This window comes from Numida meleagris, chromosome 21 (genome assembly GCF_002078875.1).
Source record: "Numida meleagris isolate 19003 breed g44 Domestic line chromosome 21, NumMel1.0, whole genome shotgun sequence".
NCBI lineage: Eukaryota > Metazoa > Chordata > Aves > Galliformes > Numididae > Numida > Numida meleagris.
In genome coordinates, this window is record NC_034429.1 from 1,040,049 (window position 1) to 1,111,130 (window position 71,082).

General features: G+C 42.8%; 1 protein-coding gene and 3 long non-coding RNA genes across 7 annotated transcripts in view; 2 read left to right on the forward strand and 2 right to left on the reverse strand.

Moving 5' to 3' along the window:
* On the reverse strand, positions 6,794-25,996 carry ADAM28 (ADAM metallopeptidase domain 28). Of its 3 annotated transcripts, none has more exons than XM_021374999.1 (24): positions 25,642-25,996; positions 23,087-23,190; positions 22,390-22,466; positions 21,028-21,106; positions 19,495-19,571; positions 18,710-18,899; positions 18,264-18,326; positions 17,910-17,981; positions 17,219-17,388; positions 16,681-16,765; positions 15,951-16,081; positions 15,330-15,510; positions 14,764-14,853; positions 14,408-14,603; positions 13,642-13,744; positions 12,933-13,089; positions 12,164-12,244; positions 11,687-11,765; positions 11,208-11,298; positions 10,638-10,734; positions 10,316-10,381; positions 9,770-9,847; positions 8,766-8,828; positions 6,794-8,667 (listed from the first exon to the last, which is right to left on the reverse strand). In XM_021374999.1, the coding sequence occupies exons 1-24, from the start codon at positions 25,691-25,693 to the stop codon at positions 8,635-8,637; spliced, it is 2,415 nt and encodes an 804-aa protein (XP_021230674.1). In that variant the 5' UTR covers positions 25,694-25,996; the 3' UTR covers positions 6,794-8,634. The 3 variants fall into 3 exon arrangements, with proteins under 3 accessions (XP_021230674.1, XP_021230672.1, XP_021230673.1); XM_021374997.1 differs by having other exon boundaries at positions 10,638-10,737; positions 25,642-25,994; XM_021374998.1 differs by having other exon boundaries at positions 10,638-10,737; positions 15,330-15,507; positions 25,642-25,993.
* LOC110387163 lies at positions 32,648-38,531 on the reverse strand. Of its 2 annotated transcripts, XR_002432411.1 has the most exons (4): positions 38,312-38,531; positions 37,717-37,837; positions 36,804-36,932; positions 32,648-33,225 (listed from the first exon to the last, which is right to left on the reverse strand). It is a non-coding gene; the product is annotated as an uncharacterized LOC110387163 (long non-coding RNA). The 2 variants fall into 2 exon arrangements; XR_002432410.1 differs by lacking the exon at positions 32,648-33,225 and having other exon boundaries at positions 34,679-36,932; positions 38,312-38,525.
* On the forward strand, positions 40,362-41,422 carry LOC110387017. The gene is made up of 3 exons (XR_002432376.1): positions 40,362-40,767; positions 40,887-41,165; positions 41,327-41,422. It is a non-coding gene; the product is annotated as an uncharacterized LOC110387017 (long non-coding RNA).
* The window catches only part of LOC110387214, a 46,441-nt gene continuing 37,649 nt past the window's right edge, over positions 62,291-71,082 (forward strand). The window contains exon 1 of the long non-coding RNA XR_002432439.1: positions 62,291-62,457. This is a non-coding gene — a long non-coding RNA (uncharacterized LOC110387214). The remainder of the gene's footprint in view (positions 62,458-71,082) is intronic.

The following is a 71,082-nucleotide window of genomic DNA, read 5'->3' on the forward strand; positions in this document are numbered from 1 at the left end:
GGGACAAATAGGGTTTGTGGAGGTCACGTTAAACCTATGAAAACATTGCCACTGACCTTGGCAGAGATCATAGAATCATTAAGGTTAGAAAATACCTCTGTACCTCATCTAGTCCAACCATCCACCTGCCTTTAATATTGCTCCCAAAACCATGTCCCTAAATATTTTACCTACCCTTTCCTGAAACATCTCCAGGGATGATGACTCCACCACCTCCCTGGGCAGCCTGTTCTAATGCTGCCCACTCTTTCTGAGTAAAAATTCTTCCTAATATCTAATGTGAACCTCCCCTGGCACAACTTGAGGCCATTCCCCCTTATTCTATCAGTGGAACTGGGATGGAACTCATAGGTGGATATTGCCTGGGAAGCAATAAGAATGATGCTACAACTGTTTTTTTGTTATGGTTGAAGCTGTGTGCATGTTTTGTAACAAGATCCTTCTTGCTTAGCACTGTGTTCTTTGCCTGGTTCTGGTGCTGGCTTTTTCTGGTGATACGAGAATATCTGAACGTGGGTGTTCCAATTCCCACATAGATTTCCTGGCTGTGATGAGAACCATTGGCTTGGCAGGATGCAGTCACAGCTGAAAGAGCCTTGCAAGATGAGCAAAAAGGCAAGCAGAAAAGATCATAGAACTGTAGAATCATTGAGGTTGGATCATCAAGTCAAGCCCAACCCATCACCACCATGCCCACTAGTAGACAGATAACGTAATGGAGAAAGATACAATGAGAAACATTCTAAGTACGTGCTCAAAACTAAGCCTCTGTAAGATTCAAGGTTACACTGGGGTGTACACATACCTGGGGTGAAGTGCTTTGCCCTGGTGCCAGCCTGGGGAGCATGGCAGGGATGGACGCTGAGGATGGGTTTGTGGCTTAATATCAGCTCAGCTTTCCTCCCTTGCCTGTGCTTCCTTGTATGTAATGCAAAAACAGTCCTGTCTTAGAGTTTCTGGAGTTGGTTGGAAGAGCATGAAAGGTTGAGGAAACGTGGTTCTTAAAAACACGGCCACAAAAATATTTAGAGCTTTCCCACTGATGTAAAGAAGAGTAAATATCTCATGGAGGGGGGAGGTGGTTTTGTTCTGTTTTGTTTTTTTTTTTTCTTCTCCTTTTTCTTTGTGTAAAGTAAAAAATAAAGCAGGAAAATGGACACCACGGAAAGGGAAATGCAGAAGCCTCAAGCAGGGGATAAAACAACTTTTATTCTTCCTTTAAAAGAGAGAAATTCTGCAAAGGTTGAAAAATCCCTCAACAGTGGCTTTGGAAAAAAAAGGACCTTTTTATTTCACTGGATAAAAATCCCTGCCCTTGTTAATTTCAGAAATACTACAAGGTGAAGTAAGCTTTGTCCAGCTGAGTACAGTGAGCCAAAGCATACACAAAGGGGAAAAATAAGTAAAGAAAACCTCCTGCCCGCTTTCTTTTTCAAGTTTAACAATTATTTCAGCTGCTCAGCAGGCTTAGAACTGATTATAGATTTTGTTTCTCAGAGAAATCAGATACGGAATAATGTAAAATAAATTCTGTTAAAGGATTTTTTTCTAAATCTCACGTGCAAAAGACGCCAGGCTCCAGTAGCTGGATTTCAAAGGATTGACTGAAAGAAATATTAGATGGCTATAAAGGAGGAATTAACAAATTGAGTAATGCACATGATGGGACGAAGTAAGCTTGGGTCCTACACAGGGAGATGAAAATTTTCCAGAGGATTGATGAGTGATAATTGCTTTTTTGTGTGGCTAATGTTAATCAAGTCAAAGCTTTGCATCAGACCAGCTCCAGCCTGGGTGGGTTCAGGATGGATATTAGGAAAAATTTCTTCTCAGAAAGAGTGGTGGGCTATTGGCATAGGCTGCCCAGGGAGGTGGTGGGGACGCTGTCCGTGGAGGTGTTCAAGAACCATGTGGATGTGGCACTGAGTGATGTGGTCTAGAGTGGTCACAGGTGTGGATTGATGATTGGACTGGATGATCTCAGTGGTCTTTCCAACCTCAATGATTCTATGAGTCCGTGATTCGCAAAGTAAATCCTGGCTGCCGGGGATGGGAAGTGCCATTAACGGCAAGAGCAGCTAACTGGAAAAGGAACAACGTTAGCAGTTCCAGCCAGGGTCTTGTGTCTCCCAGGCTTGGAGACAGGACACACTGCAGCACCCACGCTTTGCAGCAGGGTCGAGCACCAGCAGCTCTCACTTTGCAGCAAGAAGAGTGGTCCAAATCCCAGCTTTTGCAAAACCTCCCACTTTCTGCCTTCCACTGCAGCTGCTGAGATACGGTTTGCATCGACACAGTTTGCTAAACATGTCAAAATCAATCTGAGTGAAAGATGCTCTGCAATGTACGGGTGGTTTCCTATACCCAACATTGTATTGTGACTTTCCTAACGAGACACGATGCGGAAACTCTGCAGGCCAAATGCTACCACCTCTTCTTTCATTTTGAGTAGCGCTTTCTAACAGGTTTATTCTTGGTGTAAAGAGGCAACTGCTGGTCCATGAATATTTGAAAAACTAATATTGGAGCTTCTGTGTTACTCCCACGCACCGTGGTGTACTCTGCAGATGCTCAGAATTTGTGTGTGTATATAACTGCTTTTTTTTTCCTCTTTCTGTTTGGGGTAATTTGGCATATATCTCACAAACATCCATGCTGTTTGGCACATTTTAAATAAGCAATGAGAAGATTTTCCCGATTGCCGTGTTCCCAGTGATGGCAGTGATTGTGTAAATGAGTCTAACCCATGTCAGGATGGCTTTTAAGGCAAGGAAATGGCCGTGTGGATAAGGAGGAGGTAAAATTCCTAATATCATCATAGGATGCTTTGGGTTAGAAGGGATGTTTAAGATCATCTAGTTCCACCTGCCCCCTGCTATAGGCAGGGACACTTCCCACTAAACCAGATTGCTCAAAGCAATTCAAGGGAAACCAAATAATGTTACGCTGGTTTGAATTAGAGCTCCTGTTTGTACTAATGGAGAGGTCTTGTGTTAAGTTGAAAGAGTTTGGGGTCAGATTTTATCAGGGAAAGGGAGAAGTCTGTCTGCATGGTGCATGCAGGTCTACTACAGAAGGACCCAAGCCTGGAATCCACCTTTCTCCCTTCCCAGTGCATCTGGGACAGCGCAAGGTGTTTTAATTCACCAGTTTTACACTAAAAAAAAAAAAAAAAGGAGCAATTCTACCAGGCTACCTAAGGTTCCCTGTCCTCATTTATAGAGCTTTTCCTGCCTGCACTCTGCTGCAGGTCATTAATATTTCAGGTATATTTTCCATTCGGCTACATGCCTGCAGCACACAGCTGATTCTAGCATGAAAAATTCACAGCAAATTACAGCTCTCTGGTGGTTGCTGGGTGATTGGGGGCCCCGCTGTGCTTTGTCTCTTCCACTTGCCCTTTTTGGGTGGTGGGCTCCTGCAGTGTGTTGGGACCTGTACAGGGTTATTTGTGTCATTCATAGGGATTCTCAAAGATGTCTCCTGGCAGAATGATGTTTTAGAGTGGTGATTAGATGAGAAGTTCCTTATAAGCACTAGTGATCCTTATGGTTCACCTCCAACTTGGGATATTCTATGATTCTTGTCACCATAATGTTGAATGAACCAATACAGGAGCTTTTGTGTGAGCTAATCTAAATGCACAAAAAAGAAGAGGGAGAATAGGAAAGGCACAGCCACGTGGCACCAAAGGCTCAGGATGTGGCCCCTGTGGGCTCAACTCAATGTGGTGTTGGGCATCCCCTCTGCAGCCAGCTGAGTTTTGAGAGACAGGAGAGGAAAGGGGAACTGGTGTCCTCATTTCAAACACGTGGAGATAAAGCATGGGGAACTTAAGGCTGGAACGGAGTTTCCAGGTGAGTGAGCTTAACGTACTGGGTATACAGAAGATGCTAAACTCTTCTGAAAAGCCAGCTCTTGACTACAGATGTTAAGTGCCAAGAAATCTGACCACTGGCCTGGTTGTTGGTCCCTTGGCGCTTTCTGAGAGGCGAAGAGGGAGCTGTGCCGTGAGATCTGGCTGTAAACCAGGAGTGGAGGCATTGTATGCAGAAAGTGGAGAGGTGTGGGCTCGTAACAGATGTCTACAGCCAAGTACGTAGGTGCTCGGTTGGCATTTCTGCAGGGGGTAAATCCTATTCATCTGTTTCAGCACCTTGACAGGGGACTGTGTTTTTTCTGTTTTCTTTTCTGTTCAAGTCACCTCATGGGTTTTCTACTGTTACAAAGCCTTTATCGTGGAGCGGGGCTGGGCAGCAGGGCTTTTTGGATGAACTAATTTATAAAACATGTTTAGCAGTTCATTGCAGCGCTTGAACGGGAAGCATTCACTGATGGGATTCGGGGACACGTCTGTGACAGCTGCAAAATCGACACGGAAAATACATTACTCTAGTGCAGCTCAGGACATGAAAAAATAGATTCCGTGTATGGCAGAAGAGAGGGGTTCATTTCTTCCTACATGCGTGAACACACGTAAGAGACCTTTTCTGAGTTGAGAGCACCCAAGCTCTGTCCTTACCTGGACTGAGGCTTCAGTCTTCCACAATGTTTTTTGGCTGTTGAGGAGGGGAAAGTGCTGAAGTCCTGTTGAGTTGTCCTATTCCTTTTATTTATCCTCCTGCTCGGTTCTCTGTGCTCAGAGCTATTTTAGTGGGTATATGGCCAACGTTACCCTCTGGTCCTGGGTATCAGCCTACACCAATCCCATGGAAACTGCTCTCTCCTTTTTAATAGCTCTTGCAGACACATCTATCAATATTTCAGCCTCCGCTTTTTTTTCCCTAGACCTTCAAAAGGCCAGGGCCATGCATTATGCGGAATTATTTATGGATCTAATGTCAGTAACAGCCCATTAATATCGGTGCCACTGTTCTAAAGATGGCTTTAAAGTGATCTGGGAGCCGTGGCAATTGCTGGCGACCCAGCAGACATCCCTGCTCCTTCCCCAGGGACTCCCACTTCCTCGGCACCAGAGGAAGATCAGAAGCATCCAGCAGTGATGTAGTCGGGAAGTTATCAATAAAGTGATAATTAAAGGCTGGAGCTTCTCAGCCTCTGGTAAATAATAGTAAGTAGCTGATGGCTGAGGTTCACATTTGCCAATATTATCAGGCAGTGACAAATGGCACTGTAGCAAAAGGCATTCATTTCCTAGCATTGGAGAGCCATTAGCCCAACTGGGTGGTAGATAGTAGGGTCTGCATTTTCAGGGTCTTTCAGCTAGGAAATTTGCAATGTTTCCATGAATCCCGACTGATTTGCATGTCAGTAGATTCAGCCTGCAGCCTTTTACTCACTTATTAAGATGGTAATGATTGATGCAATGCTATGAGGCTACGGAAGATCTTCTATAAGGAAGCAAAAAAAAAAAAATCAATTAACGTGCTGCCCATGGTGTCACGTTTGCAAGGTTGGGCTGAGGCAATTTATTAGTTGCCTGGTGCCTCTGTGTCTGAAAATGTGAACATGCTCCCATCTCCCCACTCTTCCTGGCAGATGATGTCCTTGCTAATGTCTCCGAATCCATAGCTCAAGGTCAGAGGATGCAGTATATTCAGGATTGATTTGTTTGAGGTGATAGTTGTCATCCGAGAGCCAGCACGAGAAGCTTCATTTCCATGCCCCATTGCCCTCTAATGGCCAGTGCTGCACTTGCACAGCGAAGTGGATGACAAAAAGGGCCAAATAGGGGATGCTGAGGAACGTGGTCTGTTGTGATGGTCCAGTGTGTGCTTATTGCCAGTAGACCCCAGAACTGTTAATAGTGGAGTTTGCTTTGAGGGGTGCAAAGAGTGAAAGGCTGATAGAGGGAAGGAAATGAGGGATGGGAGAGGGTGGTAAACCCAGAGATTGGAGAGAATCAGACAAGAAAGCTTTTGTGTTCCCCGTGGAGATGGAGTGCTTACTTATATAGATGCATACGTACACACACACGTATGTATGCACAGGAAAGGAAAGACATACATTCCATCAGTGCCAGTTTACTGTGCCAAAGATCCCCCTGTATCTTGCTACATGATGCCAGCAGATGGGTTTCCACACGCGTGTATGGCAAACCAAGCTGAGCAAAGGATGCTTAACCAGGAATAAAGGGACAGCTGGACCAACTATTGCAATTGAGTGACAATTCAGGACATCTGGAGTGCTGATGTTGTCTTCAGTTCACTTTCCTCTTGCAGTAGAGTCTTTCTGACAGTAGATGTCACATTTGCACAATGGAACATTGAGCTGCCGTGCAAGATGACAGAACTATTCCCTTTCAGTCCTGGGGATGCTGAGGTCAAGAAAAGCTGTGAATCACAGAATCATTTGAGTTGGAAGGGACTTTTAAAGGCCATCTGGTCCAACTCTGCAATGAACAGGGATACCCACAACTCAGTGAGGTGCTCAGAGCCCTGGGTTGGGGTATCCACTACCTCTCTGGGCAACCTGTGCCAGTGCCTCACTAACCTCATCTTAAAAAGCTTTTTCCTTATATTCAATCTAAATTTCCCCTCGTCTAGCTTGAAACCATTTCCCGTTGTCCTATCATAACCTGCTAAAGAGTCAGTCCCCTTCTCTCTCATAGCCCCCCTTTAGACACTGAAAGCCCAGCTTTACTGGCTAAACAGCAGGATTTTGCAATACTTGATGATCTTTTGGGTCCAAATTAGGAGTTTTGGGGAGCTGGCAGCGTTCTAAATGATCCCATGTGTATTGTATATGAATGATGATTGTTTAACTGGAGGCAGTTCATAGAACTGTAAGATGGCTTGGTTTAGAAGGGAACCCAGAGATCATCTAGTTTTCCGATAGAATACATTTAATATAGAAAACATTTTAAATACATTAATTACAGTTCATAAAAAAAGAAGTTCTAAATCTTTACATGACAGTCAAATATGGGTAGATTAAAATCCATTTCTGGCTAAAATAATGAAACAGTTATCCAAAGTGGAGGAAGCCACATCCTTCCAAAACTACCTCAGTCCTCAAACTGAAGATGGTCATTTCATTATATCTATGTTTTACAGGGCATACAGTAATTGGCAATGTCAAAGCATACCTAGCCTAAAAGAAGAAATTGATTTTTTTTAACATGCATTTCATGCCCTCTGAGGATCAGGTTTATGTTAAAGTCCCAGTCTGTGCTGGTCAGAACCCAGTTGAAAGCGTGCACAATGCTGGCTGGATGCCCCAGATTTTGGTAGTTTGGCAGCTGTGTGCTCTTCTTTAGCCACTATGCCCCAAGGCTGGAAACTGCCTTCATTTGAGGGACAGCGTAATCCATTTGGAAAACCAAAGGACTGCTCTGATTTTGATCCCGCTCCAAACACAAATCCAGTTCAAACTGGAACCTCCATAAAGTCTTGAGTATTTTGTGACTGGGGCAATTTTGTTCCCCCCCCCCTCCCCTTCTTCTTTTTTTTTTAATTCCTTGAAAAACACTTCTGTGTGCTTTAACTTAATATTGATGCCAACCACACAAGTGACACCAGTGCCAATGGTAACAATAGCATCAGTGCCAGCACACTCCTAGCATTATTAACGTCAGTGCCAACAGCATCATGCATGCAGATCTTTGCCAACGGGCCAAGAGTGTCAACAGTGCTGATGTCAGCGGGCCAGAACGAATGAAGAACCCCTCAGTAACAAACCAATGTGCAAAGCCTCATTGCTGCAACGCAGTCCCACAATAACAAACCCATGTGCCCAGCCCAGTTCTCATTAGCAACTTTACAATAACACGCCCCGGTGCGAGAGCGATTAAATGAAAACACCGAGCTGTGTATATCCTGGAAGGGAGAAATATCCAGATATTTCTGGAGCTGAGGGGAGAATAAAATTAACGATTAAAGATTTTGTTGACTGCTTTTCCCAATTTCTCGGTCTAAGCGCGGTGGTGGCAGCTGGAGCTCCATTGGAACTGGCATGGGTTGAGCTCTGGGAGTGCTTGCAGGCAGCAGGAGGTTGAGTTCTGTGTGCTTTGCTTCTGAGCACAACTCCGGTCCTATCTGCTCAACAGAGGAATCCTGTGTAACAGGTAATCTAAGGATTAATGAAAGGATCCGATCCATACGGATCTTTCCAGAATCAACATGCGTCCAGTCTGTGATTTTATTATTCTGAGGTTCCTTCATGCCTTAGGGGCATAAACTCTTCTCCAAAGGGTTGGAAGGATTTTTTTTCTGGGTCCAGAGCTTGCAATGTGCACATGAAGCAGGTGGGCTGGTGCTGGAGAGAGGAGTGGCAGAAACGCAGAGCTGTATCATAGTTTGCAGAATTCATACACAGTGCTTTTCCCTGAACTTTTTGGGTCTGTTTTTGAGAAAAGCAGTGCAGATGCAGCGATCCCAGCGCAGACACTTCTTGTGGAGGCAGCCCAGGAGCTGGGATGTGTCCAGCAGCTCTCATAGCATGCTCCATCCATACCTCAGTGCAAGCAGCAGTTCTGCTTCGTTTCCATCCAGACAGCAGCACGATATCATCACCAAAGAGCTCCTCGCTGTTGGAAAACCAAAGTTTTCCTTTCGAAGCAGCTGTCAGTAAGTCGTTCTGTTTCACATAGATCAGGAAACGTGGAGAATCAGTGGACAAACCAACTGGCCCCTCAGCATTCCAGGAACCTCCGTCAGCCCTCCTGCAGGAGCTTCATACCCTGGGGTTCACGGGAGGTTTCAAAGCCTGCGCGAAAAAAGAATTAAGCAAATCACCATGTCCCATGGCAGTTTCAACAAACTGCAGCCTGAAAGAATCGCTGTTCGTGTTTGAACTCGGGTTACCTTTGGTGGAGGTAGAGGTTTGCCTTTGGGAACTGGGAGACAAGCAGGTTTTTTCTCTGGTGCCTGTAACACAAATGTAGTGTCAGTGTCATTGTGCTTTCCTGTCTGAGCAGCTGCAGAACCTCTCAGCCTTCAGCTGCTGCTGCAGTTATCTCATGTATTTACTACAGCGTTTTCCTAGTGGAAGAGCTGGGGGCAAGTCAGGTTAATCTGTCCACGCACAGTAATAAATACACAGGGGATATAGATATCCTGTTTCAGAAGAGCTCTGGGCTATTCGAGATGCGTAAATTCATCTGTATCAAGTGCCTGGGCTCAAATAGACTGCTAAAGGAGCTGAAGCTGTCACGTGCTCAAGGTGCATGCTGAGGAATGTATCTCTAAAGACAAGGGGATATAAAGGTCTTTATAATCAAGCAGATGCTTTTCTTTTTCCAGTCCTGATCCATCATTTTTTGCACAGGCAATTAGATTGCAAAGTATGGAGGTGGTTTCTACACCCTCACATGAGGTGGGCAGGAGGCTCAAGCTGAGATGTCAAACAGTTGAGGGGGGAATTTTTGTTGAATTAGGATACTTTGGGATTACAAGCGGCAAATACATTCTTCTGATTTCCAAACGTTTTTGAAGAACTCCAATTATTTACGTGCACGTGGATGAAGACCATCTCACAGGTGCCATCCTTTGTGCCTGCCAGATCTGCATGCTGCGGGGAGAGCTGTGAACATCTGTGGTGACATCCCTGGCACAGATGAAGAATATCACATGCAGTGTAGGATTACATGGAAAAAAGACCACTCCTACCCTAAAGAAAATGTAGTTTGATTGATTTGATGGTCAGACTAGGTGATCCTAGTGTTTTTTTTCCAACCTTAACAGCTCTGTGCTTCTATGAACGTCTGTGATTTCTTTAATCACAGTCAGAAACTGAAAATAGTAACTGGCAGCTCTAACTCATCTGCAGCTTAGATGAAAGAGGTGGAAGGTTGCAAGGTTATACTTACAAACATGTCTTGTGTGTGAGAGAAGGCTGGTTTGGTGCAAGGGACAGGAGGTGGGGGACCCTTTGGCCTTATGACGGGCTGTAAAAGAGGACAGTAGAAAACATTGACCCTACGTACATATTTTGTATGTATGAGTTTGTATCTTCGATGGGAATGTGGGGGCTTGTGTTTTGTACAGGAAGTTCATCAATAGAAGTAAATGGATGCGTTCACTTCAGAATTAGATCAGGGATGCTTGGCCATGTGAACATACAGGGCTTTATCTGGACCGCAGTGATTTCTCAGCCTTTGGGATCAGATTGGGATTGCAGGTCTCCACTTTCACATTGGCCCAGGCTGTCCAGGGAGCTGAGGGAGTCACCATCCCTGGAGATGTTCAAGAACCATGGAGATGTGGCACTGAGGGACATGGTGAAGATGGGTTCAGGTTGGACTTGGTGTTCTCGGAGATCTTTTCCAACCTTTTTGATTCTATGTGATCTCACGTGTGCTGTGTTCCCCAACCCCAACATGAAAAAAACCAAGAAAATCTCTAGAATCACTTACGCTCCGAAGCTGTGGTTTGTTCTCCTGTAGTGGAGGTACAGGAAGGAGAAGCTTCTTATCATTAATCTGAAACAAGGAACAGTTAAGTCAGATGGAGATCTTATCTTGTGCATTGTCTTTGCACCCTTTACTGCAGGCAGATCAGTCAAGGGCTGACTTAGTGCCATGTTCTTTACTTGCTCCCTCCCCATGCTAGGGTTCACAGCACGCTCCTCTCAGTGCTATGCAAGCACTTTAAAGCCCTCCTGCAAATGTAGCACAATTCAGCCCCTCATTTCAATCTCGGGGAGGCTGTAGAGACCCAGCACTGCTTTGCTCTTACCTTCTGTGTAGGTACTGCAAAGCCAGGGTGCTCTCTTTGTCTTTGTTCTTGGTCCACAAAGACTTGATTGGTGGCTCCAGGTCCCCTTCTCGTACGGCTGCTATGTGAAGATTACATATAACCGTAAATATTACTCCGATTGAGGTTTAAAACAAACTGAAGTTGAATGCCTGCCTTAATCCCATTGGTTTATTATAAAGCCCAGGGAGGTGGTGGAGTCACTGTCCCTGGAGGTGTTCAAGAAACATGGAGATGTGGCACTGAGCGACATGGTCAGTGGGCATGGTGGGGTTGGGTGGGGGTTGGACTTGGGACTGTAGAGGTCTTTTCCAACCTTCATGATTCTATGAAAGCTTTGTCTTTTCTTTCCTCCCACCCACCTCCCTTTTTTGATTACTGTAGGATTAATCTTGAGCACTACAGTTTTAAGTCTTCAGTCCTCTCCTGGCTTCAGTAAAGCTCATGGACCAACTTCCTCGCTTCTCCAGAGTTCCCTTCACCTTCTTTGAAAACCCCAGCTTAAATTGCTTGAGTTTAGTTACCCTTTTCTCAACAGAGTAAATACTTTACCTCTTCTTGAATACTCGGAAGCGGAAAAGCAATACTGCTGCAATTACGATCACAGTGAGGACAACCAGCACACCAGCAACAATAGCAAAACCTGTCAGGAAGACAGAACACAAGTTGCTATTTCTGAAAAGATGCACACGTAATGAGCAGATGCCCATCCATTGGCAGAATATCTGATGTCTAGACCCTCCATCTGTGCTCAGAGATCACTGCTCTGTAGTTTCTCTCCTCTTTCTCAGAGGGTATTACCCAAAACTGGGCACAGCCTTTTGGCATAGCGTACAAGTGAGGCTTCGCAGTTGTAGAAATTAAAATTACTTGCTCTAATCATTCGCACAATCTGCAATTACTCAAAGATGCACAGAAGTCAGAGCCCTAGATAGGCAGTTTTGCAAGTTAGGGCTGTTTCACTGGAGCTAAAGGCCTCATTTCGGTTGGTTGATGGCAGTGTACTCCATGTGTGGCCATGCAGTACTTACTGGTGACTGCTGACGAGCTGTCACAGTTCGGTGGTGCCCATCCTTCTTCACACTGGCATTGCAACTCGTGGTCACAAACCTAGGGAAGCACAGAGCCAGGAATAGCTTCAGGATGGATGTATGAGTGCAAATAATGTAGAAACATTTCAGAAGCTGTGGAGCAGGGTGCTGGAAACCCATCTCATTTCACATGGACTGAAATTTAGCACTGGCTATAGCAGTTTTGTATAGAATGAGTGAAAGATTAGCTGTGATATTGCACTGGAGGTGGGGCTAGACACAGAATCTGTGTCCATCTCCTTAAAAATATGGATACCATATCAAGTAAGATTTGGTTTCCTAGAAGTACAGGAAGTTCTGACTTCACAACTTTAGCAAATTCCTGCCCCTATGACTTAAATACAATCAGCAACAGTGTCTGTAGTTGGCATGCATTGTTTTTTCTTAAGTTAATAGCTTCAAATGCTGATATCTTACAGCGTGTCCAGGACACTTGGCAGAGCAGTCGCTTGATCTAAAGACATCTTCAGCGTAGACACATTCTCCATTGCTGCATACCTGCAATGTGCAAGGCCAACGTCACAAAAGAGATTTACAGCTTTCAGAACATGCAGAGCTTGCACAACTATTGTGTAAAGTGATGAAGAGTGAAAGGAGGCACAGAAAAGCATGCAAATCACTTAGACCCGATGGAGGTTAGGCCTACCTCAGGAGTTTGAGGTGTGGATATAATTCTTAATTTGACCTTTGGATATTTTATAGCAAAATGTAGGGACAGAGATGTAGAGATATCACTGGCTGCCAATCATTTGCAATTCTTCATTTTTTTTTTCCCTAGAAACCCTCTTTCAGGTAGAAATATGGCAAAGAATTTGGACGTAGTACCCAGTGATGCCTAACACATTCATTATAGAAACTATGAAAAATAATATATGTCCAATCTTTGTACTGGAAGGTTTAAAGGTATATTTCTTCTGCCACGTAAGTTCTTGTCTGTGAAAAATGAGTAAAATGGCAATGAAACGTGAGGAGCTCAGAAGGACAGCAGCTCCTGCTTGCTTTGCTCCTCATTTGTGCTAGACATAGGGCAGAAGGTACAGCAAATCAGATCAGTGGAAGTTCAATGTCCACTTCAGTCTTCCCTGTCTAAAGTCCTTTTTGTTTGGCAAAAGAGGTAATGATGTAACCAAGACTGAAAGAGGGAAGAAATAGGGAGAGAAGTTGTTTTTTTTTTTTCTCTACTAACCATGCCATCCCCACACTTGGTTCCATTGAGGATCATCCCTAAATCTGCGTCTCCATTCCTAGGAAAGCTTGCTTTGCAGGACTCGAAGGTCACCAGGCTGCCATAGGTGGGCATCTCCCGCCCCCCAGAGCAGAACAACTTCCCACACATGATATCTCTGGAAGGAAAACAAGAGTCACTAGAACAATGCACAGCAAAGCTATCCAAGCTGCTCTGTTCTCCAGCCTGAATTTCCATGGCTGTATGTGAACTCCATAGAAATAACTGCAGGTATGTTTTGCTTTGTGGTGTTTTTAGATCGCTTTCCGAGTGGCAAGTTCTCACCTCCTCCGGAGTTCATTAGAAAACCCATAATAATTTGCAGCACTGAGCGTTTAGCTGAGCTACCCTCAACTTTGGAGGTTCACCAGAAGTTCAGCTTTCCTATTCAAAATCCCTTCCTTGCCCTTAGCTGCATTACACACACAAGCACACGTATGCAAGCAGACTGATCTTGAGACAATTTGCATTGCTGCTCTCCCTGGACAGGAGTACTCTGGAAATTAGTTTTCTTAGAAGTGTATTTACTTCAATATTCAAACCGAATAAGAAATAAAAGACTTGGAGGCTTATCTGCCACTACAATAGCTCATTCTTCTCTTCCATCTCTTAATTTGAATGGGAATGATCTCTCTTCCCAAATTCAGGCAAGTTCTGTAACAGTGCTTACTTCTTTTTACACGGGACGTGACTGCCTCTTTCTTTTCTGCAGTATCCATAATACAACCCCTTCTCATTCATCCGGTAACAGGACGCTGCCCCTTCAGTAGCCTCTGTGAAAGGGGAAAACAAGAAATGCAATAACACAAAGAGCTTAGGAGAGAAACTAGGATTAGTTTAGGTTTTCTGCCTGTGAAGTCCGTTACTATTGCATTTCCTTCATCTATTTAGGAAATGGACTTTCTCAGTGAAGTTACCCATGAGCCTAAATGACTCCCCAGCACTTTATACATTAATCCTGCAGTGCTAATGTGTACATTCAGCAGCATCTGTCCTGTGTGTTCTCTGTCCAGCACAAACCTTGCTTAAGGGAAGGGGCACAGTCAGGACTAGGAGGATGGTAAGCCACCACACACCTTCAGAACCACGCAGACATGCCAAATTTGGACATTAATTTGAAACACAGGCACTTCCTCATTCTGTCCTCCAAATATCAGCTTCGTTTCAAAGTTATCTTAAAAGCATTGTGCGAAAGAGGAACCACACTACCACTTCACATTTCCCTAGAGGTATATTGTGTTGCGTGCTGTGCACTTCAGCTCAAGTGCTAATAATAATTTACAGTGGAAATATAAAATCAATAAGCTACGCTACGAGCTAGAACTCTGTTATCTTGTCATGCTGATTTCTAAAAGGCCTGCGGTGGCTTGCTAGTAGACAAAGCTCTTTCCCTCTGTATTGACAACCTTATCTTTCCAGTGGCAGCTTGTACTCACGTGGTCCAAAAGCAGCTCTGCACTGGCTTTCTCGTGTGGGACAGTTTCCCATGTAGCAAAAGCCTTCACCGTTGTTGCAAGGATGTCCATTCATACGGAATCGATCCGATGGGCAATTCCCAGAGTAACCAGTGCACATCTCAGGCAGGTCACAGTCATCCTTGGCTTCCCGGCACACAGCTCCTGCTCTTTTGTACTGAATTGGAAGAAAGCAATGCTTCACTTGACATACCAATTACAATGCTACGCCAGTAGTTACATGTACCAAGGACTGATTCTCTTGTAAAATGTATTTCTGCTTTCTCAAAGGCAGAAAGCCTCAACAAGCGTGATAGAAGCTGGAGATGTGGTCTTACCTGGCAGTCCTCGCAGCACTCTCCATGTGCACACATGGAGCCAGCTGTCAGCTTGCATGTCTCCGGGTCACAGCAGGCGTTTGTGCACTCCTGGGATAGAACAGACTGTCAGGGCTCTGTGCAGTGCTCCAAACTTTGGTCCCTCTGCACTGCATTCCCAGCGAACCACTGCTTACTGGGGGAGGGAAGGGTATCTGGGATCTGACTTCGCTTCTATGAAAACCATTGTCACTAGAACCCAATGCATATAAAGATCTCCAGATGTGGTCATCAAAGTGCTGACCATAGCATATAGGGAACTGACTTATTTCCTCCCTGACACTTTCGTATCTGTGTCTCTTCCTCATTCTCAGTTCCTCCATCGATACAACACCATATGATATGCTCTCATCTTCCCCGCTGCTTTGTGTGCACTTTGTACTGATATCTAGATTGCAGACCAGTGGTTTGATGACTGCAGTTTCTATGGAAGTATTTGAGCCAGATTTAAACTGATTGCCTCAGAAACCAGCCTGAAAACTAGTTCCCTCTTCCAAGTATTATTTTATCCCCAGTTGGGCAGATACCTCTGAAGTACCACAGTCGCATTCCTCTCCTTTTTCCACAAAGCCATTGCCACAGGATGAAGGTGCTATGATGGCATTTATATCTGGGATGTTAGTTAGGCATTTTGGCATGTCATTCAACATGTATTTCTCGAAATCTTGGAGGCTGCAGGAGCTGAATTTCTTAGGGATGATAGAACTGCTTTGAGAAAGCAAGAGGACTTGCATTAGGGTTGTTGTAGACAAGGAGAAGCAATAGCTCACTTGATAAGTGCAAAGTAAAGGTTATTACAAAATAACTAAAGATTGTGCTTTTGGGGTTATTCATCTAGAAATAGTAGCTTAGAAGAGCCTGAAATTGGAAGTGGGATGCTCACTGCTCTCTGGAATTTCTTTAATTTACATTTTTTTTTTTGTATGATTTGAATGGGATAATCTTCAAGGACAAAAATAATCAGAGAATCATCAAGGTTAGAAAGACGACTAAGATCATCAAGTCCAACCATCAGTGCTTCAGTACCATGCCCACTAAATATAAACAATGTCTATAATGATCTATTTTGGAAACTGGCAGCTTATACAGATCCCTTCATTCTCAGTCCCAGTGTGTTAATGCGCTCACCCTTTTTCCTAGACTCTTACCTAACAGTATCTGTCATGACACAAACTTGAGAGTGACACGTGCAGTCTTTGGTGTCATGACTCATGCCAAGGTTGTGTCCCATCTCATGTGCCATGGTAGCTCCAACTGCAATCTCATTTCTGCTATGATCCTGTAGAAATAAGGACAACCTATTACTTCTATGAGCATTGTAGAGCACATAGGCTGAGAAACAGAGCAGTTCTTCATGTGACTGTATCCTTGTCATACATAATCTGATAGTGTTGGTCAATCCATGCATGCATCTATTCCACAACTCCCCACTCAAAACAGGAACCTTAAATTGGACACATGAAATCACTTATTTTTCTCTTCTGACTCTGTAGTGCTCCAAATAAATATGTCTCAGTTTGATGTTGGCGTTTAGGTAACACAAATACCACACTTCATGTGCGTTTTTATTACCCTCTGCACTTCATTCAAAGTGAAGTCTGTGACTGAGACTTCTACAGCCTAATAAAACAACAATACGAACCAGACAAAGAACTGGAAATGTTGTAAACCTAATAATTTTCATTAATAGAATCATAGTCATTAAGAAGGAGAAGACTGCTAAGAGCAACAAGTCCAGCCATCAGCCTATCCCCACCATGCCTGTAGAATCATTAAAGTTGGAAAAGACCACTGGTCTTCTCAACCCAAATGTTCTTTGCTGGTTGAGTGAGAAGCAGAAAAGCTTTTAAAAATGAGATAAACAAGAATAAATCAGACCTGGATAATACCTGCGGAATATACATCACTGCATATGGATTTTATAAAAGCTAATCCAATCGTTGTTCCCTGCAAGTCGTGGCCTCTGTAAGGAAGAACAAAGAGCAAAACGCAGTGATGTTACCACGAAGCAAATCTGAACTCAGCTTTTTTCTTTACTAACCAAGCAGAATCTCAAAGTATCTCTTTTCATTTCCAGCTCTGATTTTCATCCTTGATTTAATACACTGTTTGAAGATCAGTGCAAATCAGAAAACAACTAAATACACTTTATTTTTAAATTTTTACTTAAATTATATTGCTGTTCATGAGACCTGAGCAGCTGGTTTGGTGCAAATTGCTTGTTGAAGTGCTTGAATGAGTCAGAACCAATGAATGTGAGCCAGAATATCAAAGTAAATGCTGGTTGGGTTTGGTGATCTGCATTTCCCAGGCTTTAAGCTTCATGCCATGGCTCCTTGTGTTGTTAGACTACACTGCAGTCTTTGGGGACACTCAACTGCTTTGTGACCAGAGCAGGAAAAGCAATGATACGTACGTAATTAGCTGAGCATTATCGTTTCTTTTCCTCTTTAATAAATCTGAGTTCCGCCACTTTGAGAAGTTGTCCAGGGTCGATCCTGCAATAGGACTCAAGGAGCATTTATCCTTGTCCGTCCAGATTTCGAGGCCAATTAGAGCCACGTAAATATTGATGGCCTTATAAACCTGCAGCAGAGAAACAGTTTTGCTGTAAAACAAAGTACTTCATGAAGACTTCTGGAACAGACATTTATCTGCCTAATTGGTTCACTTTTGTCAGTTCAGTATGGTCCAGTCCAAGCTTGATTTGAGAAGTTGCAACAAAACAAAAAACAAAACTTGAAATCTGATTGCCCCCCACCCATATACCAACCATAAAAATAGGTTTAAAGTACTTGGAAAATCCAAATTTTGGAGGAAATGTAAACTGTGAAAGAATGAAGAATCAGTTCTTTCTTTTTAGAGGATTTCAAACCCTGACTTTAAGAGATATTAAGAAAACAAGGTATTAGTCTTCCTTATACACTAATTATACTTATAAAAACTTCCTGCCTGATGGCAAACAGCAGGATGACACGGGCAGGTTTGCTTTAAAAATGACAGTACAGTTTTCATGCTTTTCTACATGTTCTAGTAACTATATATAAAGTTTGCAAATGAAAAAGTGTAAATCACTTCTATTTAATTTTTGCTCTATTTCCTCTTACCGTGTTGATGAAGTTGACTATTCCAAATATCCTTTCTCTTACAGTCTTAATGTCTTTGTTGTACTTCTTGTACTGAAAAATCAAATACATGGTGTCAGGAACGAGAGAGGAAAAAAAAAAAAGTGATTTGTCAGAAGAGAAATATCCTACTGAAGACTGCATTGTAGGTGACACCATACCTGGTCAGACTTTATCTGTTCTATTTATTGTTTTATCAGACCATGTAGTGCAAAGCCTGAAGGAATTGGGCTGCAGCTGGGACTGCTTGTGGTCCCAGTGCTGTAGTTGCGGTAGGAGCCCAGAATGAACAGCACTGACCTCAGTCTCATGAGAAGAATTTAATTCAGTACTCACCATAGTATTGTCTGCAACTACGTAAACTTCCAGGTATTTTTTTGCCTTTAGATACGCCTTCATCTAGAGAGAAGATAAATATTGGTGACTTTTAAGGCTTGTTGCAGTCTCAGTCTTAGCAATTTCCCCCCCAGTGTATTCATTATTGGGGTCTTCCTCTTGATAAGTAATTTAGAATGGGACCGTCTCATTTTAAAATGATGAAAGGTAAGACCAGATATCAAGCATTTAGATGGTTAAAAATGCAGGTGGGCACATGCAGGAGGGCTTAACTCAGATGGCAGCTCCAAACACTCCGATCTGAGATCTTGCACTGGTTGTTTTAGGTTTGGTTACGCTCCACTGCTTGCAATTGCTTCTCTCCTGGAGGTGCCAGAAGACAGTGGGACTTTGGCCACTCACCCACTTCTGCTGCAGCCTCAGCTTCTTTTCTGCTCTGTACTTACTTCTGGGCTGTTGCTGGATTTGAAGATGTTATTGATGGGATTGCTTGCGTTCACTTCCCAGCTGCTATTGATTACTCCACAGGTTTTGATGGACTTATCTTCCACGAACTCGTAGACCGCGTGTTTGTCTCTGTCCGACGTTCCCAAGGGTTCAATAAGGTACTTCTGCCCACGGGTCTCAAAATACCCACTGTGAAAATGTTCTTTATGTTAGGCTTTTGAATCCATGGGACTGAGACAGCAACACTCTCTCTAATAGCATTTAGACAATGCGTAGGGACTATTGCACACCCCGGTGCAATCATAGAATTATTACGGTTGGAAAAGACCTCTAAGATCATCAAATCCGACCATCAACCCATCACCACCATGCCCACAATGGAGCATGGTTTGGCAGCATGCAGGCAGGAATCAAAGCTGCTGTGTTGGGGATGGTCTTTAAGGTCCCTTCCAACCCAAGCCATTTTATGAGTGCATTTTATGAATGGGAAGCTCTGGCTCCTCGGGTGAGGTCTCTTGAGTAGGTGACTGTCAGTCAAAAGGAAACTGGATTAAGAATGAATTTGTTTTGCATTTGGGAGCTTTATGCTTGAAAACTGAATTTCAGCTTTAGTGGGGAGTTCAGAGAGATACTTCATCATTAATTCAGTTCTGTCTTCTCATAAGCATACAAGAATAAAAGATAGCACCCATTTATTTACAACCTGATTCTATTTGAATTGAGAAACTTATCCTCATGCATGTTCTGGTATCAGTACCATTCAGAAAGTGAACCTCCACGTTACCTTAAGCCTTTGCAGGCACTGATACTTGCTACCGAGTCAGCCTCATCCTGAACGTAACCTTCATAGTAGCAGTGATCCTGTTTAGAAATAGAAAAATACCTCGTCAGATTGATTGCAGGAGACAAAGGGACCCCAGTTAGAATGCTACAATCAGCCACGCTATCTGAGGAGGTCTCCCACTGAAGGAGACTCTTAAAATGAAAAATGCTGGTGACCATTTCTGTGTTTGCTACAGTGCCGTTATTGTTATCCTTCAATACACAGCGATGGTGGTAAATCCAGTCACTGTGGGCTCTGGTTCATATAGAATATTACACGGAAATAAGAATATTTGCGGCTCAAAATGAAGCACAAACTGATGGACTCTGATAAATTAGGTCCATACTGAATTACTTTTGCAGCCAGAAATCAGGGAAACACCTGCTAATATTAACAATTAAATGCTTTAGCTTCCATGAGATTAAAATTACATGTATGTTGTTAATACACATGATTAAGAAGAAACAGTTCATGACTTAGCTGACTAAGGGATCTAAGTTCTGTGTCCAAGTAGACTTCAGAGTCATGAAGGCACTGTGGAAAGTTTTACCCTTAGCATTTTCCTTGGGACAGTTCTTCATAGAATCACGAAGGTTGGAAAAGACCACCAAGATCCTCTGGTCCAATCATCAACCCTCGTCATGTGCTACTCAAGCCTTTATGCGCTCTGCTTTCTCTTTTCACATGGTTATTTGGTTTCACTTCCCCACTTTATTATTTTCCTTCTGTCACATCACATAAAAAATAACCACTGACAAAATAAGAATTGCTGTAGACGGAAGGCAAGGTGCTATCTATCTTTTCAGGACAGCAAAGAAACAATATAGGGCAGCATGCTGCCCAGGTAGGTCTGTTTGGGATGACCTGTAACCGGGTATAGGTGCTAATTGCTTTCCATAGGATCCATTCAGGGATTTATGTGTATTTATTTCAGCTCCTTTTGCTGCTAATCACCCCATGAAAAATTAATATTAGGCTTTGTATTCTAAATTGCATGTATTAAAACAAGTAGTGTGACGCTGGACAAAAAGCTTCAGCTGAGAGCTTTGCTGGGGATAAAACCAGAGGGCAGACAGTTAATTAAAAAAATAACTAAAGTGTAAAAGCCATTTCCTTTGAGTCTGAATAAGCGATTGGTCATGGCTCAGAGAAACCACCTGCAGTAACCTGCAGTGCATTGCTCTGAGCGTGGGCGATAAGGTGAGCAGAGGAAATCTGCGCTTATCTGAATCCGTGATCTCACTGAGATAAGATGTAAAAGCAAGGCACCGAGCACAGAATGAGCAAAGTCAGGCGGGCAGGGGAGGGTTTGCTCTGTCCTCCCTCCACTCCCTGTCCTGACAAAGAGAGAAACTCAGCTCACATATGTGTTCATCAGCTGAGAGGTGAAAAGCAGGCAAAGGCAAGCCCAGGCTGATTTGTGTTACTCGTTCGTGCCCCCGTGTATCTCATACAGTCCTCAGTACGGGGGAAATAAACCTTTTTTCTTACTACCTTGATTTGAGGACTCGTGGTTATCTGCTGCCCATCATCTGAATACACTGTTTCAGTATAGTCCCCAGTTAACAGATGCCTGCAAAGATTAAAGAACAGTTATTATTCAAATAATCGTAGTCATCTAGAAATGAGACGATTGTGTAACAAGTGAAGCATTTAAGGAATTCAGATGATTACTCAGGTTATGATTAGTATCAGACAAGGGAAGAAAAGCACCTGGGTGGGGAATTCTGCCTGTGTGTAATTCTTACTCAAAAGGACATTTCTAAAATAAGAAATCAATTAATGTCTACTTATTTCAGTGGTATAAAGTAATCTCCTGGTAGATCTGAAAGTAAATATATGACGATATATGTGGCATTGATTCTATTTTGGCCTCCCTTTTGCGTAGACATTTCCACCACTCCGCAGTTGTGCTCTCTTCCCAGCTCACCCCCCTGGTTATAATGGTGAAGATATGGGTCAATGGGAAAGCTGTCTCGTCTCCTCCTACGTGCACGTAGCTACGTATGCACACAGAGACACATTATAGTGTGTAGTTATCATGAACTGATTATAGTACCACTGTATTTACACAGCTATTAGGAAAAGTGCCTATTAAAGCAGACTCGTTTGATACCGCGTTAAATGTTGTGGTGCAGCCAGCAGGCAGAAAATTATAACTGGTTTTGTGTATTATACTACAAGAAGTTCAGCAGAAGTAGTGCTCAGTAGCCTTGTCTGAGGACTGCTGTATTCCTTATTATTATTTTTCCATTTTTGGAAGAGCTGATAGAGCTAATACAGCCCCATTTTCTGTGGATTTTCCTCTTGTTCTTCTCTGTAGCTTCTACCAACACAGAACAAATAAATATAACCCAGAGACTACCCACAGAGAAGAAAATGTCTGAAATGTAATGAAGATATTATGCCTTCTGTCAATTTAGCCATCTTGGGAATAAACAGGAGAACAGTCCTAGAATTCTAGAGTCATGGAATCATTATAGTTGGAAAAAACCACTAAGATCAGCAAGTCCAACCCCAACCCACCCCCACCATGCCCATAGAATCATGGAATCATTAAGGTTGGGGAAGACCTCTAAGGTCATCAAGTCCAACCATCCACCCATCCCCACCATGCCCACTAAACCATGTCTAAATCAGCAGTACAGGCAAGTCATTCTATCACAGTAACGAGCATACATAGTTATTTCACACTACCAGAACAGTGACACAGTGCTTTCTCTCCTCTCAAATGTGTTGAAACCAAAATACCTTCATCTTACAGGAGCTTAAGTCCTGTTGCTTTTATCCTGCATGCCTTACAGAGCCACTTACAGTGAGGAATAACGTTTAAGGGAAAGGTTGAACTGAACGTACTTATTTTTCTGTAGGTGCAATATGACTTCCTCTCCGTTGGCTTTGATTCCATACTCCATTGTATCGTCATATTTTGTCTGTAAACAGATTTAAGTGTTAGAATATGGACTCCTATAATTTCTGGCCTCACCGGGAGCTGGATGGCTGTTGAGTTGCCAGCTGCATTCTTTTCCTTCTCTTTCCACCAAAAATAAGCACCCTGGCAGTTATAGAATAAGCAGAAGGTTGTTTTCTTTCATATTTTTCAGTTAGAGGACCAAATCTAACTTTGCAAATGCAGTTCCACAATCACAAGCACATATTCTGCGTATTAAGAAAAGTGCTGAAGTAGATGTTTAAATTCAGCTGTTTTCATAACTCTCTCGAGTATGGAAATGCTTAGTTTTAAGCATTTAATTTCATATACTTCAGACCAAGGCGGTCATAGGTTATTCAAAATCTGACCAATATCAAAACCTACACCTTTGCAGAGATACAAGTTCAGAAGGAGATGCTCTCATTGCATGCAGGTACCTCACTGCCCTTCTTCACCTAATGAGGGATCACTCTTCCAGATTTTCCTCTTTCCTTTTGCAAGATCCTACGTCTTGCTCCCAGTTCTCTTACTCTTGAAAACCAAGGGTACTCAGACTCCAGCAAACTCTCCCCATCTCCCAGCAATAGAAAAAAAAAAAGCAAAAGTTCTCAATTTTAATACCTCTCCTTTGCTTCTTTCTACATCTCTTTTATGTACTGTGTGCAATTTCCGTGGATAAACTATTTCATATTGCTCAACTCCAGGTAATTTCTTTCTTGCGCTTCCTAGGGAGAAACAGATGTATATTCATGAAAGCACAGCATTAACTTATTAAACACCATATTTCATGTCTGCCAAGACCGATTCTTTTGGGCTGTATAGCCACTCATTTCTGATCTGTTTTCTGCTGTGGCACATGCTCATCTGTTCTTAAGCAGTCCCCCCGTGGTGTTTGTTACAGTCTGGGTTTCAGCTGAGTTGCCATCCCTAGCAGTTTATAGAATGGAATCACTGAGGTTGGAAAAGACCTTAAGATCTCCAAGTCCAACCACAACCCATCCCCACTGTGCCCTCTAACCAAGTCCCTCAGTGCCACATCTCTGCAGTTCTTGAACACCTCCAGGGATGGTGACTCCACCATGTCCCTAGGCAACCCTTAAATGAGGTCTGAGGATCTGGGGTGGATCCTGGCTCCAGCCCTTCTAGTCACTGAGGTGCATTGCATGCACCTGAGCTCCCCTGGGTTGGCCCTGCCTTCCCACCAGGTGCTCAATCACTGCTTCAGGCCCTGACTTATCATTTCTGCTACACTGGCACACAAGTTAAGACCGCCTCTATGTAAGCAAATAAACTCACACAGTTCCCCACAGGTCTGGAAGAAGCCTAGGTTTCTCCTTTAGAAAGCTTTCAGGCTAATGTTCTTGCTTAAATACTGCCCAACAGTACTTCAATAGACACAGTGCTGATGAACACTGTTTCATTCTGTTGTGTGCTTCCAGGCATGAGTGAGTAAGGACAAAAAGTTAATCTGCGGCATGATTTGCAGGGGTGGTCAGCGCACATTGCATCATTTGAAGTTAATGATAGCAGCTGGCATACAGCACTTAGGGAAAACAGGGCCCTACAAGGGATGTGTTGCTTTCCAACAAGGCAATGGGAGGTCTGTTTGCTCCATGAACTCTTTAATCTCCGACGAAAGGTCACTTCACCTGAATGGAGCATTCTTGAATGCTCAAGCACAAGAGTTTGCATTTAAAACAACACTAACAAAGAGAGAGTGAAACTCCTGTTTTAATTATCTGCCTCCAGGCCAAAGTTTTACAACAGCGGGGCATCCAATTACTGTAATTTTCTTTAATCTTTAATCTCTGCAACAACAGAGCACATCCTCATGCAAATTGTTCCAGTAAAATAGATAGGTTTATTCTTCATAACTCCTTTATTTGATTCAGCCCTTTCAAAAAGTAATTGCAGAATAAACTTGGCTGTATCTGAACAAAGCTATGTGCTGTAGAGGACGCCGTGGTATAAAGGTAATAAACTCATGAGCTTGAAGTATATTCTCATCCAGTGATCAAAGTAGTATTGTAGGCCTCTCAGAACTGAGTCCTGTGCTCCGATTTTATCTGCCTGCTCTCTGATGGAGACTCTTTACAGGACAGTCTGTAGCCTAGGCAGCTCATGCCCAGGCTGAATCTGAGTAAGGGCCCAGAACTAAACTTCTCTTTCTCCTGCAGAGGGATGCAAGTAGCGTTTTAAAGCTAACGAGTCAGTTTTGTTCTGGAACAAATAGTTTCTTAGAGGCATTATTTTAATCAGCTCACTATGTTGTCTTTGGTTTCATCCATTGTCCTTAGTCAGTAGCCTTAAGAAAGAAGGAAATTCCTTGGGCTTTCTATAATAGCTAGAAAAATTGCTAATAAAGAACAAATAATTAAGCAATTTTCCAAGAGCCTAACCCAAGACGACATGTCATTAGTGAGGTTTTCATCGGTAATGAAGATTTACTTTTGTCGAGGAACAAACCATTCACACCTAAAGCATTAGTATTGTACATGTTTTCAGATATCCTCTGCAAGCAGTGCAATCAGAAAGACACTTGCCAGAAAACAAAATTGCATGTCTAATTATGTGTACAAAACCTGCGCACGCTTGTGCGTGCCAAGCTCTGAAAGGATCTGTTCCCCACTGACATGAACTGAATGAAACAATTCTCCTGGAAAAAAAAATGCGCGGTGCATTAAGGTTAAGCCACATGAACTTCTCAACTCGTAACCTGCAGTAAGGCACAGGTAGTAAAGGTGGTAACTATTTTAGTTCAGGGAATAGAATCAACTGAATTCAAATACAGGTCTTTTCTTCTGTGGCCAAAATGCTGTCATGTAGTACTTTGTCCCAGTTGGATTAATTCTGTGATTGCTTACAGAGGAAGTGCTTTCTTAATTGGCTCACAAAACTGACCTGTTCGTGGTCTCTAGCCAATCTATGGCGAGTTTTCACACGAGTCAATATTTCCCTAACTAGATAATGGCTTGGAATGGAAAGAGAAAAGGAAGCAAACTCTTAACTTCAGTAATACCATTTTCTTCATTGGCTTTAATTCAGTGTTCTTTGGTATTATCCACGAGTTAATAATTAAAAATTCATAAAGGCTATACAAAGTTATCTAAGCTTATCTGTAGCAACCACTGAAAAAGGATTAAGAAGGGAAGAGAAGGAAGGGAAAAAAGACGTACCTTGTGGGAGAGAACATAGCAAAGCAACGAAAATGGGAATGACATTATTCATCTCGGTTGCAGTTGTCTGGCAGTGGATTCCTTGCTCTAGGAAAGCTGAGTTGCCGTCTCCGTGCTTTGAGCAGTTCCGTCTTGTGCAGTGAGTGAGAGAGAGTGAGTCGTTCTGCTTATTCTTGTTCCTATATGAGGAAGTGTTTACTAAAGGTGTTGCACAATTTTCAAGTCACAGAGAGTTACAGCAAGCGGAAGTTCCTGCTGCACGGTTAAGATCACACGAGTTGTGATGGATTACTTCTTATTTATAAGTTCCCTGAAACGGCTCATCCGAATGGAAGATGAGAGATGGGAGTTGTGCTCGCCTTGCCTTTTTATAGTCTGGATGGTGAAAAGCTACAATAGAAGCAACCACTCTCAATACAGGACATTGTGTGGCATGTCACCCTGTGAGTGATTATCGTTTTTTCAGCTCACTACTCAGGGACAGAACCTGGCAAGCAGAGGGCACTGCTGGTGGCTCAGGGAATGGGAAGTTTGCAGGAGGCTTAGGATGAAGCAGGTGCTGAGGCTGCAGTTAACAGATGTTTTGGTTTCTGCCGATTGCAGTTTAATCTGTATGGAACGGGAGAGTTTGGCACACCAGTACGGGTAATTCTGTGACTGTGAATCACACCTGCATTATAAACATTAAATGCACCCTATTCTGCCTCTTCTATTTGTATTAGTAATGTTTGCTTCGGGTTCATGTGACAGACATCTGACTAAAGGGGGCTGTAGTCAAGTGAGAAAACAAGGTGGTTTCAGTCAAATCCTGTTCTAAGTGTCTGTGCTAGAAAGTAATCACACAGGTTGAATATTAGGGACAATTTATTCTCTGCAAGAGTAGTCGGACATTGGAACAGGCTGCCCAGGGTGGTGGTGGAGTCACCATCCATGGAGGTGCTCCAGAACAGTGGAGATGTGGCACTGAGGGACATGGTGGGATGAGTTCAGGTTGGACTTGGTGATCTTGGAGGTCTTTTCCAACCTTTACAATTCTATAATTTAAGACTGAATTTTGAATCTGCAGCTATGTACTTTTCCCTTAGATTAAGAAGACTTGCTAAATCTCAAGATGTTCTGGGGCAGTTTGGGAGTGGCCAACAAATAGCCTCTGAGCTTGCTGTAGGGATAGAGTCTTACCAACTAATAACAATGTATGTCCAGCGCTGATTGAAAGAAGTGTGTAGATCTGGTAATTTAATAGTGAAACTTGATTCTAAGACAAAAGCCTGGTTATTTGCTTCTCTTTGTTTTGTTTAGCCTTTACAGTAAGGGATGGTAAATGCTGCTGAATAGAAGCAGCAGAACAGTTTATTGGCAGGAAGATGGGCTGGGAGAGGAAAAGGACATCAGTTTGCTAGAGCCCTGCTAACAAGACTCAGTCTTCTGCTGTAGGAACTGGGAGTTCTGGTGTGCTGTAGCAACGTTGCCATAATTCAGGTCAATATTCACCTTTTTTCTCCCTTTTCTAGAATGTCCCGTCTCCCTGGTGTGGCTGCAACCTGATACTCCTGGAACAGGAGTGATTTGGTGTCTGCTTTGGTGGCAGTGTCCTTGGGGTTCTATAGCTTGGGGACACAGTGAGCTTACTTTGCTTGAAGGAAAGCTGCATTCCATGCCAAACCATGTCGTCAACCCTAGTTATGAAAGAGTGCTTCAGGCAAAGAATTCATGTCCAATCGTTTGGACGTACCCTCAACAAGGTGCATGTCAGTTGCAGTGGGCATTGCAGAGGGTCTGTGTAATTTAATTGGTAGTTCTTACTTAAATGCTATCTCCTTTATTAAAGGGAGCGAACGGAAAAGGATCATGTGAATCCTTCCCATGTGAGATTAAAATGAATATTAAAAGAAAAATGATGGTCGTGTTGGGGCACTAAGCTGAGCTCTGCTACTGCCTTGTCCTCAACCTAGGTCACTTTGAACTAGGTCTGCAAACACGCTAATGTACCTTAGCGGAATTTTCAGGAGTCTATAAACAATGTAGGTGTCTGTTTCATCTGCACTTCAATGGATGTACGTTCAACCACAGCCGTAAGGAACACCCATACAAACCCTACAGCTGGAGATAAGCAGCTGAGAGATGTTACTCTGTTCTTCCCTGTATCTCCATTTGCTCCATTCTGCTTTTGCCCCATCTCACCCCTTGCTTCAGCAAACAGCCCTGCTTCTTAGCACAGCGCAGTGTCCACATCCTGCTCCTCCTGGGAGTGCTTTCAGGGCAGGAATGTGGTATTTCACACTCAGCTGCCACAGGACCAACCACAGGCCTACTGCTTTAGCTCAACTCGTAACCTGCCTTCCACCTTCCTCCATTTTCTTCTCCCAGAGCTTCAACTCAAGCCAACTTACAGGTTATTTTTCTCAGACATACAAATAGAACCATGTGGCTTTTGCATCTGCATTCCAGCCCTCTGCTGCTGTTTGCTCCCTCCATCAATTCACAGCAGCATTCCAATCTCCCCACAACATCTCCGTGCCAGCCCAGGCTCTTCCCCTCCATCTCCAGAGCTGATCCAAAACCCACTGAAGTCAACAGAAAACCTTCTATTGCTTTCCAGGGCCTTTGGATCAGCTTTGCAATTCTTCTTTAAAACCTACTCTTTACATAAAGCATTTTCTTGTGCTCTGTTGTGTCACACATTCCCAGGGTGAATTATCCTCCTTTTCCTCAGCATTTAGCATTTTGTCCTTTCTTTCCAGGTTCTGTTGGAGGACATAGTCAAATAGCTGCCTTAGGACATAATCGGATTAGGCTGCTAATCGGAGTAGCTGGAAAAGTTTCCTCCCTTCCAGCTCACGTGCAGCACTTGGCTAAGGTTGTACTTTACCATAAAGTAAAATGCCTTCACCTAAATTGTAACTGAAACTAACACAGCATCAGCTGAGTTGTTTCTTAAGAGGCTCTCGTTAGATCACTGACTTTCATCTGATTCATCGCTGCAAACTTCTTACATCTCTGTCATCCTCTGTGCCTTGGAGAACTTTATAGACATACATGGTATGCTCCAAGCATCGAGTTTCTTCCTTCCTTTTTTTTTTTTTTTCCCAAAATAAGTGATGAAAAAACATTACTTCATCTTCCTTCTTTATCTTTCTTTCTTAGCTGCATTTTGCTTAATTCTCCTGCATCACCATAATGCAATATGTAAAGCAGCAACCTAAGGCAGACAGTAGACAGCCAAGTCAAGGTACAGGAACTTCCAGTATATTTCTCAAGATCCAGTAACTGTTCATAATTTCACAGCGTGATGTAAGGTGCTTTTCCTGAAGGTTAATACTTCTCAGAAAGTACACATGTCCCCATTTCTGGCTGCGCCATGTGTTGTGCAGTTGTACGTATGTGTTTGGGCTGCTTAATGTCCTCCATCTGTGCTGCATGAGTGACAATGCAAATCGTTGTGAATTAAGCACTGCGGTCTCCGTTCCTTTTGTTTTTGTTTTTTTTTTTGTATTCTTTATACTTGTAATATGTGAAATCTGGCTCCATTTTTCCAGGGTTTGGGGGAATCTTGCATGCTACAGCACTGTTCTTTCAGGGATCCATATGGAGCTTTGCACAAGGGCAATGGGTGGCTCAGTTCCTAGAACTGAGTTCTTGAAAGAAGACCTCCCCCAAAGCTATGGGTAGAGTTACTAGGCAGTTTTAAACCTGTAAAAGGCCATGGGTGAGCATGACTGAATGTCTGTGTGCAAGAATGAATGCCTACCTCAGACCTCCACAAGCCGGATCTCCTTTCTGCCCATCCATCCTTTCCTCCTTCACCCCATGTTGCCCATGCCTTGCACCTGCCTGCCCTGCCACAATCAAGCCTTTCAGTTCTCTGCTTTTACTCCTGGGGAATTTGGAGAGAGTTGGCAAGACACACGGCTTTATTCTGGCAAACAAATAAAGGGGAAGCAGAACTATTTTACCTGGATGACCTGTCACGGTGCCTCCAGTTTGATGGACTCCAATTGCTTCCCACACACATAGAGTACATAGTGAACATTTTATTGAGTCATCTCATCCCTGCACTTGAAGCAAAAACTTGAACAAAGAAGCAACTGTCCTACCTAAGCTACCTCTGCAGCAGGAGATTTTTCCTGGCATGGGAAAGTTGATGTAGTTACTGACAAAAAGCTCCCAGTGTGGACATGGCTGTCCACCATCCAAGCTGTGCTTTGGACCAGCAGAGCAAAGGTGCCTTCTGCTTGAGTGAAACAAGCTCAACGGGTGCAGGTATGGTTGTGTCCACATTAGGATGCCATGTCTAGCATGGCAGTTTTTTCTTTACCCCACTTATGTGATATAGCCAATGTGTTTCAAGTAGTCTAGGCTTTAGATAGACGAACAGCAACTGCAGTTCATCTGTCTATAGCCAAATCCTTCTTGACTCAGTCTGCTGCCTCAAAAAAATGAGTGTTTTTTTTTCATTTTTAGTTGCAGCCTTTTGCCTTTTAAGGCCTGATCCTAACAAAGAACTTCCCCCAAAGCACCTTTAGGCTGCTCTGGCCTCCAACAAGCGGATGTTCCAAGACTGCTGGGAAGGGAGACTGGTGAGAAGGGGAGCTGTCACACGGCGAGTTGCATGCCATCATCTGATGACTTCCTCATGGAAGTGCGTGCTGTAATGAGTGCATCACAAAGTGACATTCGCCTTTTGTTTCCTGTGCTTACCGCTTCCCTGTTTTTGGCGTGAGTCTTAGCCCAAGAGAATGACAATGGTGGCATTGTGCTGCTCCCTCAGCTAACCCTGGAGCATTGGGAAAGACTGGCTGCTTACACAACACCTCTGCCCCCTCTCCTCTCAACCACAGTCTTCTGTAATTGTCTGTAGCCTTGCTGATCTTTTTTTTAGGCTGTGATGTAGCAACAGGCATTGGCTGTGAGTGACCCTAGATATTCTTTCACAATATCCTTGCAAGGTGAATATTTTCCCATCTTACAGGTGGGAAAACCTGAGCTATACAAATTGCACTGTTTGCAGTGAGTGTCTATCCAGTCTGGTGGTAACCTTCTGGACCAGATGTACACCTTTGGGATTGTATGAAACTGAGCTGCAATGTCTCAGTGAACTATCACACCCTGAGAGGGCACAGGGACGCTGTCCAACCTCAACCCATCCCCACCATGCCCATAGAATCATGGAATCATTGTGGTTGGAAAAGACCTCCAAGATCACCGAGCCCAACCCCAACTCATCCCACCGTGCCTGCTAACCATGACCTTCAGTGCCACATCTCCACAGTTCTTGAACACCTCCAGAGACGGTGCCTCCACCACCTCCCTGGGCAGCTGTTTCCAATGCTTCAACAGGAGGTCTTTTCCAAACTTATTAATTCTATGATTCTATGCAATGCAAGAAGAGAGGATGGTGCCAGAAGCCCTCTGCAATGTATGAAGATGCATCATCCTTCTAAGGGAGAACTACATCCAACAATAGCAAGATATAACTGTCTGTGTTCAGCAGGCCCTTGTCTTGGTAGGCATGAGGCACACAGTGCCTGCCAGCTCAGCAGGTTTCATGATGAGTCTTAGTATATTCATCGCTTTTCATAAAATCTTGATCCCTGGAGTCATGTGAATAGGTCACAGTTTCAGTTTTCACTCATTATTATTTTCCTTAAAAAGAAAGCAGTCTTCTGGGTCTTGGATCTTGAGAAATGTTTGAAAACATGAAGCTAGGCAATGTAAAACTGAGAAAGCAAATAAAAAGAACTGTAGATGCATTTTTTTAAATCTCATGTTGGTGGGGTTTGTAGCTGTTTTTTAGGCCTGACCAATGGTTTTGGATGCTCGAAGCTGGCAGTGTGGAGTCCTGATCTGAGCTCTGAGTTCTCCCTTTTTCCAAAGACATTGAGAGCCACAAAAAGACAAAAGGTGAAGTAAAGCATGTATTTAATCATACTTTACAGATCAGATGCTGCTTTAAAGTGTTTGAGACTAAGGACTCAAGGTCTCTGGGAAGTCTGTAGTGGCATGAAGAACTGATTTCAGATCCTCTAAGGGTCATGGAGACATCAGTTCTAACAGGAGAGTTCCTAGCTTCAAACTGCAATTCAGTAAACAGGGATCTTGGCCCACCAGCTGCCTTCTTCTTGTGGTCAGGAACTCATTTTACATGCACTGTGTTTCTCCTGCCATCCTCTGCATGCCTGTGAGAGCACTAAACACCGTGGAGAGAGGGCAAAGGCAAAGGCTGGTGTGGCTGTACAGCCAGGCCTGGCTGTTTGCTTACTTCACGTGCTATCGTCTTCCATCAGATAAGCCTGTAGCCATGTGGTGGAACATTTCCAGAAACAAATCAGCCAGAAAACGTGAGATCACAGGCTGGGAGACAAACAGCAGACCTCTCAGGTTCCTTCTGTCCCAGCTATGTACCTACCCCATCAAGTCACATGATGGGGAACTGGCCGTGATTCCCATGCAGAGATTGCCTTCCAGTTTCCTCCTGCTCCAAGGTGTGCCTCCGACCTGAAGGCATATTTTCATAAGTTAGGGTACAAGAGGGTTGCAAGGGACAAACAATCAAGCCCGTAAGTGACACTTCTGGTGAAGTAGTACCTTGACTAAATCTTGTGTTCCCACTCCACATCTTTGAACAGAAACAGCAGGTCAGCTCGCTGTCCTCACCTCACCACGCTCAATGCGTAAACATTCGCTAACTCTTCTTCTTTCTAAGCTGGAACATGTCCGGTTTTTAACTGATGTCATTCAGCCAGAACTTATTTACCACCTTTTCCTGATTTCTGTGTGACTTTTGGCCTGTCCGAGTATTTTAATTGGAGATGAAGGAAAGCCTGCTTTAAAATTACGTTTGTACAGGAGAAGGTTTTAACGGTCCTGTTTAAAAAGTACATTTGCTGAGTGCCAACCCAAACATGCATAGGTACATTAAATAGAAAAGGTTCTTTCAAATTATTACCTGCAAAAGGTAGAATTCTGAAAATTAAATCAAGTAAAATAAACTTCCAAATGCCTTTAATTGAAAGTTAGTACACTTTCAGAATACTGTACATTTGTTAGCTGAGTATTTTTAATCTCTTAATCCACACTTTCCAGTTATTGTTGCTGTTGTAATGCTCCATAAATAATGAAAACTCTTAATAACTGAACTATCTTAGTAAAATGCTCCATAAGGAACTCAGAAAACAGCAACAGTGTGCACTTCAGCTTAGCACAGCTCACCAAGGCTGTGTGAAATATTTCATGTTCAACATGGCAACAGTTCCAAGGTTAATGCCAACAGACAGTTGCTGTAGAGTGGCTCTTGTTGTCATGGTCTTGCATTATCACAGCTCCCAGCTTTGGTTGGCATTTGGTAGGCTACCACTCTTCCTCACCTCTTGAGATTGATTAGTGCATTTTGCTCAAGAGCTCTGCCTCTTCCCTGTGTTCTGTCTGCTGCCAACACCGCTGTCCCTAAATGGAGCCATTCAATGGCTTCACAGCACCAGCGATGAACATCCAGCACGTGTCTTCCATACACAGCCAACGTTGGTCTTGCAGCCTTTGGGTGTAGAGCTATGGGCTTTAGCTCATGTGCTCATGAAGGAAGAAAGACTACAACAAACAAATCACACACAAAAAAAACCCTTAAATTCTGCTGAATGTTTGACCAAGTGGCCTCTCACCCCTATAAATATTAGCATTTAGAGGCTTGATTTTTGTGTCTGTATGTGTAGAAAAGGGAGAAGGGGAACATGCAGAGGTGTAGAGGAGATTATAAAATCTTTAAGTAAATAACCCATGTAATCCCTGCTTTTGTGTGTGTGGCAATTTCTCCAGTGGTGTGAGTTAAACATTTCCAAGTTCCTTTCTTAAAATAAGTTTGGTGGACATTTTGGAGCTCTGATCTGATGCCTAGGAAAATTAATGGTTTTTTTTTCTCTCTCTCTCTTTGTTTTCAATCATAAGAATTTGGGAAGGGCACAGTAACCTTCAAGCTTGTTAAAATACTAATTTGGAGCCAGATTCTGTTATTCTATTTTATTTTAAGTTTCATAAAACTTTGGGGAATTTTTTTTTTAAATTGTTTTCTTCTGAGCATCCTGGCCTTGCTCATTTCTGTGCAAAAAGTGCCAGAATGCCCCAAGAAAAATTGATTTTGCAGTATTTCCGAGCTCACTATTACCACGAAGTAGTAAAAATTCACGAGAAAGAAATGTTAAAAGATTTCTAGAATGAAATGATTTGGGATACAATTGCCCAAGTATTCTCTCAAGCAAACACCCTAAGTTTTAAGGACTTTTGTCAGTTATAGAACAGTGTGAGAAACTGAATAAAAAATCTCTATGTTTATTCACCGTAAAGACACTGCTTCACAAAGGATTCCAGGATGAATCCAGTGGGGAAGTGAATAAAAATGGGAAAACAAAATGAAATTACGTTTCACTGAACTGCAGTGTATTCTTACTCTCTTCTGTATAAACTTCTGTGGACTTATTTGATCATTTCATCCTTCAATCTATTTGGATTGACATCCAAGCAAGGGCCAGACTGGAGGAGCTGGAGGGGATGAAACAAAGAGCAACATGGTTTGGTGGGCACGGTGGTGATGGGTTGATGGTTGGACTTGATGATCTTAGTGCTCTTTTCCAGCTTTAATGATTCTATAATTCTACAAAAATATCCTGGGATTTTTTTGGCACCCAGCCTCCCATTTATCTCTGCAAAAGCCAGATACATAATTTCAAATACATTTCTTTAAAAGTCTATTTTTTTTCTAATTTTTGGAAATTTTTCTAATTACTGCTAGAAGAAGGAGTGTGACATGGTAAACAGCTCCTGCAGCAGTGTCTGCCTGGTTCAAACTAGAATCTCAAAGGGTATTTCTGCTCAGAGGGAGCAGTTTCAAATTGAACTGGGAGCTAACCTTTGTCTGCCATTGCTCTTTGACCATGCCAGATTATATATTGGAAAAAAAAAAATGAGCCCAGGGCTAGTCACCTACTTCTAATCTCATATAATAATATCCTTCTGTTGGTGTCACTCACTAATTTTATATAATCCTGTATTCTGGCAATCCACCTTTATTTTCCGGAAAGTACAGACTTGAGCAGAATGGTACTCTCATGCACCTTGCAAAATGGTGTGCTCAATATCCCCATCAGTAACTGCAGAATTTAAACAAAAGCTTCCCTGTCGTGTGTGTGAGAAAATCTTTTGCTTGTGGTGGCATTTGGAAGGTATAAATATGTGGCAGCCCAGCCCATAAACAAAGTAAAGCAGGAACGTTGCTGGGGTGAGATCTTCTAACCCTGGTTAGGGCAGAAAATCGCCTCCAGATCTTGGCTCATTTTGCACTAATTGATCATTGTTGCCCATTGCCATCTCGTGAAGGCAGAACTGGCTAGGACATTGGAACAGGTTGCCCAGAGAGGTGGTGGATGCCCCATCCCTAAAGACATTCAAGGTCAGGCTGGATGGGGCTCTGAGCAACCTGACTGAGCTGTAAATGTCTAGTGGTGATGTCCAGCATGTAGCCTGGTCTAGTGGTTGGCAACCCTGCACACAGCAGCAGGGTTGGAACTACATGATCATTATGGTCCTTTTCAACCCAGGCCATTCTGTGATTCGATGATTGTATGTCCCTGTTGGAATTGGACCAGATGGCCTTTAAAGGTCCCTTCCAACTAGATTCAGGGATTCTGTGATTCTATCCCACAACCCTGCAGTGGACTGGTAGGTACCAGAAAGCAAAGGACAGGGGACATGGAGCTCACTAGACTTGTAGCCCTTCTGGTGCCTTCTTTGTCATTGCAGGGAGGTTTTACTATCAATTCTCGCCTTGGACTGCCAGCCAGCTTCTGATGGGAGGAAGAAATCGGGAGCCAGGTCACTAAGACAACTGCCAAGATAACAGCTTATTCAAACAGTGCTGTTTATTCTGCAATTTATTCAGTAAATTGGCCTGTCCGAATGAAATTTGATGGGAAATTATTCCGGACATGGAACATAGCTTACATGGCAGCTGCCATGTATCTCCCAATGCAAATCAAAGCGTATTTGATCCTTCGAATATGTTATTTATAAAACTGAAATCTACTTAGCACATTTTAGCACATTTCAGAAAATCTGTCCTGCTGATGAATGCCTTGAAAGCAAATTTCTACAATGCAGTGTCTGCCAAAACTTTAGGCTATGAGATCTCAGCCACATCGCTGTTATTCATGCTCATCAGTCTCATCGTGTTTGTGATAGAAAAGATTCTGATAGGAAATTAAAAATCTGCCAGAGGTGTTGGTAATTCGATAAGAAATTAGAATCCTGCCATAGGTGTCAATGCAGTGAGGATGTCAGTCTTTCTGTTAAAATCTCAAACTTCAGTTTAATCCCCAGAACTGTGCCCTATTTGAATTAAGCCTGGTGACTTTGTGCTTCCAGAGCTTTGGGTAAGGGGGAGGATGAGTGTGGAGCATGAAGCCATACAAGAGCTTCTTGTTGTCCTTATAAATAACTGCCCAGAGATACACCTGCATGCATAGAGCAGCAGTCCCTATGCAAGTCAAGCAGCTCTGCACTTCGAAACCCATTTTTGGCTGGGATGCATTTCCTGACCATTTCCTTCCAACTTCTTGCTCACCACAATGCACATATACACGAACACACCTTTGCTCACTGGTTCATTCGCACAGTGCTCTGCTTCTCATACAAACTAAGCCTCTTTGCACCACTCTATTTACGAGAGGAAATCAAGTGAGCATAAATGACAAGACTTTCTTCCTTAGCTCTGCATTACTACAGCCACTGCCATCGTGGATTCTAGGGAATGCAGTGTAAGCAAGCTCTGGGGACTTGAGGTGCACAGAGACAAGTGGTTGCCTATGCATGTTGACGTAGGGAAGGTGTAAATCTTGATAAAGAGAGATCTAACTTTTCGGACAAACAGAATAAACAGAGCTTTTCTTCTCCTCCTGTTCAGGAGCGTATGTTTGATCTCATATTTTATGGTAACTTTCCATGAGCACTTCTGAACTTCTCAATTGTGAGACCATGCTTTGAACCAAGAGCAAGATAACAGGTTTCACCAGTGGTTTCACCATTGTTCCACTGAGGACACTCTAAATGTGAGCTTTTGTTACTACACTGCACCTTTTCACTTGCTTTTGCTGTAACACCAAAATGCTCGTGCTGCTGACCTTCTTCGTTCAGTAGAGGACTCAGTCTGCTGTGTAGGCTCCAGTAAAGCTCTAAATTATGTTTCTTCAGAGAATCCGTGGGAATACAGTGCCTAAATGCCAATGAAATGGAAATCAGGTTGTCATGACCTGGGGGGAGAGAGGAGAGGGACTTGGAGTGATTTAGAGACATATCATGCTTCCCGCCCCACAAAGTGACAGTAGAATTGTAGGCTTCTCCGTCACACATCACTACTAGGACTTTTACCCTCAGAACCTATGGGCATTTGGAATTTCACTGAAACTCAAGCACTTTAGGGAGAAGCAGTTTTGCAAAACTGGAATTTACGCCCCATTTTGAGGCTCTTGAAAGATGCTGCAACTTTCCTTTCATGTATGATTTTCTTCAGTATGGCACATGACAAATAAATACAGAGAGGGAAAGTGGAGACTTAGAAGTGGTTACAGACTGTGACCAAAGCCAGTTCCCTGCTCTCTATAGCCCTAAACATTTTTATAAAGCACTTGAGATAAGGATTTATTGCCAAGCACTCTGTCAGGCTGTACTTTGCCAGGTTTCATGTCGCTGACTAATGCAGTATAGTTGTTACAAGCCTGTGACTTTACATTTACGTCATCAAAGCACTCAAACCAAATAAGTGCGTAGGAATTAATGTTAAAAAAAAATAATCCAGTGGAAGACCTTATGAGAGGGAAAGGACGCTTTTCTTTTACTTCACTTTTCCAAGTTGTCTCTATTCACATTCTCTTGTACCTGCAAACTCCAAACCACCAATGTGTACGTGCCTAAGCAGTCAAGCAGGATGACTTGCGGTGACATGGAACAAAGGATGCCACCACCGTGTCCCCATGACACCTGCTGGTTCCTCTTGAATGGTGACAATGGAATGGGTTTTGAATACGTCTTTCATACCCTTTTAAAAGTCAGCAGTTATTATGGCATGAAGAATCTTGTTTATTTCATTCTCACAACATCTTAGGCAATTGCCTTCTGTTTCCTCGTTTTGGGTATCTTGCAGCCTCAGGCTGTTTTCCTGTTGGGGAGCAGAAAGCAGTATGATAGGTACATGTAATTCTCTTTTTGGCAATCCTGTTGCTAGTGAAGACTTTCAGTTGAAAATTCATATCTTTTTTTACAGAGAAAATACCATTCTCGGTGTTTCTTATGCTCAAGCGTTCCCTTAGTTCTCATAAGATGCCATTCTTTTACCCTTGTGTATTATTTTTTCTGGTGCTTTCACAGAAGTACATTTCCGTTCACACCTCACTCTTCCCTATCTCATTTGCTCTGACGCTAAACTCTACAAGTGCCACCTTTAGCAAGACTGCAAATAATAAAGAGCACCAGGAAATGCTCTATGACTACTGAAAATAGAAGTCAGAAGAGAGGATGGATGTGGGAGGAGAAGGAAGATGTGGGGGAGACTCTCAGAGCTTTTCCTGAGACTTTGGATCATTATCTTTAAAAAAAAAAAAAATCCTTCAAAACAGAAGATGAGAGCACCTACCCATATCTACAGCAACGTTTCCATTTTCTCTGGGATGAGTCATTCAGAAGATGATATTTCTGCCCCCAGGTTTAGAGACAAGTGAATCAGTTCTGTTCAGAAGACTCAAGCACCTTGGGCCCTCCCAGTTCTGCTTGGAACCAGCTGCATTTTGGAATCTGAGCACAGCTGATGTTAGATAAGTTTCTTCCAAACTTCCCGGTGTGCTCCTGAGTTTCACATTACCGGCGAACATTTAAAGCATTCTTAAAAGGTCACTTCTCATTAAGATATTTCAAGCAGAGAGAGATGGATTCATTCACTAAGGGCAACTTTTTGACCATTACTTAAGAGCAGAACTGAAATAGATCTGTGGGAAATGGGTTTTACCTTAAAGCAACCAAAGTATATCGGTGAGTTTTGATATAAACTTTAATTAAATGTAACAGGAGTCTTTCCTCGTTGGAGACATTACTATTATTTCAAAGAATATTCCCTCTGTGCCATTGGCTTTGTGATAAAACAAGACTCATGCAGGTAATTGTTCAGTTCTATTTGGGACATTATCATAGAATCGTAGAGTATCCCAAGTTGGAAGGGACACACAAGAATCATTGACTCCAACTCATGTTGGAGACAGGTGATGTGGTTGGGAGGTGAGGCTTGGAGCTTGTGCTCTTGGAGGTGGCTTGAAAACCTTTTTTTTTGTGTGGCTACAACTACATAGTGTAGGTATGAGGGCTGGATTCACATTACCTTGCATTCTATGTAACTGCTTTATATAGTGCACATACAATGTCAATGAGTTGTGTTGTTTTAACAGCGGCTTTGCACAGGGCAGAGTTAACATAGGCTCTCAGTTACACTTTACATCCCATTTCTCATCACTCCAGAAAGGTTTGGGAAGCCCCAAAGCCATCACAGAAGCAAGGTAAATCTGTCTCATTAGGTTGAATTCATGCTGGGGTATGTTCCCCTTGCTCAGGCAAAGAATATGAATATACATTGTCAGCATTGGGGCCAGTGCTTCTCTGTTGTGTGTTGCTGCCATCCAGAGCTCATTGCAGTAAGGTGCATTTGGAGAAGACGCTGCCAGTTCCAGTCATGCAAGGTAAAAGGCAATAAATAATAAATGCCATAAATAAAGGATGATTTTCCAAAACAGCTTCAGCTTCCAGGGAGAACTGGAAGCTGTATCTACCACATGTGGAGCAAGAATGTTTTCATTTCTTATTCAACCCATTCTGTCTTGCCCCAGAGATTTCAATGAGGAGAACGTGATCACCTCAAAAGAACCTGCAATGCCCATAGACAGCATTTATGTAACCCTATTTGATTACTCTTAAACAACTCTTGGTAGCTCTGTAGAGAATATAGGTATATCTTTGGCTGCTGACTGTTGTTGTGATATTACCTACCAAAAGTGAAGAGAAGCACAGATCCATCACTTGCATTACTGCATAAGGCCTTCTGAATTCTAGTTTCAAAGGGAGACGTGAGAGTTGTATCCCTGGGAAAATCACATTGTGGCCTTCATTCCAGTCATCACAAGCAGTCAGAAACGTGGCCATTTGTCAAGACACCCTTCTGCATTGGTCAAGGAAGAGAAGGAAAACCGTACTACGGACGCTGGTTGCAGGTTATGCCCTTGGGTGCCTTTGCAAGCTCTTGCAATGTCCAGCATGTTTGGAAGGAGCCAGCTTCTCCTCCACTCTGGGTTTTCAGGAGGTGTATTCATATTGCTTCTTTCTTATTCTTCCAGTGTTGTTTTTAAATCTAGGGAGTGGAGATCGTGCTCTTTGTAATTCCTATTCACCCGGTGCACTTAAATTCATGTTCTGTTCTGCTGCTTCTCCCCACCCCATCCACATGAAAGAATTGGCTTCCATGGATCCTTGGCTGGCATCGGCTCTGTTGAAATCGACGCAGGTGACCCAAGGATCTTGCCTAGGGTGTTTACTCAGAGCATTACCTGATTGTACTTGCACAAAGAGGCACTTGTGACCCGTAGTGTTACTGAGGCTTGCTGGTTAATTTTAAAACGACTCATCTGGTGTAAGAGAAAGTTCAGCTGCTTTACTGGAGAGCGGGCGAGGCGTGCATGGGGCATGGGGAGCACAAGAAAACAAATACCGAGAAAATGAGTCATGCAGCTCTTTACTTGAAAGCTCCACGCTCCCCTCTAGCAATATTCCAGCTCAAATCCAGACTATAAATCACTACCTGTGTGAACTCATGGATTACTCATTCGTCATGTGTCCGGCCAAGCCGTGCCAGGCTCTGCTGTTTGAAGTGGTTAACCCCTCGCCGAGGTGGTGGGAGCCATGGAAGCTGCTTTCATTGCTCTGCTTGGACATGAGGGAGCTGCACAGAAAGCCTCAGCCTTGGGTTAATGTGGGGAAGGCAAAGCAGAACCCTAATGGGGTGTGACGGGCACTGCTGTGTTGGAGCTGTGCGGTAGTGTCTTTGGAGCACAGGTCAGTAATTCGTAACTCAGCTGATGTTCCCAGCACGGCAAAACAATCTGGTTTTCCGCTTCATTTGCAATTGTAGAGTGATCAGTGCTGTCTCATTTCTCTTCCACTTAAATTGCAAGACGCTGTGTGTCACAAGGAGCCGAGTCTGGGCACCCAAAACCACTACCAAGCGGCGTTTCTTAACGTTTCCCATGGAGGCATGGTCTGGGAAAACTTGAGAACAGCTCCCCACTTCCCTCCTTCCCTGCTGCCCCACAGGCAGGCAAAACACCTAAACTTTTTTTTTTTTTTTTGCATAAAAATCTTTGGCCGCTCCTTCCATCTCTCTAAGAGAAGGGCTGCTCAGGTGAGACTGAGCTGCACAGGTGAAGATGGTTAATGCTGCCCAAGATGTCCTGGTAAGCCTCCATGAAACACTGCTTCAATTCCCATTCCAAAAAGTTGTGGTTTTGCATGGGGGCCGTTATTTCCCAGCCCCATGTAAGTATCCTACAACCTCAGGTAGTAGGCATCAGCTATCTGTGTTCCAGTATCCCCCAAATTCCCTTTCTGACTATAGAAACCATGAATCTGGAACTGGGCACAGACAGTCTCCTGTGACAAATCATTGCCAGAGCAGAAAAGGGATGAGGTTTGGAGGAAACACTCCAAAGAAGCCCAGGGTAGAGGTATGTATATCACACAGCAAATGCTGTTAACCTTCTTATTTTTGTGCTTGCAAAAAAAAAAAACCAAAAAAAAAAAAACCAACTAGCTGGAAACAACTCAAGCAATAAATCCTGGGGAAAAAAAAATAAATAAAAGAACACTTGTAAGGATTAAGCAACACAGAGACAGAATTAAGTTGTTTTTTTAGGGTTTGCATGATACATTTGCCTTGCAGTGACCTAGAATTTTTGCTCTGTGGGAAATTTTCATAGAAAGGAACAGGACAGGAACTTTGATTTCTAGTTCTGTGGAGAGGAGCTCCCTTTCCAAGCTGTTGTTTTTATAAGTAATAAGTAAGAACAGCTAACAAACAGAGTTTGAGTTTACTGCATTCAGTAGTTGGATCCTGGATGGGAAATAAGCCTGGAAGGTACTGAGCTGAACTCACACTGAGAGGTAATAGAGAGCTACACAGTAAAATTCAAAGCCAGTCGACAGTTAACCTGCATACACTCAGGCAATATAGCATTGAGCTGTCTCTTATGTGCTTCTAACACTCTTGGGCTCATTCCTGCGACAGTTCTTGTGTTTTAGAACTGTTATGTGTCATTTTCATGTTTCTATGACATTGCTGGTAGTGCTTAAGCTTAGAAAAATCTTTGCTGGCCAAAGGAGCACAGGGCTCAGCCAGGGGATGGGTGGGCTGTAGCGTGAGCTGGTATTGTTCTCTTGTTTCAATCAGAAGTTTGGAACGATTAGCAATGTTGTGTCCACAGGAGGGAGCCAAATACATTGCTCTCAGAAAGACACCTTTGACTTTGGTGTCTTTATCAGCTGATCCTGTATGAAAAGGATTGAGAACCAATGGTAACGTCTATACATAGTGATGGAGCCTAATGTGCTGTTATATAGGGAACCCAAACCTATCCAGATTATCTGAAAAGAAGTGGCTGGACCTGATGATCATAGTGGCCTTTTCCAAACTTAGTGATTCTGTGGCTCTATGTCATGTTGAGATGTATCCGAGGGCTGTGCTAACCACTTCTCACAATGGAGGCATCTCACAAGGAGAAAATCCTTTTCTCTGACTTGACCAGCAGTAGACCTGCTTGAAAGAAATGTCTATTGCAGGCTTTTTCTGCTCTCACGCTGTAGTATGGAGAGCTGAGGCTCTTTCTCTTCTCCCTTTGGCTCTGGATAAAAAGCCACACGATGGCTCGTATCCAGTGTGGTGACAGCAAAGGGATCCAAGAGAATGGCACAGAGCTGTGTCAGGGGAGGACCAGGTGGGAGTTAGGAAAAGGTCCTGCATGGAGGGTAGTGGGCATGGCACAGGCTTTCCATGGTTGGGCGTGGAACAAGACATTGAGGCCCTGGAATGTGTTCAGAGAAGAGCAACGAAGCTCTGAATGGTCTGGAGTACAAGTCTTATCAGTGTGGAGAAGAGGCTCGGGGGAGACCTTATGGCTTCATACAACTCTCTGAAAGGAGGTGGTAGTGAGGTGGGAGTCAGTTTCTGCTCCCAGGTAACAGAAATAGGATGAGAGGTAATGGCCTTAAGTTGAGCCATGGGGGGTTCAGGTTGGATATTAGGAAAAACTTCTTCTCAGAAGGAGTGGTCAGGCACTGGAACGGGCTGCCCATGGAGGTGGTGGAGTCACCATCCCTGGAGGTGCTCAAGAACCATGGAGATGTGGCACTAGAGGTTAGTGGGCATGGTGGGGGTGGATTGGGGTTGGACTTGGGGATCTCAGAAGTCTATCCAACCTTAACAATTCTATGATTCTATGATTCTAAGGCTCCCCAGGTCAGTGGTCAGAGCCCCAAGCTGCCAGAACTCAAGGAGTGGTGTCCAACCCTCAGACGTAGGGTTTGGGGTTTAGGTGGTCCTGCATGGATTTGAAATTGGACTCAGTGATCCTGGTGGGTCTTTTCCACCTCAGGATCATAGAATCATAGAATGGCCTGGGTTGAAAAGGACCACAGTGATCATCTAGTTTCAACCCCCCTACTGAGTGCAGGGTCACCAACCACTAGACCAGGCTGCCCAGAGCCACGTCCAGCCTGGCCTTGAATGCCTCCAGGGATGGGGCATCCACAACCTCCCCAGGCAACCTGTTCCAGTGCGTCACCAGCCTCTGAGTGAAAAACTTCCTCCTAATATCTAACCTAAACCTCCCCTGTCTCAGTTTAAAACCATTCCCCCTTGTCCTATCGCTGTCCACCCTTGTGAACAATCATTCCCCCTCCTGTTTATACGCTCCCTTCAAGTCTTGGAAGGCCACAACTCTTCTCCAAACTAAACAAGCCCAGATTGATATTCTGTGATTCTCCGATTCTAGTTCCCCAACCCTTATCACAAACTCATCTGCCATCACGGAGCATAGAGAGGGGGAGGCAATGAATATCTTCAGGAGCAAAAGATTTGGGAAACCCTCTATGAGGAAACTGGGCCCTTTGCAGAGTGGCTGCAGAGGGAGCATGTACCCTTGCAGGGAAAGCAGCCTCGGATCTGCAAACTTCTTCCTGTCTTGTTTTCTTTTTTCCCCTCTAAACAAAGCTTTGGTATGCGGCCTGTTGCCGAATGAGGAAAACATAACGAAAAGAAAGCTTTCAACTAACTAACTAAAAATAAACAGTGCTTTTTATAAATATGCTGACAAATTTCACGGATGGGATTTCTTCATCCTCAACTTCATCAGAGACGCTGGGGATAACTTTTCCATATTAAAAATAATTCATTATTAGTGTATTTTTGGTATTTGTTAGATTCCGTGGGTTTTTGAGCTGTTTGCTAACATCTGACATTGTTTTGGGATATGAGGTAGTTTGCACATTTGCTTTTGCTTTGAGACAGAATGACCTTTCTCAGCTCACTGAGGGCTGCAGCTTGGTTCCTTTTATCTGCATCCCAAAATGGTAACACCAACAGACAACACATCCTGCCCAATCCACTGCTCTCATGCAAGGAATGACCTGTTGCTGTTTGTTTGACCTTAAGAGAGGTTAAGACTGGGGACTGGAAGCTGGCAAAGCAGCTTCTTCCCTTCCTAAGTCGCTGGAAGGCTATGAGGAATATCAGTGCCATCTCTCCCTGGCACTACCTGTACAATCCCAGTAGGAGCTAATAAGCAATGCCAGTTTGCTACGTGCCCCTTGTGTGGGTGATGCTGGTTAGCAGCAGGACGCTATCTCCAGGCGCTCACGTATCAGCAGTATGGGAACACGGTGTGGCAGCAGGATTCTGGAGACAAAACAAATGGCATTTCATACAATTACTTGATCAGTGATAAAGGAAAAAATGTAGAGTATCCAAAGTACCCTCCACGAAAAGGCACAAGAACAAACGATGGCTAAATGCACGGTATATAATTCGTAACAGCTACAAACTGAAAAGAAAATAGACATGTCATTTGCAATGTTTTTTCATATGTTAGAAGAATACATTCCTTTCCCCTGTGCTGTAGTTATGAATTTGTCAGAGTTCACGTTTTTCCTCTTATTATTTCTCATTGTTAAAGGTCATTGGGCTTTAAAAATATGGATAGCCTGCGTCTTTGCTCTAATCCATCTAATGCACTGTATCCAAAGATTAAATCCCTGACAGAATAGTGTCAGATGGATCCTCCTCCTCTACCCCCAAGCTGGATGGAATCTGGTAACATCAGAACTGAGTTTTCATGAAGTACACGTTATTATTCACGGTAATTGATTGTGAGTCTTGCAAGGGACAGAAGCAATTGCTTAGCTTTGTCCTGCTGTTTTGCTTTGGCAGAACGGAGGAGACCAAAATAGCAAACCAAAGCTACAAGGTAGAGTTACCAAGCAGGACCCTGTAGCTGCAGATGTAGAAGTTGACTAAAACACCGCTGTCACTGATAGATGACTTCAGGAAAAATGCTGTAAATGAGTCACATCTTTTCAATGGTGGCCAATGCAGAATCTTTCAACCACACTGATTACTGTAGACATTGTACCCTTACTGTGACAAAGAAGGACTTAACTCTAAGGCCACATCCTCCTCAGACATCGCAGTCCTGCAGGCAGTCATAAACCAAGGCTACTTGTTGAGACCCTTTGGTGGTGGCTGTGATTTGGAGCTGGTTCTCTACCATTTCTCTTCCGGTCTGGCACCCGTAGTGTTCCACTGTCTGATTCAACAGACCCACTGGGGGATAATGGAATGATTTTTTGGAAAGTGTATGTCCACTGAGGCATCTCATAGAAGGTCAGACTTTCCAAAATGGTCAAGTCCCATTGTACTGATTCTGTTTGGATAGTAAATCTCTTGTGCCTTAAGTCCCAGAAGTCCTCTGCCTTGTACTGTGATGGAGAAAATGGTGTTTGTAATTTGATTGGAATTCTTATATTTTTAGGTCAGTGCAAGCAGTTTATATTTGTTTCAGGTAGCATCTCCTTATCCAAAGCTGTGCTGTACTCTGCAACAATACCAACAGGTATGTTCCAGCTTGAGCTCAGGGACAACTGTATGAAAGCAACATCCATCCCTGTGCTCCCCATGGGCAAACATTGCTCTGGTTTGAGCTGGTTGAAGAGTTATTTTCAAGCATGGGCTGAATCCATCCCCTGAGACCCTGGCATCTTACCCTGTTGGCTAAATGGAATCTTCCTAATGAAATCTGCTGTACTGTCCTTCACTTGTTATTAATCAGCTGTCTGACTCAGAGCTTATAACATTGAGTCTTTACTATGACAACAGATAAAAGTGACAGGCTTTAAAGGAAAGAGCTGAGTAAGAGGAGGAGGGATTTGTGAACCTTTTGGCCAAGCTCTTCTTTGAGTTGTCCAAACGACTGTTTAGTACCAGAAATTTTCAGGGAAATGTGACCTTCTGGCCCACGTGCACAGATACCCTTGCCGAAAGCTAAAGCCAATACACGTGGCAATGCCAAAATCACATTGTAAAATGCAAAGTAGTCAAATGCAGGTGTCATTGTAAATCTGCAGGTCCTGGAGCCTCCATCTTGTTATGATTTACATACCCATGGACTTGGAGAGGGAATCATATTCATACAAATGAGGTCATGTTTGTTATTTGAAGCAAACTGAAGTATGCTGTAATTCATTTGCTTTATTGTTCTGGTTTTTTGTTTGTTGGTGTGTTGTTGGTTTGTTGGTTTTGGTTGGTTTTATTTTATTTTTTCCAAGAAAAAGCAAACACTTGCTCTTCTGTGTATAGAAAAGAGAACGTCCTGTCCCTTGCAGGAACAAATAGGACAAAGATTAATTTGTACTAACCCTGAGGAGCCGTGAAGCCATGTTGTAGCCACAGCCAGCTCATGGATTAGGAAGGTGTACCGAAGCCCAGAACAGCCATTTCACTGCACTTCTGAAAGTGTGCAATCTTTTGTGAGCTACAGCAAGAAAATGTAGCCACCTTCCCACTTTGCTTTAGGATTTACTGGGTACTCTCCTAGGCCAAGAACTCTAAGACCTGCCTGGGCCTAGATATTGTGCAGTGCACTAAAAACCAGACTTTGAGGGCCTTGCACACTCTTGTACAGTTATTCTGTGCCTTCTGGCTGCTACACAGAGCAATATGAAGCAGCCTACAGCTACAGCTCTTTTACTGTCCGGACTCTAATCACAGCCCTGAAGTGGGTAGAAACCCTGCCCATGGCAAGGGGACAGGAACTAAATAATCTTTAAGGTCCCTTCCAACCTAAGCCATTCCATGATTCTTTGCCAAACTATCTGCAGTCTTCAGTAGCTTGACCCCAGGGTTGTCACGGCTGAGGAAGAGATTCGAGCTGTAGTTGCCCAGGGAAAGTTGTTGGCTGAATTTTAGAATTAGCGTTCACAGGTGCTGACATTACTGCTGGAGATGTGTGCTTTCCTGTAGAATGCATTCAGAAATGGGTTATCTGTTTCAGTGTTGAACGGCGTAGACTGGTCTTAGGAAGCTGCAATGGTATGGGTGAGGCAGAGAGAGAAGCATCTGGCCCCAGTCGTGTTGGTAGGACTGGGAGGCTTTGTCTCAGGAGTCCTCAGGCTTTTCCCCTCTCTGTGCATCTATCCTGGGACCTTGTTCTGCTTTAAATACAAATTTTGCTGCAGAGTTGGTATAGCTACTGTGACATTCACACAGCAAGGCTTCTGTCTCTCAAGATTAGCTATGGTTCAGGCTAGAAATGCATCAAAAATTATGTCTCATACATTATGCACTCTGGCAGCTCCTAATCTACACTTGCTAATAGAGGGACCTCGTAACTTTGAGGAATAAATATATTTTGCCTAAGGGTCTTTACCACCCAACCCAGTGTTTTTAGGCTGACAAGGACAAAACTTTCCCATTCCCAATGGACACTGAAGATGACTTAGCCAAAGTCACTTAGAAAAGTGACAGCAACTAGTCATGTTTCTTTGCCTTGAAATGGTCGTTTAAGACTCATAGAGCTCTTCAGGAGTTTTTCTTCTGCTTTAGAATTTGGGACTGGGAGAGGGTGAAAACTGGGAAGTAAATGAGGAAAGGGCCATTCTGTCTAATTCCCCCATATATTTTTTTTGTCCTTCTCTGAGGGGTTTAAGTACTTAGTTAAAACAGAAGGGTTTTTTACTGGGGGCCATAATGTGAGATATAACAGTGATCCAAAGCATAAAATAGGAGAGGATTAATTAAATGGAGAATAAAAAAGGAAAATAAATGAGGAACTTTTGTGGTTAAGTGCTAGGAGCTTTGGAAAATAATGCTCAAATTAGAAGCATGTGCTCTAGAAAATTACAACATAGGTATTGCAAAAAATGCATTCCTCCCAGAGGATGGGGGTGAATTGGGATTCGAAATTATGAAATGAGCTGGGGAAGAGATTGAGCCTCCCACATCAGGAAAACAACGTTTAGATGTAAATCAAATGAATGTTGCTTAGGTAATTTTAAGGCACAAAACATGAAAGAAAAGTGCTAGTGGAAGTGCTGTGGGCAGCGTGGTATCCACTTATATTAAATGCGAAAGAAAAGAGACAGGGCCTTGACATGAGGACTCAAGAGGGCAGTTCCTTGGCTAACCAGATCTGTACAGCTTAGAGGCTGAGACATCCACAATTTCTGTTACCTGAGAAGATGTTGTGCTAAAGATAAGAGCAACAGGAGCAGGTGCTTTTCTGCTACCAGCCCAAATGAGGCTGAAACTATTGTGGCTGTTTCTTTGCGTGTTCTCATGGTTATTCCTTTGGCCTCTTGCTTCCAGCAAGCTCCCTACATGCGAACTAACAGGGCAAGAGAGTTTATGGCTCATGGATCCATGTCCCATGTCTGGGCAAGGGGCCCTCTTTCTACATGTGGAAGAAATGGCCAAAACCATTACGTCCAGATCCGGGACATTCTTCACTAAAATGTGCAGCAAGCTGCAGTGATTTCCCAGCTGGAGAAATAAAGAAAGAGAAGAGAATTCAGAGCTGGAGTCTGGAGATGAAAAACATTAATTAGAAACTTCTGCATGCAGCTATTTCATCCCTATCCCTATATGCAGAGCTCAAAAGGATGTGAAAGCTTATTTCTGTGCCTCTGTCCAGCATTTCTCTAGTAGCGTTGAGATAGATATTCTGGATATTCTTGCTGCGCTGTAATAATCATATTCCTGAGATATTTTGTTTCATTGTCTGGTCCGATCTTGTGCTCTGAAGCATTCAGGAGCTCACCCATTAGGCTGCAATATATAACCCTGGAGTGGAATCTTCCTGCAGTGTGCCTTCCAACTGGCTCATCTAGGAGAGACACAACAACATGAAGGCGAGCCACTTCCCAGCCTGCAAGAGCCAACTGAGCTCAAATGAACAAAAAGTAGTGGAAGGCTGAAAGCTTCGAGGATAGGTTTGCTGGATGAATATAACCCTTAAATACATACAGCCCATGTAAATCAGCGTTGCTCCAGTGAAGCCAGCAAAACCAGATTTGTGCCAGACCGTACGTTCTCATCTAAACTAAGTGTCAAAAATGCAGCTGGTGGAGGTTTGTTGAGGAAATGATAGAGAGAAAAATGGCTATCCTATAAAGGCAGTAGGTAGTAAGGGGAAAAAAAAAGTAGAAGAAATAACAAAGAAAAAAAGCAGAAACCAAAATAAAGGGTAAAAAGAGTGGGAAACACTCAGAGCACAACTGCTGCTTCCAAGTGTTATGGCTGTCCACAATTACAAGAGCAAAAGCAGAGCGTTGCCACGCTGCTCAGTGGAGCTGATGCCATGAAAACACCAAGTGCTCTGATGCTGAGCAACTGCCCAGCAAATAGGTGAGGCTGACTTTCAATTACACATTGTTAATGTAAACCAAAATTAGGAGCAATGAACAAGGGTGCTGTTGTTTAATTTGCACAGTCAAGGCTTTTCTTGAGTTACGCGCAGAGTCGATGGTCGGATGTGGTCACACAAAGTGGTTGATGCTTGGCATTCAGGTGTAGGTGTTGCACTCAACAGAAAGGTTCCTTCCAACTCAAACAGTTGTATTCTTCTATGATTCAGTGAAATCACTGTGGTTCCGGTTCTGTGATGGCCTTTGCCAACACTGACATCAATATTCACCCCACCAGTACAAGTCCTGTGCTGCCTATAGGTCTTTCTTTCCCTGTGGAAGTACTTGAAGTTGGATAAAAATGACTTTCATGCAAGAATCTCTGTTGTTTATGCATCATTCCCTGTTTAGTCAGTGAAGCATGTTTTTAATTACATTTCCCTTGGAAAAAAAAAAAAAAAAAAAAAAAGGAGGAGACATTTTAAATTAAGGGAAAATAAGTTTGTTTGTTTTTGTTTTGTTTGTGAAATTTGGGGTGGTGATGGTGATGAGTGGAGAATGCTAAGACAAGAGGAAGGTTTCTTTTAAAATTCAGAGATGATATCACGTATTGCAGAGCACGCTTAGCTGAGTGCCATAGAATAACACAGGTGGGAAGGGACCTGGGGAAGTCTCTGGTCCCACACTCTGCACAGGACAAGATGCTACTTCAGACCAAGGATATGCCTGGCTATCTGAACTAGCTGTTGTCTGCGCTGCAAGCTTCCCTCATCATCAGAATTCACTCTTTATTGTCAGCACAAAATGAATATGGGGAAAGTGCATTTGAATCCTGTTACATTGATGTAAATGAACACAGAAGGCAGAAAGTAATGGGGGGATCTAGTCTGTTAGCCCCATAAAGAGTAAGATGGGGAAAAAGGCTAATGAACCCACTCACAAAATCACAGAATCATTAAGGTTGGAAAAGACCTCTAAGATCACCAAGTCCAGTCATCAACCCATCACCACCAAGCCCACTCAGAACCGTAGAATCATTAAGATGGGAGAAGACCTCTCATATCATCAAGTCCAACCCCAACTCATCACCCTCATGCTCACTCGGAATCATAGAACCATTAAGGTTGGAGAGGACCTCAAAAACATCTAGTCCAACTGTCAACCCATCACCATGCCTACTAAACCCAAATGTCCCCAAGTGAGAAACTTTATATGAATCCTTACATATCCTGGCCTGACAGTGGAGTCAGCATTGCTGTTCATAACAATCTCAGATATGGGTTTGCTATGGCCAGCTTCTCTTGCGGTAGCAAAGTGAACTTGCTCAATGCTGGGTTGGAACTGGCAGCAAATACTTAGTGTATAGCAAGCAATCTGGGTGGAAGGGAAGGAGGAATTAAGAAAAAATAGAACTCTGGTACTAGATTTAACATCTAGATAAACAAAATGCACTTTGCTTTAAGTTCTACCCTGGTGATTCCTATCTGGGCTGCTGGAACATTACCCATGTTATGGCTTCATTATGGGAGAGTCAAAAACATCACTTTTCTGACATTAGAACCCAGGAAACTAAAGATCTGTTACCTGTGTATGTCTAATTGCTGGGGTCATAGTCAACTCTGTGCTTTAATTTTCCACCAAGTTGTTATTTTTGTCTCTCGCCCTTTTTTTTTTTCTCTCATTTAGCAATGACATTTGCATTCCTTTTAGCAAAATACCAAGGTTAAACTAAAAATAATTCTGCCCATCAGTTTTAGATTAGGACTAGAGCAGGCACAGATTTACTATAAATGTGTATGTAATGATTGCTGCATGCGCTGCCAGGAAATTGCTACAGTCAGACATTTGAAGAATTAGATTAATGTTTTTTAACATAATCTGAAGTTGGTTTTGATCGCCAAGTGGTAACTGCTATTAATATCTATGTGAATCCACCTTCTTTCAGGAGAAATGGAGATACGTAGAAATTGTTTCCTTTCCTGAAACAGAAGAGGTTTGAAACTTGTGCCATCCTTGCTGGATGTGTTCTGGAAAACATGGCAGCATGCCCCTGAATCCCACGTAGCCTTGAATTCAAAGAGCCAATGCTTCTAAAACTGCCTTCTGTTTGCAAAGATTTCATCTTTGGTCGTGAACTGTAGTTAGTTAATGCAGTTTTGTAAATGCGCTCTTGCTTTTTGCTAGTGAAAGGGTAGGTGTGGTATTTTGGAGGTTCATTTTGTGCGGTTGGAGGGGTGGATGCAGATACCATGTAAGGAAGTTCTTGTCTTCCCTCCTCCAAAATGCAGACATTTAAAGGAAGGGGATAGGATGTGTTATCCCACATCATTATTAGAGCCAGCTCTAATTACAAAATCAGATTCTCCTGCACAGGCCCATTAGCCCATTCGGCCAAAGTCTATCTAAAATAATTGGTTTCTCTGTTGTCTTTTCAAAAGCTCCCAATATCCAAAGTATGCGATTATTTTCAACCCCTGTGGCTGACGTAAAAGCTGGAAGCTGGACCTTTTGCTGCCATTTGAAAGGACTGAGTGAGATCAGCAGTGAAGTCACAGCATTGTCTTTCCCTCCTCAGTTGTATTGTGTTCTGCTCAACAGCTGTAACTTAAGTAAACTCATTTTAATGTAATGGCAAAGAGGTTCTGTGTGGGATGTTGCTTCTCTACTGAGTTGTATGACCCAACCTTTTAATGCCGTGCTGTCAAGAAAAACCACCAACTCAATGCATTAGCTAGAATTAAACAAGATGCCAACAGATGCTGGCTCTCTAGGTTTGGGTGGGTTAAAGCATCGTTAATGCTTACAGTGTTCTTGCCCCAATGTCTTACATTTGAAGAGTTTCCCATGGTCTGTGATTCAAGAGTTCTGCTCACTCCAAGTGAAGACTAGAAGCTTTAATTCATGAGCAGCAATGGTGTATCGTGCTCCATGGCTCTGGCTCCTTCCTTCCATCTGCCCTTCCATAAGCATTCCTACTCCACTGCTTGGATGACTCAACTCCCTGCAGAGCTGCTACCAAATAGCCACAATTTACTCTTTGGCACAGTCAGTGCTCCTTCTCCCACCTTTCTTATAAACTCACCGAGCAGCTGAGCTGTACTGGAAGCTCATCTGGTAACCTGCCTCCAGCTCGAGTGGCTGTAGCTGTCCCTACTCAGTAATTGGAGCCAGATGCATGAAGCACTATGACTTGACCTTTGCTGCCTGTATCTGGGTTACTAGCTGAGGAGCGATCCCTCTTTTCTTCACCTACTCAAAGACTAAATCTCCAGAGTACATTAATGAATGCAGCATTGTTTAATCCTTGCAAGTGATTCAGACTCATCAGGTGTCTTCAAACCCAAAGTATGCGAAATTGCTGAGAGTGCAAAGGTTGCAATTGAGTAAGATATTGTGTATCTGAGAGGAGACACCACTCTCATAAAGGCCTGGGCTCTACTCGGTATAAAAAAGAAAGACAGTAAAATTTGTTCAGCATTCACATCTATTAGCGTGGCTGTAAAACTTCCATTTTGTTTGCTTTAATAACAGCAGATACTTCAGATAGAGGCATACAGTTGGAACAGAGACTGTGAGATGTTCTCTTACTGTCTTGTTTTAAGTCTACTGCCTTCTTAGCTTTCTTCACTGTAGGTGGTAGAATATTTTTACACATTTTTACAAAAGATCTGAGTATTAAATTTTTTCCCAGTGTAATGGGGCCATGTGTAAATTTGTGAATCAATTTCTTAATAAATAGTGCCCTGCAGACTGAAAAATCTCTGTACTAAATTTATTCCTCTACAGATTCGCCTGGCCTCCTTCGGAGACCAAGGGGTTCTCCTTCCTTCTGTAGCTGGTCTGTTGGCTTTGTGTCCTCCATCTGGTTTGACTGATTGGAGACGTTTGTTTTGTAAAAGTGAATTATGATCGCAGTAAGATCTAAACCACATAACTGAATTCCAGCTTTCAGTGCTGTTCTTGAATGTACGTGTTTCCTATTGAAGATGCCAACTCTTGAGGAATCTTACTGAGTAGTTAACAGTGCCCAGTTATCACTTTACTCTGCGTCCTTCAAACAAGAGCTGTTGTACAGTCAAGGACAAAGCCTCTTCCATGATGGCTGGAGTTATCGTGAAGCCTGGCTAAGTCAGGGCTTTGCTAGGGAAGATAATAGGCTTCTCCAGGAAGGCTTTGCAGTGCAAGATTTCGAGCCAGATTTTGCTCTGCTCCCCAAGAGTTGGATGATTCATTACAGCTACTGCTGCTCTGCTCCATCATCTCAGATCAAATGAGACTCTTGAAGACTTAACTGAAGGTTTATAAAGCCCCAGGACAGAAAAGAAGGCTGAGAACCTAAGAGAGGCTTGAATGCAATAAAAAAGGGTGGTACAACATTAACCAAAGCTATGGCCATAGGACATGAAATCCTGCCCAGAACCAGCCAAACTTCTGATCCTACATTTTCCAGGCCTATGAGACAATTTTGTTTAAAGAATTATTTCTATTTTTATGTGCTTTGTATCCTGCCCACTAGGAATTGGTTCTGTTTGCTACCAAAAGAAAGAAGATGTACTGTACAATTATGTACTGGATTCACGGAGGAGCTATGTTTAAATAATGTCTTTTATGCTTTGTATTTTTGGTGGATTATTTATCTGCAAACCTTGTTTTATGTGTTTTGCTTCAGGGTAGCTTGCTTGCGTTCTCTGATTGCACTTGATTGCATTCTGTTATGGATGCTCCTGTGCTGTATCTCCTTGTATCTCATTCAGTCCCAGTCTTCAACATTGCTATCACAGCCGTGCTATTTTGAGCTACAAAGATACCACAATTCATGTTGTGTCTTTGTGAGCCTCTGCAGGCTCAGTGCTTACCGTGGGCATTTGTCATAGGGAGCACTGACGTGGCTTACGGAGTTAAAGGAATGCTAACAATTGATCAACACTTTTGATGACTTAATCCTATAAGACAATTATCTGCACCCACTGGCATTACTTCCAGCAATGTGTTTATGATCGTAAATAACGTCTTGAAGGGGTGTGTTCTTAATGTGATGTATAGCACTATCTTTAGTGGGCTCATCTTCATTTATTAACATTATACATCGAACTGTAATAAAAAGTACGGCTGAAATTTTTCGTGGTTGGAATGACCTCCTGGAATATGTCCTAAGAGAAGGTGAAATATTCTCCTCTGTTGAACAGAGCTTGTAAAGAATTCCCTACTTCCGTTGGCTTTGAGGAAGGGAAGTTGTAAATTTCACTTTGGAGTTGTTCAATTCTGGAACATTTAGAACATTTACTAAAGATTTTAAAAGAAGGTATTGGTGTGGAGTTGTGATGGCTTTTACGTATACCTGCATATGTGTGTTTCTTCCTTCTGAGTGCAGAATAGGGAGTGGAGAAGATGCATCATAAAATTAGTTTATGTTTTCAAAGCTTTTCCTGTAACAGGAGCACAAAATGGACCTTAAAAAAAGAGTCCCCCGAAAGGATCTGCCAAGGAATAAGCTTTCCATTCATTCAGGATTCAGCATATGTTTTTTCATTTATTGGCTCTAACAGCTGACTTTATCTGTGAGCTAATTACCCAGTGGCACTTAATTGAAACCTAAAAAGAGCCCAAGGGGCTAAAAATAATCACAAACCAAAAGCGAACACACCACTTGTTTGAAATCAACACTGAGCAGCAGAGTGGTTCCCAACATACACTGTTGCTAGCAACGAGGGGTTGAAATCTCATGAGGTGGGAAATCTCTCTCTGCTCTTCAGAGTGCATCTGTCCTTGTTGCCTCTTTTTCCTCCACTTCTAAAAAAAATACAGCTTTTTAATGGACTGGTAGGACCTCGTTTTAAGCAACAGAGCTCACCAAGGTTTCAATTAGTAACTCAACTAAAAGAAAGAGCAAAATTAGGAGTATCCAGGTGGTTCATGGAATTGTAGAATCATGGAATGGATCGGGTTGGACGTTTTGCTCATCGCTCTCATTTAGTAACAGTAGGGATGGAAAGATGTCTGTTCTCTTAGGCAATGTTTGCGAGGATGTGATGAAATTGCTATCTGATTTGTAAGCTAAAGCAAGATCGGAATTACTGAGAAAGGATAAATGTGAATGGCCCTGCACAGTGCCTCTTGTCTGACTACAAGCACACTTAGAGTTGTTTGCTAAGATCCCCTTTGTAGATGTATATCTGGTTCCATGGGCACACGCAGCAGTAGAGCTGAGGTGGAAATAGCTTTCCCGTTCTGCAGAATTTTTTTAAGATTTCAAACACTTTTGTCTTTCGCAACAGGCTAAAACAAATATTTTGAAGTGTTTAATGGAAAAAAAAAAACAGAGAGGTTCCAGAATAAAAATAGCTCACTTATTACATCACCTGGGGTGTAGAAAACCCACATTTAAATCCCTCTTTTGCCTGAAACACATGGAGAACTGGAACCTGTGCTGTTTACATCAGAGGTAAATATTCTAACTCCTCATGTATGTAACCCATCAGTCACCCTCTGGTACTGAATTCTTGATGAGTAGCAACAAACATATGTCCTTAGAATTTCACTTCAGATGATGACCTTTGCAGTCACTGTGGATTGACTTCAACTGAAAAATTTCTACTAAAAGTGGGAGTTATCCAGAACCAGGCTAAAGCACCCACTTCAGATAACTTTGTTTTCAAAAATTGGCCATGCTTCTTGGAAAACGACGCACGACACATGTCATGCCACGAGCATCCTGTAATGTATTGTGTGTAAGTCAGTGTAAGAATCTATTGCTGTAGAAAAAGCAAATCAGTGGATTCTGCTGTAGCAGAAGGAAGGATTTGTGAGGCATTGGAACAGGCTGCCCATGGGGGTGGAGGAGTCACCATCCCTGCAGGTTTTCAAAAAGAAGGTCGATGCCACATTGAGCAACATGGTCTACAACTGTCACAGGCATGAGTTGATGGTTGGACCAGGTGATCTTATTGATCTTTCCAACTTTAGATTCTATGAAATTCTATGAAATGTATTAAGCAGAAATTTTAGGTCTCATTTGGACACATGGTCTTGTACAAGGACTCTCCCAAATAGTATCTGAATAATAATCTGAATGATGTCTAAACCCTTCTGTATTGCTGGAGGTATTTATCCTGCAAGTGCTCATGGCACAGTAATGTGCATTAGGTCACCCAGGATAACCTTGGCTGACACTTGGTGGGCTGAGCTACCTTAGGGGGCAAAGAAGTTCCATAAGCAAGAGTCAGATTTGCTGTCTAACTGGGCCTCTGTCATCCATGTGTTTTGTGGTTTATGGTAGGGACAGCGTGTGAGTACTTTGGTTAGAAGCGTGTGCAATCCAATGGGAACAAAATGTAAGAGTAAGATTTTTAATCCTGTAGAACTCGTTACTTCAAAATAGCATTGGTTAAAAGACCGGGCAGTGACTGAAGCTTTAGATCCTTAAAACAAAGCTGTCAGAAGATTTGCTTTTTTTTTTAATTTGTCCAGTTGCCTGGATTGAGGACAAAAGGGACTTCCCTCCCTTATCAGTGCTTGTTTTGAGTTTGCAAAAGGCAGCATTCTCTTTACAGATAGGACATCAAGGACAGAGTTCCAATTTAAGACATTTTCTTTTGTACAACACTGCTAATTTTATATTTTGCTCTCAAAACACTACGCTTTTTAACTTGATCCACAAAGCAGCTAATGAGCTATAGGCATGTGATCCAAGCGGGCCTGAATATGAAAACCAGACACCTCAGTGGAAGGCTCCCAGGGTTTGAAACCTGCAGAACCCATTTACTCCTCTGGAACTTATATTTACACTTTACCCATCTGCTTTTTGCCCATGAAGGGCATATAAGGACTTTATGACCCTGTATGCTAAGAATTAGATGTGGTTTCAATAGTTTGGGATTTCTCTGTTGACCCTCTGCAAAGATAGTAATTGCATCCATAAAGCATAGTCCAATCTAGTGGTAGTTAATGAATGGGCCTTGGCCCATTTCTTTAACTGCCTTCGGTTTTAGTTCTTGTTCAATTTCTGTGTCTGGTCTGAGTCTGAAACCTCAAGGTCCTCCTGACTTTTTCCCATTGCCTAGTAATTAGAGAGCTGTATTAGCCAGTATTACTGGAAGGCAATGATTAAATACCCCAGCCCTTTTTGATGCAGAATACATCGCCAAGAGAAGAGAAAAGTGTCCTGTGGTCTGGGATGAACATCTTGCCATGTCTGTTGCTTGGAATAGCTCCTTTTTGAATCCCGACCTTGAATGCAGACAAATGGGAGCTTTTTTCTGGCAGACTTCAAGTTCCTGTGCTCCCAAGCAGAACATCCCCTTCTGTGTCCTGAAACACCTCACTGCAGGTTTGAATTCAGTGCACGTAGAATTTCATCTTGACCATATCAAAATGGCTCTTAGCTCCCTTTTGTGCTACGGACCTGCAGATAATTTGGCTGAAGTATTGGAGAGAGAATGAATTCCTCCAAGCTTCTTCTATGTTATTGCCTCTGGATACAACAGAATGAAATTGGTATCTAGTTTAGAGATCCCATACTCCACAGAGTGTTAAAAAGTACAAAATCATAGAATCATAGAACCGTTAAGGTTGGATAAGACCTCGAAGATCATCAATTCCGACTGTCCATCTACTGCCAATATTGCCCACTAAACCATGTCCCTAAGTACAGGTAGTGTAATAGAGGACCAGGCATGTGTCTTCCAACGCAGATCAGCTGGCTCTAGGTCATGTTGGCCTACGTCCTTTGTTAATTGTTGTTTGTGGATCTGATTTTCATTGCCCGTTTCTCTGTGGGCTGTAAGAATGGCTGGTATCTCAGGCCCAATTCAGTCTGTGTCTGACTCTCTCTGTTCAACAATCCAGATGTTTTTTACCATAGGCATTTTCTGAAAATCTAAAACAAATAAATACGCAGTCCTATCCCTTCACCCCTCATGGGATTAAATATTCCCAGAGTGTTCTTACATGTTTTCTTTCTGTTAAACAACAGCGAGCAGCAAATCACACAGCCACCATTGCAGCCTTGTACACGCCAGTGCTTGGGAATTGCAGTCATAACACAGCCTGGAGCTGGCATCCTCCCTCCCATTGGGACCCTGCCCCAGTGGGCGTCATGCAGCTGATGTAAGGGGACAGCGTGTCAGCCAGGGGCCCCAGCCAGGCTGGATGTGCATCACATAAAGTAAACACAATCACTCCCTCCTCTGCATCATCCCCTTCCCACCACCAATAACCGATATTTACAAATAAGATGATTTGCAGCTCCATCAGTGGAACTTTAAAACAAGCGTTTCCCTGGCAGATTCGTTTGAAATACCAAGTGGTTTTATAATGGGAAAAATTAACCAAGAGCTCTTACATTTCTTTTCTGTTGTTGTTTATAATCATGGTCGACAGAAACGTCATCTTGTAATACTTCACCCACTAATCTTGCCACACAATTATTCATACCAGAAGTGGGGCTGGGAGGAAAAGACGCTTCTGTGATTGTTATATTTTGTAACCTCTTCCTATTTTTAAAAGAAATGCAGTCTGGAACCAAACTGCATGGGTTTACCTCAGCTCAACATCATAGAATCATAGAATATCCCAAGTTGGAAGGGACCCGTAAAGATCAAGTCCAACGTCACATCATTGTCACTCAAAACTTAACGCTCTCAGGTTTGGTGGGTGTGTGTGTAGTTAAAATAGCCTGGGATCTGCTCAAAATTATGCTCCTAGGGAATTAGTGGTGCCTGGCAGCACTTTGTTGCCCTGTCCAGCCATGCTGAGAAGGGACCAGGCCACTCTCCACCTTCTCCCATTGGGAGATGTTTTGCATCAGCTGTAGCTAGAGATATGGGTCTGCTCCAAGTCAATCATATACCTGATTGACTTAGCTACAGGGGCACGGCTAGAAAGTTTGAATAGTCCTTTTAAATGATAGCTTAAGAGTCACAGAAATGAACTAGGAGATAAGGGTGACTGTTGTACTATATGCTGTGACCAGAGCGGGACCAGAGTTACCTACTTCTACAAAGAGTAGGGTGAATGGTTTGCTGTCATGGCCTAACAGCATGCTCCAGAGGTGACCTTCAGGCTTGAAAATTGAATCTGATTCACCCATATGGTGCTTTGTTGACTGTGAATTCCAGTCCTTCCCAGATTCTCTGCACCATCCAGTTACTGAGGACATAAGGGAAGTTAGTACACAATACAGAAGAAACTCAAAGGGTAGCAAGAAGCCTTACACCATAAACTTGGAATATGGTGATGTTAAATTAAGTCCTCAGTTTTCTTTTTCCTTCCTTTTTTTCATTCTGTGTCTCATCTGGGACTAATGAACAGTGTACTAATTAGTGCCAGTGGAAGAAAAGAGCTTAAATGCAAACTTAACCACAAAGAATAGATTGCAATTTCCCAAACAAATTTAAGAAAAGCCAGCGAGTATAGACCAGTTGCTGGAAAGTTGAGCTAAGTTAATTGTGAATTGCTTTGAAGTCAATGGATACTGAAAAACATATATACGTAATTCTTTACCACCACATTCTTTAGGAATTTGCATGTGACAAAACACCAAGCTCCTCAAAACATATTTTATTCCACTTTGTTATTGTTTATAAATATCTCCTCGAGTTCCCAGGAAAAATAAAACCCCTATCACAACTAGATAAAAAACGCAGCGCTCAGGTTGGCGAGGTAGGTACAACACAGGAGAGGAGCGTGCATGAAGAAATGAAGTCACAAAGCTAATTAGCTGCAGCCCCATTAGTATAGCTCATTCCCACGAGTGTCTTTCTACTGAGGAATTCTTCTTGTGGCTGCATTCACAGACACAGCAGAATGGAGCTTTGAAGCTTGTTGGCCAACGTTACCTACTGAAGTCTATCACTGACCTTGCAAGCTCAAGGAGAAGAGCTGTGCCTTCATATCTCCCTTCAGGGACAGTGGTGGGACTATTCCCAGAGCCCAAAGGGTTTGTGTTGTCTCTGAAAACTGAATAATCTCTGTTTTCTGTGCTGTGAGGGTCATTGCTGTGGGATTTGTTGCTTTACGCATGCCAGCCTACACTTCTGCAGCTCTTGCAAGCATCCAGGCTCCCACACAAGTCACTAATTAGTGCTTCTTGCTCCAGGCAACTCTGTGGTTCTGCAGTTTTTTGTACACCTGGCAATTATCAACAGCAGCATCCGGCTCTCTGCAGTGGGTTTCAATGTCTGGTGTATAAATCTACTCAGAAATTATAGCAGCCATCCACCCTAGAATAAGAAAGGCCAGGGCATTATCTGTGTTCTGTGCAAAGGATGAAGTGTAATGTCTGCAGTGATACAGAACAGCCACAGTCTGCCATGCAACAGCACCAGACAGACATGGCTGGAGCATTATTAGTGGACAACAAGAAGGCAGAAGAAGGTAATTAAGGGAATCTGGAACAAACTTGCCCTGTTGGAGCTGGTGATGTGAAAAAGAAAAGCTGGTCTACTGATGCTCATCTAAGATGTTAGAGCTATTGAGTTAAAAACTACTGAAAGTACCTATTCACCGTGAGCTGATGGATGCTCTGTCAAATTACCTCAGCTAAAAAGCTCCTTTGGAATAAATAGATAAGCTTTTGTAAATATTGAGCTGTGTGTGAAATGACTGACACCTTGAGACTGGGGTATAGAAAGGACTGCCCACAATAAATGATCTCTAGCCGTAGCTCAGTGTTTTCCCATTCCTTCTTGATTTCAGTGCTTACTTTCTTCTCTGGCACAAAAAAGAGCAGCAACTCATACACTGGTAATTTGATGGGCGGATGGCTGGATTAGATTATTTTATTGCCCTTTTCCAACCGTAGTGATTCTGAGATTCTACGAATTTGAAAGGAAAAAAACGGGATAAAACAGGGAGATTCGAAACTGTGAGCTGGGGCACTTGAAGCGGTGCATTTCAAGCATTTTGAATATCTTGCTTTGATTTAATAGTAAGAGCTTCACAAATTTGTTTTAGTGGAAATTAACATGTCTCAAGTAAATTACTGAAGTTCTCAAAAATAAAAGTTCAGTTTGAAAAACTAAAATGAGAAAATTCAAAAATTGTGGTTTTTTGAGGCAAAGGAGCTGAATTAAGGCAAGATTTGAAAGCAGAAGAGAAACATAATTGAAATGTTTTCCATTCTGTTCCCAAGCCAAATTTCCTAGGGTTTTAACCTGAAGGAGAAATGGGAAGTGCGTGCCGTCCCAGGCAGTCTGTTATATGAATTCTGAGAAAGAAAAGGATGCTGCCTAGCAAGCAAGACATTCTTCTTTCAATGGAAAGGAGTAGAAAAACCTTCAAAAAAGATGTTTATTAAGTTTTATATGCAATTACCTTAAAGTATGTCGCCGTATGTGCTTAATGCTGCTCTCAAACACAGGGCACTGTTTTATTTTTACATATAAAATAAAACCACAGTTCCCACCAATGGTCAAGGTGCTGGCATCATAACCTGTTCTGTGTAGACCTGTTTAGACCTGCACTGCATTTATTACAGCTCCTGTGTTTTTCCATCAGTGGAAATGGAATTCACTTTTCAACTCTTCTGCTTTTAATAGTAGCACCAACACATGTCTTATATCAGGGAAATACCCTGCTGTTTCCATTCCACAGTATTGTCTGCAAATAAAGATAGTTTTGGTCTTGGTTTGCATTGTGGATTTAAACAATTTTGTGGGACTGAGTAGGAACTGTTTGTCATTTTTGCTTCTGCCAGGAATCACAGCCATCTATCTGAAAGCTCAGCCTGAAGAAGATTAGAGGCATCCCACGTCATGAACTGCAACACTGCTGCAATATATGTCATGCACTGTCTGGAAGGTAATGTTAAGATATAACTTGAGCACACACCAAAAAATGGCTTTTGCAGTGTACAAAGGATGCGAGTTTCATGCCTCAACCATTCCTGTGCCGTAGATTATGTGCTGTAAAACTATGGTGGTCTGGTTACTCTTTCTGCATCTTTTACAACTCACCCATGTGTCACCAACACCCAGGGAGAGGTAAACCTAACTTGAACTGATCACCTCCCAAAAGAGTTTTTAAGACCAAAAAAAAAAAGGAACCGAAATAACCAGGCATGCACATGAACTTCTTCAGAAAAATACACATTTCATCCTTCTTTCCAAAGATTTCCATGTGATATCCAGCGGGTGCTTTACTGAGAAAGCACAGCTACATTTTAATGGATTCACTGATTACGTCTTTTCTACCTCTGTGTTCTTCATGACATAGGACAAACAGGTAGATCTGGTGCTTGTGTGAGCGATTTCTTAAGGAGCTTCCCAAATCAGGATGAGTTAATTCTCAATGTTTTTTTTCCAGTGCCATTTCACGCATCGTATGACAAGTCACATCTGTTTGGTGACTAATACAAAGGGAATATCCCATGCGTGTAAGCGGCACAAGCCTGCCTCACACTCAACCTTTCTGAATTTTTTTCAAGGGCTGGTTATGCAATAAATAAATGGGGACAAACTCATCACGAGAAAGAACTTTTATTCAGCTTTGAAAGCAGCACTTTGGCTTGGAACAATGTCCAGCATCAAAATAATGAGTGCGTGTTACTGCTGACAGTCCTGGAGACAAGAATTCTCCATCCATCCAGAGCCAACTCCTTGAGTCCTCTCTCCTTCATATCTTTGCTCTTGCTTATGGAAAACCCTCAGCTCAGGGAGTGGAGGAAGGGAGTGGGATGGGTTTGTGAGAGTGGATGCCTTGAGATTTAGCTTTTAGCAAACAGGAACAGCGAGCCCCAAAAACCAACAGTGAGGACCTCAGTGGTACCCTTTGTTATTTGTTCCAGTGATGAACAAATAGGACAAGGGTAAATGTGTCCTTGGAGACATCCAAGGTCAGGCTGGATGGGGCTCTGAGCAACCTGATTGAGCTGTAGTTGTTCCTATTCATTGCAGGGAGTTGGACTAGGAGGCCTTTAAGGGTTCCTTCCAACTCAAGCCATTCTGTGATTCTGTGGTGAACCTAAGGGATCCTACAGGGAAGGAGGAGGGCAGAGAAAAGTGGCCTTTATTGTCAACACCCTATGAGCACCAGTCAAACACCAGACATCTTCCTTTTGCAGTCCATACAGTTTTTCTGTAGGACTTCCTGTGGACCACTGAGAAGTGAATGGCATTTGGTCTGTGCCATCTGAAGTTGTCAGTTTAACAATTGAGGACTCAGAGAAAAAAAATAACAAATAATCCTAGCCAGTAGCCCTGGCAGTCCTTGGAGCTTTGCAATACTTTGAAACAGTTGAGCAATAAAGAGGAAATAAGAACGTATTGAAAAGGAGTATTTCATCAACAAGAGGCTAGGGAATAAATCAGAGAAAACCATCTACTGAAAGTAATGTATCTGCTAGGTTTGGCTGAATTTGGGGTTGGTTTTCTTTTTTTTTTTTCCCCTATTCATAAATTGTTCATCAGCAAATCATGGTCCACAGCTTCAAATGGTGTATGACTGCATCATGCCATTAAAGTTTATGAAGCGGTGTCACCACTGGAGCTCTGTTACTTCCACTAGCTGAAATGTTGGCCTTGTGTATGTTTTTACGACCTTTTTTATTATTCTTAATTGTTTGATGATGACAGTATATTTCTTCTTTTATGTAAGTCACCCAGTACATCTTTTGTTCTCTTTTGAGAGGAATTGAAATTCAGAACAGCAGTAATCACTAGCATAGCAGATCTCTTGGGACAAGGGAGGGAGAGAACAGTTACCAGGCTTAGCTCATAGCTGGATAACCCACACATGAATCATTACATGAGGAATAGGATCTATGGAGTCTGTCTCCACCATCTCACCCTCTCCAACACTGGTGGCACAGCCACTATGGGAACTCATTGATCATTAGGGCGGTATTGCTGGGGGTATAATAGAAGCAGAAGACAATTGTTGGGTTCCAGAAAGGTTTTAGAGCTATAGAAGTTCGTTCCTCTTTCAAAAGTTGAGCACTGAATAATTTGCTTTGGACTTTGCTCAAGTAATTTTGGAAGGTCTGTATCTTTTCTGTATTTAGGTGAGTTTTAATGTTCTAATCTGGGAGATGTTTTAAGAGCCCCCTCGTCCCTTCTTTCCTCAGATAGAGTGCTTTGCATATGATGACATTTAAATGCAATTTATTGTAAATAATGACCTGCTTTTCTGGAGTTGTTTAGAAAGGGGAGATTTTCCCTAGATGAGAATTTCCCACTAAGATTCTTGTTTTTTAACAAACTATTTTTAACAGTCTGCAGTCAGCCCTAATGGTTATCAACCTCAAGCTGTAGATTAAGCAACTTGGCCACTCTTGTGTTAGCCTTTGACTGAAGCTGTAGCTGAGTTTTACTGATTGGCACTATGGATTTACCCTGCTTAAACACTGCTTTGAAGCATGCAGGCAGTCCTCACCGCGTCAGTGGAAAGATGAGGGTAATATTGTGAATGGCCGGGTTCCAGTTGTTCATAACTGAAGCCGTGGGACGATCGCCTTTTGTTTAAATGTCAGAGGATCATAGATGTCAAAGACGAGAAACGAACGGCCTTTTAGATCATCAAATCTGCATCACAGCATGGAAGTCATAGAAATCCAAGGAAGAGCAACATTGTGCGAGCGTCACTGTTGGCCCATTAGAGTCACTCTGATTTAGCAGCTCTGATTGACATCCCAACCAAATCCAAGTGGTAGAGGGGCACACGAGGTATTCACTGAAGAATTTTTCTGGACAACACATATGGCCATCTTTTATGTTTCACGGTTAAACTTAATACGAACTATGTAAGGAATCAACTTGAAGAAACTTTGGAGGCCAAGTTAATCAGAATTCTTTAAAGTATAGGCAGTGAACCGTAACCTGGATATGAAATATTTCCCAATAGCGGTTGTAATACAACCAGCTGTACTCTGATTCACTCACACTGATTAGCTGTTACGCTGAAAATAGCTTTAGGATCAGAGCTACTGCTAATGAAGGAATGGACTGCTTTTGGTAGAAACCAGCAGAACTCTATTGGCAAAACAGAACAACATCCATTTCTACCAGCTGAGTATCCAACCAGCACTCGTTTAGTATTAATGCTGTTATGTAACCAGGAATCACTGTTACCCCTTTTCTCTTTATCTTGCTAATTATAAATCGGAAGTACCTCTATAACCTTACCTTAATGGGCGTTGCTCAAACACAGAGTGGTCGAAGAGTTTACTGTCTAGATTGCAAGGTTCAATTTGCTTTGAGCAAATTAAGACCAAAATCAGCACTGTGAGCTTGCAGAGTTCTCCTGGCCTTGTTTGAGGGATTGCAAAAAGCTCTGGCGGGTGTAGTGGACTTGGTTTGTGAATTCTCTGGCAGAGCAGGAAAGAAAAACTATTCTTCCTGACACCTTAGTTTACCCACCAGAATAGCCTCTCTCTCCTCTTTCTCTCTCCACGTATTGTATTCTTCTCTTTATTCTTTTTTTTTTTTTTTCCCCATTGGTTAATTTATTTTTTTTCAAATTTGTGTTCTTTTATAAATGTCCTTTGGCAGTAGTTGTGATTTTTTGGTTAGTAATCCACTTATTTTGTGGTTTAGAAAATATCTCAAGTAACAACTTGGACACGTTGTTGACTGTCATTGTTGGCTGCTCATGTGGCATGAGGAACATGCAAGGAAACACGTCCTTTCATGTTCAGCCCCTCCTTCCCAAACAAAGCAATGATCTTCTTCTTACCATGTATCAAACTGTGTATAACTTCAGGTTAGAAGGGGACAGCAATTTTCATATAAAAACGCAGGTGTATAACCTTGACAGATCTATCCACAAATATATGCATGTTATTATGTCTCTATCCCTCTATTTCTGTATTTGTATACTCGTAGATTCATATCTCTGTCTTTCCAGTCAAGCATAAAAAGTACACTTTTTTTTTTTTCAGATGGAGGTATATTTGCTCCTCTAAATATATTTGCCTGTTGTCTGCATTTCCATATACTGCAGCTGCCACGTAGCTCAAATATTAGTTCTGTATAAGCTCACTTTTTCTTTCTTTTCTGTAAACTTATGAACTGACGGGAGCATTTTTTTCATAACCCATAGATTAAGTCAATATGCCTTTTTCTCAGGGATGAGGGAAAAAAAGCTGAACAAATAGCAGCTGTCTTTCAATAAAATGCATATGATGGCCGTAGGATGTTTGAGGATGTCAAATTTCATTGGAACTAACAAGTTTATTTGCATACATTTGTCCATGTTTTTGGTTGCCAGAGTAAAAGTTGAAGGCTGAACCCTTAGAGAGCAGCTGTATCATATAGTTGGAGGAAGCTGGTTGTATATATTTATGGTAGACTCTATAGGTCCCAGTCAAGATCTTGGCTCCCTTGCACTAGACACTGCATAAACAATTTGCTAGAGACTGACTCTTCTCCAAGGAGCCTAAATAGGCCAGGGAAACAGTGTGACAGAGGAAGAATTATTAGTTCCTTTCTGCAAATAGAAAAACAGGCAGAGGATGAGGAAGTGGCTTCCCAAAAAATGTGTGCAGCTAGGGTGACAACCTAAATTCCCCAGGTCCCAACCCAGCACTTTAAAACTGAAGATCAGAGGAAATAGGTGCGTATACCTCCATAAAGTGTAAGTTTGGAGTCTCAAATGGGTTTTCGGTCAACTCAGGTTATGGGGCTTGGAGAGCAACAAAATCTGAGTGGGGACAGAATGTGAGGGATGTAGAAGTAGTCAGGTTTTTTCAGCCTTTTGGAAAAAAAAGAAGCCCAAATATTATTAATGGCAGCATCATTGTTGAATGTTGCCTGAATAAAGACCGCAGGACTCTAACCACACTTTCAACCCGCTGTCTGCACAACCCATTGCAAACTGTTCCATGCAAGGCACTCAGCCGCCTCTACTTACCCATCAAAGCTATCATTCATGTTAACAGGTAACAGGGGAACCTCAGGCTTGAATTCATTATGAAACCCTTGGAATCGAACCAGCCTGGACAATCAACCTTCTGTTTAACTGCTTCAATATACATTTTTATTATGGAGCCACTCTGGACTTCCTACAAAGTGATTCATAGGTCGTCTTCCCTAAGCCTGCAGCGCTCATCACAATGGGTTCTTGCTTTTAACCGCATTCACTTACGAACTGTCATTCGAAGGCTAATAAATCTGGCTCCAGTCACCAGACTCTGCGGTATACATGAGACAACTGGAGGGTCTGAGCTGCTCAACCACAGTCTTGTTTGGAGGCTGTTTTGAATGATGTTTTTCCATTATTACAGGCTTTACTAATTATTTAGTTTTATTGCAGCGATGCTAACAAGGCCCAGTACTGCAGTGGGACAGCACTAGGCAAACACACAGTAAAATTTTGTGCCCAAATCCTGACTAAATACTGGAATATACAGAGAACTCTCACAAACCAATAGAGGGCTGGGATGTTTATGGGACGCTTTAGACTCAGTTGGACCTCGTTGTAAGTCCTCAAAGTTACAGCAAGCTTTTGGACACACACAGGTCTTGTTAAGTTGTTCACTACCGGATGTCTTGACCATTAATCCTTTCACTGATGGCCATAATCTTCACGCAGATGACAAAGGGTGTTTCTATAGGGCAAGAGGGAATGGCCTCAACTTGTGCCAGGGGAAGTTCAGGTTGGATATTAGGGAATATTTCTTCCCAGAAAGAGTGGTGAGGCATTGGCACAGGCTGCCCAAGGAGGTGGGGGGGTCACCATCCCTGGTGGTGGTTCAGAACTGTGGAGATGTGGCACATGTGGGCATGGTGGGGGTGGGTTGGGGTTGGACTTTGTGATCTCAGAGGTCTTTTCCAACCTTAATGATTCTATGATTCTATGATTTAATCTGTGTTTTTGCTTGAATCCCCATTTCTCATCTTTCTTCCAAAGGAAAGCTGCTCAGAAAGTCAGGAAAACACTAGGAAGTAGGAAGTGTCTAAGATAAAAAGCTTCCTATGATAATTAATAGCTCACTGATGCCACTCATAGTAGTACTGGTGCCAAGAAGTTGAAATAAAATACTGAAAGTGTCAAAAGGATGTTCAGTAAATACCCTTAAATACTGGAAAAAGATAAAAGAGGAAGCCCCAAGGGCAATATTCAAAATGATAATCAGGATCCTAACTTCTTGTGGGTGCAGTGTCCCTTAGAATTTAGATCTCCTACACCCAATATTCAGCCAGCCACCCCTCAGAAGAGTCATTTTACTAGTGCTGCTCAAGTTCCATGTTAATAACTAATTTTAGGCTCTGAAGTGAAATGCCTCTATCAGGAGCATGGTTATCTTTTGCTTCTTCAGCTAAGAGCAGTTTCTTACTCACTCAAAATTTCTCTTCTCATGCTTTTGACGAATCCTACTGGGCATCTTATACTAAATGCTTTGGGTTAAATTCAACGTGCAGAAGGTCAGAGGAACAGCAGAGCATCTGGAGGGATAAACTGGGTGAAGTCAAGTGAGCTATTGTGCTGCAGAAAGGCATTTCAGGTTCCGCAGAGAAGTTCAAACAAATATTGTGGTTGTCGTCATTTATTGTAGAGGGATGCTGGGGAGCAGAGGGGAGAAGTAACTGGAAGTGACTCAGGAGCCAGAGCTTAGAACTTCAGACGTGCAGCTTGACGACCAAACCACCGTAATATCCTTTTTTTTTTTCCATGTAAATAACATCTGATGATGAAGGCGGTGGAATTTTACAGTGGTTCGTAAGCAAACTTGATTTTCAGGTTCAGTAACACTGCAGATCAGTAGTTGCTGTTTCAGTTCCCAGGTTAATTTTATGGAATATTTTGTGTTGTGCCAGACTTTAATTAATTCCAAATGATTTCTGCTTTCCCTTACTTTTTTTCCCCCCTTTTGCATGTTACTATCTTACAGAGGAACTAAACTCCCAATTTTCTCTAAGACCGGTAATTATATGCGTAAGTAATCAAAAATCTTCAGCATTTTTCTGCAAACCAATTACAGACATTTAGGATAAAGATAATACACTTCCTTGAAACTACATTAAAAACTCATTGAAGTAAAAGTAAATGAAATAACGTAGTTAAACTACTCAAGTGAAATTTCAAGGCACAGTTTTCGAGGAGACAAAAGCCTTCCTGTTTGTTTTCTTATGTGCACGACATTTTCAGACCATATTTTCTAATATATAGCACGGAATTGTGACGTGTTTTCAAAGCAGACTGTTTCTGGTACGTCAACTTCTGACGCTGAGCATCTTGCGTGTGGACTGCCCTGGTTGAAGCACTTTGTGCTTGTAGGATGTGCTCTTCACATTCCTTTCTTTTTCTAGTGGTGCTTAGGATAAAAATCAGCCTGATAGAGGAACTTTCTGCAGTGCGATGTTGGGTTTTCAACACCACTTCCTAGCATCCACGTAGATCATAGCATCGTAGACTCATAGAGTGGCTTGGGTTGGAAGGGACCTCAAAAACGTAGACAGTGCCCAAAGAAGCCTAAATTGTGAGAGCACATGAAACTGTTCCCTTTTGCACCGGACAGGTAGGACTAAATTGGAGATGGACACTTGTAGGTAGGACAGTTTGCACTGGTATCTCTGCAGGTCCGCTGTGATTTACCAGAATGACTACAGATGATTTCTTCTCTCCCTGAAGAATGCTCACAGCTTCCGCTTGTTGCCAATTGGCCCGTAGGAGAAAAATTGTCTTCCATCTTCCCACTTCATCACAGCATCAATCAACCGGCGCATTGTTCAGAATCTCCCTCTTCACTGCCTCTTCAGCCCTGCAGCTTGATTTAATCACACGTTAACATGCTCCTATTTATTGAGCTCCCAAATCGCAAGGTCCATGAGCAGAGTGTTGAAGAATCATTGAATCACAGAATGGCTTAGGTTGGAGGGGGGCCTTAAAGACCATCCAGTTCCAACTCCACTGCCATGGGCAGGATTGCCAACCAGCAGATCAGGCTGCCGAGGATCCCATCCAACCTGGCTTTGGATGCCTCCAGGGTGGCTGCTTCCAGAAGTGACTGGAGCATTTCTTAGGGGCAAAACACTGATGTCAAGAGCAAACGCACCAGGTTACTCCTCTCCTCCCATAGTGGCTGCTGGAGTGTTGGAATTTGTTTGCAGGAGGAGCCAAGGGCTGGGGGGAAGTCTCGGGCTATGGAGATGGTCCATACCCCATATTTCTGGGGTCACAGACCTCTGGACAAGGGGCTCAGGGAGTTTTGCTGAAGGTGCTGCTGGGCTGCCTGTGCTCTTCTCATTTTGCATTCCCGTCTTTATCACAGCAGTGATTTCCTTGCTTGCTTCATTTGTAGTAATGATAACATTGTAAAAGCTTGCCCTTTCAGAGAGCAGGAGTGCTTTGAGTCACGGACCTGCTCTGTGAATCAGAGCCCTTTTCTTCCCTTCCAATGCTGTCTTCTTCCCATCCTGCCTCCCTGCTCAGGAGCCCTGCCAGGTCCCCAGTGACAGCATGAAGCCTTTCTTTAATACACGACTTTAA

What these genes read in the sequence shown, in the direction of transcription:
- ADAM28 (XM_021374997.1), bottom strand. Translation starts at nt 25,693, where the DNA reads ATGAATAATGTCATTCCCATTTTCGTTGCTTTGCTATGTTCTCTCCCA. An exon ending in GCTATGTTCTCTCCCACAAG is followed by an intron (nt 23,191 to 25,641) that starts GTACGTCTTTTT and finishes GTTTCTCCCTAG; the next exon opens with GAAGCGCAAGAAAGAAATTA. An exon ending in TAGTTGCAGACAATACTATG is followed by an intron (nt 17,982 to 18,263) that starts GTGAGTACTGAA and finishes TTGATTTTTCAG; the next exon opens with TACAAGAAGTACAACAAAGA.